Source organism: Oncorhynchus mykiss, chromosome 4, assembly GCF_013265735.2.
Source record: "Oncorhynchus mykiss isolate Arlee chromosome 4, USDA_OmykA_1.1, whole genome shotgun sequence".
Classification (NCBI taxonomy): Eukaryota; Metazoa; Chordata; class Actinopteri; order Salmoniformes; family Salmonidae; genus Oncorhynchus; species Oncorhynchus mykiss.
In genome coordinates, this window is record NC_048568.1 from 6,780,576 (window position 1) to 6,852,664 (window position 72,089).

General features: G+C 41.8%; 1 protein-coding gene across 2 annotated transcripts; it reads left to right on the plus strand.

The window, feature by feature from the left end:
• Positions 1 to 15,831: 15,831 nt before the first annotated feature.
• Positions 15,832 to 54,477, plus strand: LOC110520963 (protein lin-28 homolog B-like). Of its 2 annotated transcripts, none has more exons than XM_021598414.2 (4): positions 15,832 to 16,079; positions 16,751 to 16,941; positions 33,641 to 33,831; positions 49,016 to 54,477. In XM_021598414.2, the coding sequence occupies exons 1-4, from the start codon at positions 16,070 to 16,072 to the stop codon at positions 49,305 to 49,307; spliced, it is 684 nt and encodes a 227-aa protein (XP_021454089.2). In that variant the 5' UTR covers positions 15,832 to 16,069; the 3' UTR covers positions 49,308 to 54,477. The 2 variants fall into 2 exon arrangements, with proteins under 2 accessions (XP_021454089.2, XP_036831419.1); XM_036975524.1 differs by having other exon boundaries at positions 15,832 to 15,995.
• The last annotated feature ends 17,612 nt before the right edge of the window (positions 54,478 to 72,089 follow it).

A 72,089-nucleotide genomic window follows, 5' to 3' on the forward strand; every position in this document is an offset into this window, starting at 1 on the left:
GGCGGTCCTGGGCAGACGGCCAGCTCAGACGGCGCTGGGCAGACTGGAGACTCCGCTAGCGCTGGAGAGGAGGAAGGCTCTGGCAGCGCTGGACGAAGGAGCTCTGGTGCCTCTGGACTGAGGGGCGGAAGCTCTGGCAGTGCCGGACAGGCTCCGGGAGACTCCGGCAGGGCTGGAGAGGAGGAAAGCTCTGGCAGCGCTGGACAGGCGGGAGACTCCGGCAGGGCTGGAGAGGAGGAAAGCTCTGGCAGCGCTGGACGGAGTAGCTCTGGCGCCTCTGGACTGAGGGGCTCTGGTGCTTCTGGGCTGAGGGACGGAAGCTCTGGCAGCGCCGGACAGGCGGGAGACTCTGGCAGCGCTGGAGAGGAGGAACGCTCCGGCAGCACTGGACAGGTGGGAGCACCTGTAGGGATGAGACGGAGAGACAGCATGGTGCGGGGGGCTGCCACCGGAGGGCTGGTGCGTGGAGATGGTACTGGATAGACCGGACCGTGCAGGCGCACTGGAGCTCTTGAGCACCGAGCCTGCCCAACCTTACCTGTTTTTCTTTTTTTTTATTATTATTTTTTTTAGAATTTGTACCCCTTTTTCTCCCCAATTTCGTGGTATCCAATTGTTGTAGTAGCTACTATCCTGTCTCATCGCTACAACTCCCATACGGGCTCGGGAGAGACTAAGGTTGAATGTCATGCGTCCTCCTATACACAACCCAACCAGCCGCACTGCTTCTTTACACAGCGTGCATCCAACCCGGAAGCCAGCCGCACCAATGTGTCGGAGGCTAAACCGTGCACCTGGCAACCTTGGTTAGCGCGCACTGCGCCCGGCCCGCCGCAGGAGTCGCTGGTGCACGATGAGACAAGGACATCCCTACCGACCAAGCCCTCCCTAACCCGGACGACGCTAGGCCAATTGGGCGTCGCCCCACGGACCTCCCGGTCGCGGCCGGTTACGACAGAGCCTGGGCGCGAACCCAGGGACTGGTGGCACAGCTGGCGCTGCAGTACAGCGCACCTAAACCACTGTGCCACCCGGGAGGCCTAACCTTACCTGGTTGAATGCTCCCGGTCGCCCTGCCAGTGCGGCGAGGTGGAATACCCCGCACTGGGCTGTGCTGGCGAACCGGGGACACCATGCGTAAGGCTGGTGCCATGTACGCCGGCCCAAGGAGACGCACTGGAGACCAGATGCGTAGAGCCGGCTTCATGGCACCTGGCTCGATGCCCACACTAGCCCGGCCGATGCGAGGAGCTGGTATGTACCACACCGGGCTATGCACCCGCACTGGGGACACCGTGCGCTCCACAGCATAACACAGTGCCTGCCCGGTCTCTCTCGCCCTCCGGTAAGCACAGGAAGTTGGTGCAGGTCTCCTACCTGGCTTCGCCGCTTACTGTGTGCCTCCCCCAATAAATTTTTGGGGCTGACTCTCGGGCTTCCATCCGCGCCGCCCTGCTGCCTCCTCATACCAGCGACTCTCCGCCTTCGCTGCCTCCAGCTCTTCCTTGGGGCAGCGATATTCTCCTGGCTGTGCCCAGGGTCCTTTGCCGTCCAACTCGTCCTCCCATGTCCATTCCTCCTTGCGCTGCTCCTGCTGCCGCTGCCTGTCACCACGCCGCTTGGTCCTTGGTTGGTGGGTGATTCTGTCAAGGTTTTCCTCCTCCTTGTCTGAAGAGGAGAGGCGAAAAGGATCAGAGGACCAATATGCGGCATTGTAAGTGTCCACGGTTCTTTTACTAAGAAATACTCAACATGAACACAACTGAATACAAAAACAATAAACGTGGGAGGAACGAAACCCCAAACAGTACCGTGTGGTGAAAAACACAGACATGGAAACAAACATAGACTGCCCACCCCAACTCACGCCCTGACCATACTACATAATGACAAAACAAAGGAAATAAAGGTCAGAACGTGACATAGAGCACTAGCCTCTGCCATATGGACACATTGATATACTGTGATCCATTGGCAGCTAAAGAAATTAGAACATAGAACTCAGAGATAGCCTATAGGTCAATGCAGCAGTAGGCCTGTAACTTCCATCATCAACTAAGTAAAATACATAACGTTGGCTAACACCGTTCCGTACACATTTTGGGCAACTGCGGCATTCAAACGAGGCTGCAATGAAAACTAATGGGACTGTAGTGACTGTGTTGGCATCAAAAAAATATATATTTTCAGCGTTGTTTGACATGGTAATTGACCAATAGTATTTGAGAAAAGTTGAAAAATCTGACCCCTCTGATGCTGTATGTCAAAGTGTCTCTGTCTCTTTTCTTTCAGTCTCTTTCCACCAGGGGTAGCGCCTCACTCGCAGATTAAAAACAAGAAATGATCAATGGTGAGTGTAAAGTGAATTACTCGCGAGTTCATCAATAGTTAATTCAATCAATTGTATTAAAAAAATTACGTCATCACTGCGAGCCATCATGACTCTCAAAAACCGTGACAGCCGCAGTTGACTTGTGAAGGTAACTTTAGCGTCGCCCTAAAAACCCTATTCAAATTCGACACAAACCTTCAAATAGGTATGTAATGAGACATTATATAAACTCTTTATAGTGTTTATTTACATTTTAGAGGTGATAAGTTGGACAAACCGGGTAAAAAAAGCAGTTTCCCCACACGGCATATCTCCCTCCCCCTTTCACTATCACTCTGTAGCTTTCGCTTCCCTGCCCTCCATTTTTAAAAAGACCAGGCGGAGCTCCATTGACTTCTTCAATCATGGGCAGCATGAAGATCTCATCGTTGATTTTGCTGGAAAGGGGAGAAAGTGTGCTTTACAATGGTATTCATATTACAGTTGACCTGGAAGTATTACGTTTTTGGGGGCGCTAAAATAAGGTCAAGTGTACGGAACAGAGTGATGTACAAAAGTTTGTTAGCTAACGTTAGGCCCAAAGCTGACAAAATAAAAACAGTTGAAAATATCCTGATGAAAATTCTGGTTCATTCAAACACATTCATATCTCTTCTACGCTTGTCTGCCTCCCTTTCTATCTGCCTTCACTTGAGCTATTGCTAGTGAAGTTGTACATTGTATCAACGTATCACAGAGTCCGGCCTGAAGCAGTCACTAACGAACTTGCAACATTGTATCAACTAGCCTATTCCGGGCTTTCAAAGTTTCTTGCCCCATTGAGCTCGGGACAGAAAGCTGTTTTGTATGAAGTTTCTACTCGATACAGTATAAGGGCTTATCAGATGTTGCTCTCTATTTTGCTCACCCAGGCTTGGTGATTATCGAGGCAGGGAGTGCTGGAAAGACTTTTCAAATAGTATCATTAACAATGGACATTAAAAAAATTGACTTTGTTGACTTGTGTGAAGCGGAGAAAAAATGTGTGGGGTACTTGGTGAGTTAAGACAATCAGAAATAAGACATTGCCAAATTAGTACTTTCCTACATATGCATGCATTCTGGAGACGCACCATATCTTCGCCACAGCCCTCTCCCCTTCGTGATGCATCATTTTAAATTCTACTCCAGACACATTATCTTCACAGTCATTTTGGATGCTTTTCACTGACAGCCGCAACTCAATCAGCTAGAGCTATTGCCACGCGTACTACCCAAATTACGGGCTTGCCAAACACACTTACTGTTTGAAACAATCCACAGCTATTGCGTTTTAAAGAAGCTAATGATCCTGTGTGGCTATGTCATGCTCCCTGGTGAAGTATTTTGAAGTATTTTATTTAGACAGGAGTAATTAGATAATTTTGGCGAAACATTAATTTACTTTAGAGCAATCCAGCATCCTAGCAATGCACTGTGCACCCGCCAACTTTCCTTTCCAATTTGCAAGAGTGTCACACCCTGGTCAAAGTATTTTGTGTTTATCTTTATTTATTTGGTCAGGCCAGGGTGTGGCATGGGTTTTTGTATGTGGTGTGTATGTATGGGGATTGTAGCTAGTGGGGTGTTCTAGCTAAGTCTATGGCTGTCTGAAGTGGTTCTCAATCAGAGGCAGGTGTTTATCGTTGTCTCTGATTGGGAACCATATTTAGGCAGCCATATTCTTTGAGTTTGTCGTGGGTGATTGTCCTTAGTGTCCTGATGTCATTGTTCTGTGTTAGGTTACACAAGTATAGGCTGTTTTGGTTTTCGTTAAGTTTATTGTTTTGATAGTGTTTGTGTTTAGTGTGTTACTTCATTAAACATGGATTGCAATAGACACGCCGCATTTTGGTCCGACTCTCCTTCTCATCAAGAAAACCGTTACAAAGAGGCTGAAACCAGAGATCTGTATATAATTACGAGATGCTCATGTCTAAGTCCTAACAATGGGAGTCATTGTCCCAAAGGCTTCAAGGCAGGCAACAGCTTAGGTCTGCATATTATTCCCATAGAAACGCATTGGGCTTATACTAGACAGATTATGGCGAGAGTGAGCCCTCTTGCTTTGCCTCTTCCTCTCTGCTGTAACTAAAGTATATCACCGGAGAAAGCATCCGAGAGAGCAAAACAGTATCCTCTATATGTAGCCCATGTATCTGATGCTGTCTGGCCAAAAATAGTATGAAATGCCCTATTCTTTTGGTCCAGACAGCATCAGATACATGGTCTCCACATACTTTGCTCGCTCAGATTATTTCTCCGGTGATATACTTTAGTTTCAGCAGAGAGGAAGAGGCAAAGCAAGAAGGCTCACTCTCACCAAAAGTCCTCAACTGGCAGCTTCGTTAAATAATACCAGCAAAACACCTGTCTCAACATCAACAGTGAAGAGGCGACTCCGGGATGCTGGCTTTCTATGCAGTTGCAAAGAAAAAGCCATATCTCAGACTAACCAATAAAAAGAAAAGATTAAGATGGGCAAAAGACCAGACACTGGACAGAGGAACTCTGCCTAGAAGGCCAGCATCCCGGAGTCTCCTCTTTATTGTTGACGTTGAGACTGGTGTTTTGCTGGTACTATTTAATGAAGCTGCCATTAGATTACTTGTGAGGCCCCTGTTTCTCAAACTAGACACTCTAATGCACTTGTCCTCTTGTGCTCAGTTGTGCACCGGGGCCTCCCACTCCTCTTTCTATTCTGGTTAAAGGCAGTTTGCGCTGTTCTGTGAAGGGAGTAGTACACAGCGTTGTACGAGATCTTCAGTTTCTTGGCTATTTCTTGCATGGAATAGCCTTCATTTCTCAGAACACAAATAGAGTGACAAGTTTCAGAAGAAAGTGCTTTGTCTCTGGCCATTTTGAGCCTGTAATCGAACCCACAAATGCTGATGCTCCAGATACTCAAGTAGTCTAAAGAAGGCCAGTTTTATTGCTTCTTTATTAATCAGAATAACAGTTTTCAGCTGTGCAAACATAATTGCAAAAGGGTTTTCTAATGATCAATTAGCCTTTTAAAATGATAAACTTGGATTAGCTAACACAACATGCCATTGGAATACAGGAGTGATGGTTGCTGAAAATGGGCCTCTGTACACTATGCAGATATTCCATAAAGAAACTGTTGTTTCCAGCTACAATAGTCATTTACAACATTAACAATGTCTACACTGTATTTCTGATATATTTGATGTTATTTTAATGGACCAAAAAATGTGCTTTTCCTTCTAAAACAAGGACATTCCTAAGTGACCCCAAACATTTGAACGATAGTGTACTGTAAATTTAACTGAGATTAAACCGTCTTTGTCTCGATCAAATAAATCATCAATATTTCAATATTTTATTTGGACGGGCAAGGAGGTACAGTAGGGTGGGCCACGGGCCTCCCATAACGCCAGCCCTGGTTTATGTACGCATGTAATGCAAAAACACAATATGCTACTGAACAAAATGGTTGGTCACTAAATCTGGCGAGAACTAGGACCATGGAAAAAACAGCTAGCTGGAGCTTGTCTGAGCGGTTGGCTGGATATGCCCTCACCGCTACATACTTAATGCTGACTGGTTTTGGTTCTGCCCACTATAGTGCTGTCCAGTCAGAACATGATGTTGCAATGGTTAACAATACTCCAGAGCTAGCAATTAGCTAAAAGCTAGCAAACATCCCCGCAAACGTCTTACTTATAAAGATACATTACATGGTAAAATAACCAACACTCACTTAGATTACACCCATTATATAGCATTTCCAACACTCACTTGTCAATCGACGCACAACACTTCAGTTAGGAAACAGCATGTCAAAAGTCTGTCAGCAACACAACACTTCAGTTAGGAAACAGCATGTCAAAAGTCTGTCAGCAACACAGCACTTCAGTTAGGAAACAGCATGTCAAAAGTCTGTCAGCAACACAGCACTTCAGTTAGGAAACAGCATGTCAAAAGTCTGTCAGCAACACAGCACTTCAGTTAGGAAACAGCATGTCAAAAGTCTGTCAGCAACACAGCACTTCAGTTAGGAAACAGTATGTCAAAAGTCTGTCAGCAACACAACACTTCAGTTAGGAAACAGTATGTCAAAAGCCTGTCAGCAACACAGCACTTCAGTTAGGAAACAGCATGTCAAAAGTCTGTCAGCAACGCAACACTTGCTTCTTCTCAAGACAGCAGATGCTATGCACTGATGTGAAGTGGTAGGAGGCTGAGCCCTTGAGTGTGTCCAAGTGCGCTGATTGGTTGTAATGAGTGGACGCTTGAACGGTGATTGACAGGGCTGCAGGCCAATCAGGTTGAAAGGGATGGATTTTTTTTACAGCAGCCCCTGGATTTCTGGTGGAAATCCACCCATCTTTAAAGGCCTCAGTGGTGGGTTTAGTCCTGAAAGGGCCTAGTTCTACCTGGCAGGACAGGCAGGTAAGAGAGGCAGAGCAGTGAAGGGACCAGACCAGGTTTGGGTCCAGTCCTACTGTGAATCTGGCCGAACTAGAGGGGCAGCTGATTACTAAGGTCTCTTTAGAGGACCATGGGGGTCAGGAGGATGCCGGCTCAAGGGCATGCAATGGGCTTAAGGGCCGACCCGTCAGGGCGGTGCACAGGGAAAACAAAAGCAGTCCTTGGCCGCCCCATGGAATGCCAAAAGGATGGGGGAGGATCCTCTAACTCAGCTGGTACAGGGCCGCTTGAAGGCTGGCCACAGATGGGGGTGGCTTGCCTACTGTGGCGTAGAAATGTGGCAGGCCTGCCACAACTGTTGTTGGCAGCTCAATGGCTGCTGTTGGGGTTGGTGACTTTCTCACCACTGCTGAAGGCGATGGTTCCCATGGTGGACAGGTTGGGACTGCTGTACGAGGCTCATCAGGGATCTGAAAGGTGGGGCCGGCTGGGCCCCAGAGACGTGCAATTGCCAGAGGGTCTTCCATTGCAGGATGCAGGCGGCCCCCAGAACTGGAGACAGAGGGCCCCCCGGGTCAAGGAACGGGGTCTGAGAGCCTAGCAGGGCAGGAAACTAGGGCCCCAACAGGGCAGGGGACTTGGAACCTACTACTAAGATTGAGGATTGCAAGCCAGGTATGGAGGGAGGCTGCAAACCTAGCTGAGCAGGGAACTTGTAGCCTAACACTAGGACAGGCGACTTGGTGCTAGCAGAGAATGGAGACTGCAAACTGGCTAGGGGCAGGGACTGCAGACCTAGACGAGCAGCTCGCTCAGAGCCTAGCTGAACAGGAGATCCAGGGCTTGGAACTAGTGCAGGAGGTTTGGAGTGTAACACTAAAGGAGCTGACTGTTTACCAACTGAGGCTGTGGGCTGCTGACCAACTGAGGGCAGAGCCTGCAGATCTAGTAATGTTCGTAAGAGGGGATATGCATCTTTCAAATGATTTGCCATGGATATTTGCCAAATGAAGGACTGCAACAGGTCTTTCTCGTCAATATCACTGTTTGCCGTTTACTCCAGTTTCAACAGGTTGTTGTTCCCTTTATAATGGGAGTTGAGACATACAGTTAACAGCATTAGAAATTCAAACTAAAGCAAAAAAAAAACTAAATAGATGAGACACATCGGTAATTCCTAAACTGCAGCTCGTGATTGGAACACATTTCCCTACTTTAATCAACCAGCCCATTTTGAATTTGTGATAAAGCTGTCGTGATTTGGCAAGGAATTTAGCCTTTCTACAGTTTTGTTTGTGTGCCCCATCGGTTAGATACGTTTCTATAGGCAGTCATTTATGTAGGCCTAATGGGAGATTGGGTGCGCAGGTCACATGTGTGTACAGGGAGTGGTTTGAATGAAATTCAATGAGAAACATGTAATGGAGGGAAAAGAGAATGCAGGGAGAAGAACTGTGATCACTTGGCTAGGTTACTTTTTGTTGTAAGACGCTAATGCATATAACAAGTGGAAGGAACACTAGAGTCAGCGTGAATTAACTGTTGTCTTTGGGACAACATTTCACCTGCCTGTTTGGGCAGATTCCAGATTCCTAAACTTACTGTATGACTGTGGTAGAACTTAATTGCCCCCTAGTGGTCAAAACACGCTATATGATTTCACATGGAATTTTATGAAATTGTCAAATAGTTGTAATGAAAAACCGATAAAAATAAGGCAGTTTAAACATTAAAGAAAATTTTCATTTGTCACATCCCTACAGGACCACAGGACCAGTGACTTTGAGTTGGAAGTCTCTTTAAACAATTACCCCAGTGAATCTTGAATCCTTATCTCCGACCTGCTAGCACACTAAGATTTTGTGTGACATGGGGGTCATTTATTGTATGGGTATCAATTGCTCGTTGGCCGGTATGGTGACAATTCTGAGGTGTCAGGAGCTGGGACTTCAGTTCTGACAAGGATTTGTTTCAATTTTGCTTGAGAATTCCCCTATAGAGATACCGCACCGCAGATATTGAAGCAGGACTTTCCTCTCACACAGTCACGCAGAGTATCTGCGCATGTGCACAGGTGCGCGTCACGCTGCTACAATGTGGTAGCTACGGGACCAAAACAGCACAGACGTTTAGTCTCATGCTTCAACGCTTTTACATTCTGAACACAAGGCTCGTGTTACGTGTGCGAGCGTCGCAAAATAAATGTACACATACATGTTATTCAATCATTGCATCCAAACTGCTAGCGAGTGTCTGCGTAGCCAGGCGCTAAAATAGAACTTAGTTCTATTTGTGATGCATGACACTCTGCAGGTCCTGCCTCTCCTATCTCCTCACTGGTTTTTTTAGGAGCATATACCCATGTGGGTGATTGAAAGGTCCACACACAGTCCAGTTGGTGATGGTAATGCACCTTAAAGTGGGTTGCCATATGAAGTCCAAAGAAGAAGCCTGAAGGAGGAGAGATTACTGGAAACAAACTCGGTTTACCCTTTTATCTGTGGATTAAATGTCGGAGTAGAGGACCTTGTGCATTTCAGGTAAAATAACAACCCAATGCTTATATCCCAGGACAAATTAGCTAGCAACAGCAAGCTAGCTAGCTAAAATGCCATGAATGTTTCATGCTTTTCGTGCCTGTCCCCTAGTTGGTTCAGAGTTTGTTTTTATATTTCAACCTGTGTGTCCTGGTCGTGTCTGATGTGGATGGACAAAATCAACATGTGCATGATGGCGCAAGCAGACTCACCCCGCACCTGGTCTAGCCAGCATGTAAATAGTGGCGGAAATTGTTGCATCACTGTGTTTACTTTGTGCATGCAATGTCAACCTTAAACAAAAAACACATTTGATGACTGGACCATTCATAAAGTACTACATAGATGCTTCTCACATCTTTCAAGCAAATTCATACATAAAGGGTGATATAAAGGTCCTCACATCTAGTGCTTTGACAAATGCTTTGCCATTGATATAATGTGACATTTGTTCAGGGATAGATTTTGGACACTGGCCAGCCGAGCTAGACCACCATTTTTACTAGTCCGGGTGCAAAGCCTGTGCCATTCTATTTTTGAAAAGGCAACGTTTCTCTAGCAGGCGGCTAGTTGGGCATTTTTCCCAACCTGGTCTGAGAGCATTTCCTATTATCCTCTGATTAAATCCAAGACACTCCATTTAGTATGATATGTTACATTTCGCATGATTACATAAGACAGATAGTTACTTAAGGCAAAAACGAAAGGAGGGTGGTTGGTCGAGGTGGGTGGATGGTTGGGCGTAACCCTCAAGTCTCCTAGGTAGGGTTGTTGAGTGAGTGTTTTCTAAATTAGGGCCATATCATAATTGAGCAATATAGGCTATCGCCTAATTAGGATTACTGATTATAACAAACAATAAGCAACATGTCAACGGATTAAATGAAATGAGTATCAATTTACGTAAACCGTTCTGCATGTCCCTGCATTCCAAGCTCTACATTACCCTCTCTTTTTTTCGTAACAAAGTTAGTAGAAGTCTATTTGTTATCTAAAACCAACCACAGTAGCATATTGCAAATGTTTTGAGAAATCAAAATGAATTAGGCTACTGTTTTTCTTTCGTAAAATAATAGAAAACATAATGCTCATGTATTTATTTGGCCCGCTACAAAATATTTGTAAGACTATGGATCACTCTTACACTGTCTGTCAGCAATCAATTTTTCCTTGGTGATAAATCCGGACAAACCTATGGCTTGTCCCGCACACAGGTCCGTTTATGTTACACTGTCTTTATAAAATATTCAGCCGTGGAAAATCTGCGTATATCCGCGCCGTGAATAATCTACCACCAACTGGCTGATAAACATGATTTTGTAAATATGCCGGTAATGGTAGTCGACTTGCATGCTTGAACTTTTCGGCTGTATCCAGTGCGCGTGTGACTTTGACAGTTTCATTAGTTCACACTTACAATAAAATCAAGTGGACATGACATTCGATCAGAACGACGGGTTCATTTGTAGGTTATCTCCACCCACAGCAGCAGGTCTGAGAACAGAGAAGGACGAGGATAACAATGGCTCTACCGTCGCTCACAGGTTAGTGAAGGATCTTTCAGACTATACATTTGTAGAACAATGCTTGGCTAGATGTCTCCGCAGCATAAGGAAGGATTGCATGGTGACAACAACACCTGTTCATCGCAGCAACAGTTGGGTGTAGTCTATTATCAGACTCTCAATGCTGTCGATATTGCCACCATTCGGAAATTGCATTCCATTCCATTTACAATAAGTTCGCCTATAGGCTACTTCACATTGTATTTATTGTTTAAGTGAACTAGAAAACAGGATACATTATTGCGTAGGCCTATATCAGATAGTTTATGTATTAGGCCTATATTTTCAAATCAAACTATGTTCCGGTTCAACCCAGTTTTAAAACCAATATATATATAAAGGGTGATATAAAGGTCCTCACATATATATATATTCATTCGGCTTATTTGTTAGGTTCCTGAGTGAATGAACTAATATTAAGATTAAAGAAGACAACATCATTTAGCCCATTTCTAAGCAAACGCGACCATAGAAAAAACATCTTTAATAAATAACATTTTCCCACTAAAATGACGAGAATTCGTGAAGAAACAAGGCGCTATTCTTAGTTGTCCTATGCTGGTTGTTGGTGTATTGTTTGGCTTTGTGAGGAACTTGCGTGTTTATTGCCGGGCCAGAGAGAAGCGCATCTCACTCATGCTACCCTCTGACGTCACTGATGTGTCATTCGATATTTGTTGGCTTTGTGTTCACATTTTGTGTTCAAACGTTTCTATTTTTAAAACCAAAAAGCAGCATATGTCGTTGAATAAAAAAAGACATTAAATCAACAAATCAGATTAGCGGAAAATGTATTGTTTTAGTTCTTACCACTTTCTAGAATGGATTTGTCAGTGGGGTTTTTCAGATATCTCTTGAAAACATTTTGGGCGTTAGCCATATTTATCTGTTAAATCGTTTGAATAAGTATCCCTATTTGTTTATAATGTAGGCCTACGTGGATTTGAATTGTTGATGCCTACAATTTAATAATTTATTCAAAGATAATAATAATTTGCTTAAATTATAGTCTTAAACCCCATTACAGGAAATAGTTAGGCTACATTTGATTGCATTTCAAATAAATGACTCTTATTGGAACGAAAAGTGCATTTAAAATAATTTTATTTTGTCTAAATAGACAGGATTGCCTTGTTGCTATGCTCAAACAAAGACACCCACGTGTCCAACTATGGGCATTATACACATCTTATACTTAAAATGTTCGCTTATAAAAATGTCTATTAACGAAGTATATAATTCAGTTACTTTCTTTCACGAAATCAAGTAAAAATGTGCATACAATTTATTTCAATGTTTCCCTAGTAGACACAAGTAAAGTACACTGTGATTGAAATAAACTCCTGATTGGCTGGTTTGTTCTAAACACGTTAAATGAATAAATAAACATAAAACATTTACCTGTTTGCTTGATTTTAGCCTCCCCAACACACATTTCCTTTCCAACAGCATGGCCTGGCCTGACCCATGGCTATGTCAACAATGTTTCGTTTTTCCTAGCGGTGGATATAAAAAGTGAGGGATTGCTGGCTGGAATGCATGAGTTAAAACATCGAAATAAACCCCCCACCCTTAGCCCTTTGAACTCTATTGACAGAAATGCAGGGTAGAGGGGAGGCAAAGCTTGGTTGGTGAGGTGTGGGGGTTGGGTGGGGTTTGCTAGGGTGAAGGAGTCCACCAAATCTCTGGTTGGGACGTTGCTATTGAAAAAGCTCTGGAATCTCGATGTGGAATTGTTTACGTCTGTGAAAGTGGCATTAAACTGTATTATGAGGATCTGATCATGTTTGATCAGTTGGTTTGGTTTTAGGCTAATCAATAATTGAGATGACATTCTTATTTTCCAATTGGCTTAATTAGTTGTGTCTCTTATTAATCACTGCACGTGTTTTATGTTCATAAGCCTTTATTATGAGGTTGGACTCAGAATCAACTTTATTCGCCAATAACATTTACACGTAGCCTACTAGGAATTTGACCTGGCGAAATTGCGCCGACAACAATAAGAATATACAGACAGAATATAGACAAAACCTACAGAATCTACAGATTACGTTTCGACTTGTTTTATACAGCATCAACGCTTTTATAATTCTGGCCTTGGCAGGGAATGTGAACCCTACAGAATCAGAATGTTATTATTTTAGCCTTCAAAGGATAGCCTAACATACATTGCCAGTAGTCCTAATAGCCTACGCTTGTGGACGATTACTGATGCATTTCAAATGAGGATTTACCCCAGTGTTTTACCCAAAAGGCTCAGACTTTTCTGTTTCCATCTACATGGTCCGGCACCCGTGGCTCAGCGTGCCATGGCTCTGGCGGACCTCCTCTAACTTGGAACCAATGCAAGGCCCTGGGTACTTTTCAGCTCTCATTTACATAACAATGGCCAACTGTGAACTTTAACACCTCACAAATCAACAGTCTTGAATGATTCAGGTGTGTTGATCGCCACATGTCTTTAGTGTCAAAGCCCCTGATGGAAACACGATTACACTATAGCTTACGTTAATATAAAACACTGGCGGCCCACTGGTGTGGGGTTAAATCTCATTGGAAAAGCACCAAACATAGCTCTGTTCGGTCAGAAAAAGCCCTTCCCAGGATATGAGTGAGTCGATAACATCTGACACCGTTGACCGGCCCTGTGACCCAAATCATCATTTTTGTGGCCACTGTGGAGCCCTCCTCACCGCATCTTCAAACAGAGAATTTGCGCGGGGGTTGGGCAGGGCCGGCCTTTGTTGGAGGCATGAGGTAAACTCGTGAATTCTGGAGGGTGGGCTCTTTGGTGTTGCTTTGCTGCTGGTGGGTGGGGATGGGTTGCTGTTGATTAATTCCTTCCCAACGTGTTTTTCCCCTTTGACAGTTTTGCGACTGGATATTGACAGAGCTGATAAATTGATAGTGCGCGTGCGAAACATCAGACTCATGTTTCCAGCCATACTCTCGTAGGCATAACGTACTGCGAATAGCCGCGGGAACCCATTTGGGGGGTAGGGGTGCTGCGATTTTCTTTTGTGCCCTTGCTGAAGAGTTCTATATTGGTCAGCTGATACAGGACTAGTAAAGGCCCAGCGCACCCCCCCCCCCCCCCCCCCCCAGTACCCCTCTTTTTTAAACTAAATGTATTTGAGTGTTTACCAGTAACTGTCTGTACAAAACAGTTATTATGATAATACTTGTGGAATATACAAATAATTGCTTGATATATATTTTCTAGTTTCTTGAAATACTTTGCAAATGCAACTTATTTCTATGTGAAAACTGACATGGCCTATTCATTCCTTTTCAGTAGATGCTTTTATCCAGAGCAATTTACAGTAGTAAGTGCATACATTTTCATACTGGTCCACCATGAACCCACAGCCCTAGTATTGTAAGCAACATGCTCTACCAACTGAGCCACATCCTAACATCACACCATCACAACCCACTCAATTACTGTATTGTGCATTGTTTTTCTTCAGGGTGATAGAAAGTCTACAGGTGCAAACCTAGATGACCCTCCAATACAGTAATGTACAATTTACATGTAAGGATGGTAAATTAATACTGCACAAAAAGTGGTTGCTTTCCATGTAATTTGATAAAGAAAAACATTTAATTTGATGTGGATGTTTTGTCTTTGTCCATAACTTCCACTGTTCCCGGTAGGCCATCATTGTAAATAGGAATTTGTTGTTAACTGACTTGCCTAGTTAAATAAAGGTTCAATTAGAATGACAATCAAAGAGAAAGGGACAGGACAACAACTCTTACAATTCCAACTATTGATTTCTGAAAGATACTGTTCTTAATTAAACTACCTTTTTGGTAAAGCAGAGATGTTGTGCCTGCCCTACAGATGTAAAGAAGTCTACATCGGTCCACCAATACTAGTAAAGGCCCAGTGCACTACGTTTGTGATATTTTTTTTTCTTAAACGATATATATATTTTTTCCCGATTTTTCAGGGGGTGCAGCACCCTCAACACCCCTAGTTCCTGCAGCTATGTCTGTGTGGATGTTGTCCATTGTTTGATTTGTCCTGAATTTTAAGTTCTGAAGGAACACACATGCTACCCACCCCTCAATTTTATCAATGGAAATCTTGGCAGTGTATCAGGCCTTTATAACCATACGTATACCACTTAAAGTTAACCAAATAATTCATAGGCTATAGCCTATACTAGATTTGTAATTGAAGTCTTCGCCTACACCTAATAGTTTCTGCAAGAGAAGGAGGAATATGGGGCTGGTCATGTGAACATGAACTCAATGTAGGCGTAAATACGTTTCTAAAATGCATAAGGAAAATTCTATTTACTCAAAGGTTAATGAATACAATCTTTAGGTTATTATTTGGCGATATGTTTAACGAATGAATTGACAATTTTTGTAAATACAGCAATGAATTATGTTCAACAAACAATTGTAATCTATCAATTTAAAATAAACCCCCCAATTCCCAATCTCATAATGATTAGGGCTATTTTACCACATGTAGCCCGCTGAATCGAGCTCAGAAACGTAGGAAAAATAAAGTAATACAGTCCTATAAAAGAAGCAGAATAACAGATTTTATATTTACTGCACCAGATGTTTGTTTGCGTAAATCTTTTTTTTCAGTCTTTATATTTCCAATGTAGTGCATTTAGCTGCTGTTAATCAAATATGACATTTTAGAAATGGTTGATTTGGCTATTAAAATTTGCATTGAGGAGTTGAAAACAAGGTTGACCATTGCAAAGTGGACTACCTACTGCCATTCACACGACTCTCTACCGAAGTTGTAAAATGTTTTTGCAAGATAATGGGTATGTGACCTAGTCCATCCTTTTATAAAAGACTGTTATTGTGAGGACACAACTGACCACTGGGACCTTATAATCGGTTCCGAGTCGGTTTCCCTCGCTGCATTCCCTTCCCTGGATCCGTACTGAAATTAGCAGCAAGAAAGCATGTCATTGACAAAGTCACGTGTCTAGAGGCACAGCCAGCAAGCGAGCGGATGAGAAAAGGAACGAGCGAGTGCAAGCGCTCGAAGTGGATTGAGTGTGGAAGGGATTGAAGGAGAGACATGACAAAATATCAAGAGGGAAAGCACGCACTACCATGCGAGCTAAATTTGCGACCGCTGGAATAGAGGATGTCGGATTAATGGTGACTATTATAACCCGTTTTCGCAGAGGAAGCTTTTCGATTGGGACTTTGGAAGAGAGGGTCCGCGGGGAAACATGGCCGAAGGTTATTCTGCAATTATTTTCTATTTTTTGCGCTTACTTTTTATTCTGATGGTATTGGGGGGATCTGCGAGGGACTATTGTTATATATCCTATATGTTATGTACCGCCCAAGATTATTGCCATGTGAAAATATGCCTTGGGATCTTGTTGGAGCAGTTTGTCAACGGTAAAGAGCGTATTCTGCCCAACTGGGGTTTGCATGGGGAACCATGTGTGTAGCCTACACCTGCCCTTTGAGTTTCATACAATGCTGGTTAAACGTGGTAGATGCACGCAAATATGCTCCAGAATAAAACAAACGGGGAGCATGCATTTGCAAAGGCAAAGCGATCAATTGCGAATCGCTGACCGTTGTGTAGTTAGAAACCCCACAATTAGCCTATTTTACACCACTTTGCTTTTATGTTCGAAACACTCTACCATGCGCCAGTTCACGCTTAGGTGATCTCGAAAATCGTTTTGCTGGGAGAATTGGAGCAAAGACGAACCTCACACAACGTCCAGTGATGGGGTCTTTTCAACAAACCGGGCTCCATAAAAGTTGTTTATAGGCTACTACTCGGCCTACTATACGCGCGCACGACTATAGGGAAAATAGCCTACTTGGGCACCTTCTACACCTGTTTATCAATACATACTGTATTTAGCTAACTACTTTCATTTGACTTTTAGGAGGGGCGGTTAAAAGTGGCGCAGAATACACCGCCAAATCGGCGGAGCAGGAAGAGCGGATTCTGCCCCAGCCTCTGTCGGGAGCAGGCCACTGCAAGTGGTTCAATGTTCGAATGGGGTTCGGATTTATATCAATGACCAGCAGCGAGGGGAGCCCCCTAGACCTCCCTCTGGACGTATTTGTCCACCAAGTAAGTTCCCCCGAACGAGAAAAGTCTTCCACGTTGATGTTGTGCTGCTGTGAGCTTGGGTTGTGGGCATTGGGCATCTACCCCGTTGGCGCAATCCTCCACCCCATAGACTACGTTATAGCCTACTCCACCTTGTTAATGATAAGTAATGTTTCAATAGGCTAGGTCAAGCAGCACAGGTCTATCCTTTCTAAAAGGGTAATTACTGGATTTTAATTCTACAAAATCGGTTTATTAACCTGTGTCCATGCGTGGCAATAACATCACGTGTTAATGCGAAGTGACACATTCTTAGGCCAGTGTTGGTTGCAACATTTGTATCACTTAATGATTGTGATATTGTAACAGTTCAAGTGTGTTACTTTGAATCATCATGACGTTTCCCTAGCATGTGTATATATATTAATGGCACACAAAACATGCTGTGGGTTTCCTTAAAGTGACACGTTCCCTCGTTCACTTCCCCTTGAACTTCGTGGAGGGAGAACACCAGTTGTATGACAGTTTGTAGTTTTTCTATTGCCTCATGGACAGGGAGATTATGCTTGATGGCCCACCATGTCGGAAAACGTGCTCAAATACTTTGAGTAAGTAGCCTACAAGAAAATATGCATCAATAGAATGAAACAGAAATAAACATCCCACTCAGTCTAGAAATACTGTGTTTGTTTTTGTTGACAGTAAGTGCTAAACGCTGTCATTTGAGTACTCGTACAATTGCTTGGTCGAAAGTTATAACATGGATAGTTTGGGTGTGTAGATTTTCATTCGAGTTCATATTCTAATAACCCATCCATATTTTCAGCTGATTCTGTTGCCGTTAAATAGCTATTTTTTTACGGTCCAATAAAGTCGCTTTTAAAGACTCAAGAGGAGAAACGAGAAGGGAGTAGTCATTTTCACCATCTTATTTTCCCACACGGTTTGGCGGTGGAGGTGCTTTTATTGTGGTCTCACGGGAAGTTATTTTATTGAACTGTGAGAGAACATTCTGGTTCAAAGATGTAAGCGCCTAGCACGGCCCCAACCGACGTCTTGAAAACATCTGTCAAACACGAGTGAGTAACAAGAGAGTTTACAATGATGAATTGCGCAGCTTTAAGCTGCTATGCTGCAGCTGTAGCTGCTACCATTGAGGTCTCGTGGTGAATTTGGGCGAACATGTTTCCTTGTTGCTATTGTGTTGGCTACTCCCATCATCACTAACTTTTTCATGTGGCAGCACTATATGCTCTGAAAAAGGAACTCCCAAGACTTAAGATGTATTTCAGTATTTGCATGCTGGCTAAGTTTTTGGTTCATTGATCAGTTATTTATATTGTCTCCCTAATAATATTCAAATGATTAGAGTGCCATGCTGGCATATAGTATTTTATTTTCACATACTGTGTGTTCCTGTGTCCTGTTGATATTTCAGCAGAATACATTTATGTGAAGAAACAACCGAAAGACATAACTTGCAGCACAGTAGAAGACAATACACCCTGTTGTTCATGCATTGTACTATATTTTCCTTTGCAGGGGAAATCCAAATGAGCAGAATAGGTTGAGAATTTGAATCAATCATAGCCATTAGTGGGTATGTCAGATGTACCTACTTTAGCCTCACAAGCTTCCTCCCTGCCAAAGATGTGTGCTTAGTGAGAGAGAGAGAGAGAGAGAGAGAGAGAGAGAGAGAGAGAGAGAGAGAGAGAGAGAGAGAGAGAGAGAGAGAGAGAGAGAGAGAGAGAGAGAGAGAGAGAGAGCCCTGCTGAAGTCAAATAAACATTGTCTGGCGTGCAGTTTCTTAGCCTGGGCCTGAGCACAGAAATAAATAGAACACCATTGGGCTATTAATAGGCCTATGCATTATAGGCTCTTGTATCTATCTCTATGGTACAGATTTAGATGTAGGCATTTCTTAAACGTTTTCATGATCTAAATGTAGAGGAATACACACATTCATAAGATAATACTAATGATTGTTATGATGTTGATACACCCCTACAGAATTCTATTGAGCCATTTCTTATAAACTTTCATGATTTTAGAAGAACGGGCTACTTATAGCAATAACAATCGTTATGTTTATAAGGATGTTGCTGAATTCCTGCAGAATTCTGTTGTCTTTTGTTGGAAATGTGCGCGATCTCAAAGTAATAGCAATCATTATGATGCCGATAATGAGAATAATACATACTTTTCTTATAAATGTGTATGAATTTCAATTTAGAGGAATACACACATTCATAAGATATAACTCTGCGAAGTCTTATAAACGTTCACGATACAATTTTAGAGGAATACACGTGCTCATTCATAATGTTGGAATTACTACTGTAATACTGTTGTTAATGATGACAGTGTAGTCTTTCAAATGTAAATCATCAACTACCAATGAAATTGCCAATTCAGTAGGGATGTGCATATTCCCTTTCAAGATGATTCAACACAAATCTAGATACATGGGCTCTGATACTATTCACAGGAACGATCCGTTTGAGTTTGAAATGATTAGGTTCAATGCGATGCTATTCGATGCCCTAACATTTGTTGCATAAAAAACATACATTTTCCATTCGAAATTCATATCTGCTGATGATGGAGCTCATGAGCTGGGCCTCTCTGAGCTGGGCCTCTCTGAGCTGGGCCTCTCTGAGCTGGGCCGGTCTGAGATGACTTCTGTCTGTGTGTAGATGTGTGTGTGTAAATTATGTGTATGTACAATGTTGGCACCTGAGCTGAGCCAGAAGAGAGGCATCTCCCACTATCAGATTAGGGGGTGCAATGTAGCCTGTTTTTTGTCTCCCCATTTTGGTTCTGAAATAACCATCACCCACAAATTAACTTTTCATTTTTGCAGATTAAGTGTTTGACTAGTCAATATATCAATATTTATATTTTACAAATGTAGCTATGACATAGCCAATGAATATATAGCACAATTTTGGATTTCACCCACATCTCAAAATCAAATGGTTTTGACCATTTGGAAATGTTTCCGTAGAGATCTTCTTTACTCCTCTTGCTTCGGCCATGCAGTGCACCTCACAAAAGGGATTGCTCATTATGAAATGATCAACTTTACCCTGTATATCTAAAAATGACCATATACACGGAATTGTTTAAAGCAAAACTACCAAAACTGTTGGTGATGGTGAACCTGAACAATCAAAGTAAAATCTATTATATTATATAATATTATATACCTGTTTAGCAGGTATAGTCAGATACGTTGGCTCTCCAGTAGCTTACTTTTATTCCAGTAAAACACAATGTACAACATAGGTTATCACTCAACGAATAAAGCACAATTTCATGCAAGCCATTCATGCAAGCTGAAGGTGCCTCGCTGATGTGCAAGATCCAGAACAGGCCCCCTACCTCACTGTGGTCAGTGCACAAAACAACTATATTACTGAAAAGTTTATTGATGGGACAATTTTTCGTTTGAATGCATAAAAACCTATCTAGAGTTTAGAATGTAACCTTGTGGTAGGGTTGATTGGGGGGCCATGTATGCTTGTTTTTCAGTTGCAGACATGCCTGATCAGTTATATGACGTAGCCTCAAGGGTTGGAGAGCTGACACACACACACACACACACACACACACACACACACACACACACACACACACACACACACACACACACACTGTTATGGGGTATTTCTGTTGCTTGCTGCTTGGGAAGATTGTACCATTTGTAAATATTATCTCCAAAGATAAAGACACATTTTGTCCCATGGAAAAAATATCATTTGAGTGCAAGATTCAGATTGGGCTCCAGTTTGTGACAATGTGTGATAATTTTCTATGCATGCAGGAATTATTGAGATAATGAGAGGGGGAGGGGGGAGGGGAGGAGAAAGAGAGAGAAAATAAATGAGGTAGAGACTAAAGGGGGAGGTTAGGAAAGAAGAGAGAGAACAGAGAAAGAGAGAATGGTAGAAGAGAGGGGATTGGGAGGACGGGAGTAAGAAAGGTAGTTAGAGGGAGAGAAAGGAGAGGTTATGCAGAAGAGGGAAAGAGGAGGGGTTGGAGAAGCAAATGAGGGAGGGGGCAAGGGAAGGAAGAGTGGGACAGAGGGAGAGGGACAGAGGGGTGGGGAAAAATAACAGGAGAGTGGTAGGAAATACATTTGTGATGGGGAAGTAGATTAGAAGAGGGATAAATTAGTGATGGGGAATTAGATTAGAAGAGGGAGGTAGGGAGGAAGAGGGAGAGATAGCGAGAGAGTAGTAGAGAGTGAGAGGTAGAGAATAAGAAAGAGGCAAAGAGAGCGGGGGGAGAGAGAATAGAGGAGAGTGAGAAAGAGGAAGAGAGAAGGATATAAAGAGGTAGAAAAGGAAGGAAAGCGAGAGGAGGTACAGAAGGGAAAAGAGAGAGAGGAACAAAAGAGAGTAGGTAGAAAAGAATGAGAGACAAAGAGCTCGAGATAAGGAAAGATACAGAGGGAGAGAGAGAGGTATAGAGAGGTACAGAAGGGAAAAGAGAGAGGAACAAAAGAGAGTAGGTAGAAAAGAATGAGAGATAAAGAGCTCGAGATAAGGAAAGATACAGAGGGAGAGAGAGAGAGGTATAGAGAGGTACAGAAGGGAAAAGAGAGAGGAACAAAAGAGAGTAGGTAGAAAAGAATGAGAGATAAAGAGCTCAAGATAAGGAAAGATAGAGAGGGAGGTATAGAGAAAGAAGGAGGTAGAGAAGAAAAAAGAGGGGGAGGTATAACGAAGGAGACCGAGGATGTAGAGGGACATAGAAAGAAAGAAATAATGAGCTAGTCCCATCTTGACCCCAGAGAAATCTTCCCGGGGGGGGCCAAACATCAGGGGGGTTCACGTCCAATCACTTCCAGTGTGTGTGTGTGTGTGTGAGTGCTTCTCTATATGACCACTACTACTACCTTGTGCCAGCGTTGCACCCGCACTATGAGACATTTTTATTCAGTTTGTTTGTTTATTTCACCAGTGATGATTTATGATGAATTACATTAATGCATTTCCTCTTTTGGAGATTAAATGTAAGAATCTTCTGTCTTTGTGTGTTGCTTGAGCACCTCACATTTTCACGCTTGGATGTTTAGCTGGCACATCAATCAACCCATTGCTATTTACCCACAAGTCTCTTTTGGTGTGTGTGTGTTTGCAAAAGTGCATGTATTTTTCAGTTGCTTTTTTCTGTTCTTGCCAGCAGGTCCACTCCTTAATAATATCTGAGCACTTGGAGATTTTGGTTTTGTGTGTATGCATGCATGTGTGTGTTGTGTGTTAAAGTGGGCCCCTAGTGAGATTTTTTTTGTACATTTATTTTTATTTAACCGTTATTTAACTAGGCAAGTCAGTTAAGAACAAAGTCTTATTTACAATGACAGCCTACTTTAAAGCCCCCCTAGCCAGACCCTCCCCTAACCCGGACGATGCTGGGCCAATTGTGCGCTGCCCTATGGGACTCCCGATTGAGGCCGGTTAAGATACAGCCCGGGTACGAACCCAGGTCTGTTTCGATGCCTCACAGGCCGGAGGTTGATCTCAATGGCGATGCAGTGCCTTAGACCGCTGCGCCACTCGAGAGGCCATTGAGATTAATCTCTGGCCTGTGTCTCCATTTGGCATGAAAGCCCTACCCCTCCCCAGTCCCTGCCACAGACCCACCTCCCCCTCTTTACTTCAATGCTTAAAAACCGCAGAAGAAGAAAGTGGAGCGGTCATGTGACTTCCTGTCCATATATGGGGAATGTGATTGGTCATTTGAAAGGTAGATTGTGTAAATTCAAGTAGAAGTGGTGCTAGAGATGTTTCTTTCTATTGACATGACAAACAGACATGTTGTAGAATAGACCCATTCCACTTTTGGTGGGTGATCTGTTTTCTTGGTATTGTCTTAGAACAACAAAGGGTTTGGTTTTGGCATTGCTTCTGAAGAAGCTTGGTGGATTTGAATGTGTTTTTTATGTAACTGTTTTGTGTGTTTCTGTGAAGTTGTATGAAGTTAAGTGTTTTATTTCAGGGAAAACATTTTTGTTTTACTTGTTCAGTTTGTTTGCTTCTAGATAAGGTCAGTTTTATTTCAGCCTTTATTTAGAGAGTTTGAAAGACCCTTTGTTCTCAATGACCTATGACCCTGGATCAAAAACTCTTGGTTGATTTGTCATTGTCAAGTTGAATTTCCCTCAATGTTTAAATTATTCTAGTTTTTTTTTTTTTTTTACTGTTGGTTGTTTTTGTTGATACAATTTTTAATGGAAGGAAAGTGGCACAACAAACTGTTAGTTACCTTAGTTGGCAAATAGCAACACAGTAGCCTGTGGATCTTGTTTGTGAAAATTGTCCATGTTTTTAATGCCTGTCGTTTGTTTACAGGATAACATTATGATATAAGTTATTGGTAGCATGTATTTGTAATGAGTTATGATCCTGAGTACGAAATGCTGTTTTAATGCAACCAAATTAGCATTTAGCTAACATGTCACTAGCATTTAGATAGTATTTAGCTAGTATTTAGCTAGTATTTACCTAGCATTTAGCTAGTATTTACCTGGCATTTAGCTAGTATTTACCTAGTATTTATCTAGTATTTAGCTAGTATTTACCTAGTATTTAGCTAGTATTTACCTAGCATTTAGCTAGTATTTAGCAAGCATTGACCACAAGTCTTTATGGTTATGATCTTAACTCATCTGGAGGAAATAAGGCAGACTAGTTTATTTTTGTAGAAACAGGAAAAATATGGAAACAAATGATAAGATAATTAATGGTTAATATAAAACATAATCCACAACTTTTAGAATTGTGTGTAGAAAGAGCAAACCAGTAAATGTTCAATAGTTGGTCTGAAACTTCATTTGATAATAGGCAACCTGTTTCTAAAACTTAATGTTGATGTTAAGGAAATAGTAAACAATTTCAGTGTGGCCCTCCGGACCTCGTTGAAGAACAAATGTGACCCCCCCCCTGGCAAAATGAGTTTGACACCCTCGATCTAAAGTCTGTTTATGAATCCAGCACTTGGTTTAATTCTGGTTACTTCCAAGATTAATTGTGGACGTTGTTCATTTTAATTTATATACTGATGGTATTGAGCTTTGTTTTAAGAAGACAAAGTGTAGCCAATGAAACAAAATATTGTCTTAATTTTAAGGAGAGCTAAATGTACCATGTTAGCAATACTTTTTAATTTTTTGAGGAATACGGTTTAGAAATATCTGAACTGCAGTTTGTATATGTACACAAGGTAGCCAGGCCGGTGAATCGTTATGGAAGAGCAACCTTTTAGTGGCAAACCACATTTAATTTGTGTAATTTTATTCCTTTACTATTACAGATATATATTTAGCTTGACAATTAGCATGATTCTGAATTGAAATGCCACTTGTATTAAATTTGATTTGTAGACGCGTTTAGATCAGGGTCATGTTCATTAGGCACCACATCGAAGAAAACTGACTGAAACACGGAACGACTACCTGGACTTGTCCAATAAGAAACACAAATGTAAATGTTCTATTGCAAAACATTTTCTGTTGCATGCTATAATACACACAACCTAGCAGTAGGCTTTATCACGCTCCTGTTTGCTTTTGTTTGAAGTGAGAAACTTTAGCTTTACAGTTTTTGAACAGTGGGCGATTTCAATTACAATTGAAAGACAAAATAAATGCAACTCTATTTTCAATGTTGACCTGTGCTTTTTGCCATTTATTTTATATGTCTCCCATTTTCAATGAAGTGAATTCCGATTTTCACCCCACTACTACTACTATTAGTAGCCCAGCCACCTAACCTAGGTTCATTTCCTCCCATTCTGATAAACCTTTAGCAGAATGATCTAGTGCCCACCAACCCCCTCTGATCAAACACAGGGCTGTTGTTGGTTTGGGCAGAGGGGAAACGGGAACACTCTTTATTGTTTGATGGGGGGGTTGGGTAGAGGTCAGGGGTTAGGGTCTGTAATGAAAACGTGCGGAGGAGGGCGAGGGGTGTCAGTGCGGTGAGGTTTTGGCTTTGTTGGTGGTTCGCTCTGGTGTTTTCTTCCCCCTCTTCTTCTTTGGTTTATATGCATCCTGTTGGGTCATATCCATCTGTGACGATCGGGGCCAGCTTTGTCCACTTAGCATTTCCTGTGTGTAAAAAGCTACTTAATATCGTCACCCATTCCCTTCTGCTCCTAGCCCTCCTCCACCACCCCTACACACACACCCACATACACACACACTCACACACACACACTGCTTCCACTATACAGCTCCGCTCCGACCAGTAGCTCCATCCAACGAGGAACACTCACACAGCCATGCATCACCATGGTGAGACAAGAGGAGCAGGAGGTCTCATATCCTCTTCTCTCACTCTCCTCTCGTTCCACTTCCTGGATCGATTACTGTGACTGGTGATGACGATGGTTTGGAGGATGATGAAGAGGAAAGGTTATTTCGATCCAGGCTGCTGGGTTCATTGATTGCTGTCTCCATCTCAGTACACACACACACACACACACACACACACACACACACACACACACACACACACACACACACACACGTTCTGAACGTAGGCTTATAAGCATAATAAGCACAAACTCCTACGAATAATCAGGATTTGGTCAGAGTGTGTTTATCAGTGTGTGTATGATCTGTTGCTGAGTGATGTTTTCGTTCATCTATTTTTCCATCATTCTTTTACCAGGTATGTTGGAAGAGAACACAATCTCTTTTACAGAAATTTGGGGAGAAAGTTAGTGGAGGGAAGAAGAGGATGATTTCATTTGAATGTGGAGCTGGGTATATTACATGGGTTGTTCTCAGGACAGACAGGCAATTGGGAGGAGTGTGGGGGATTGGTTGGCTGGTGTGCTCTCTGCCTGCCTGTCAGTGGGTCCTCTCTCTGTGGGAGGAGGGGGTTTCTGCCCCTGACCCAGGGATTTCTGGAGCTGACCTGTGGGGCTCCTAATCAAATGGGGGTTTTGTTCCAGGTCTCTTCTCGTCCCTCCTGGGCCTGGCCTGATCAGGAGTTGCTCCTCCATTGGAATGCGCTGGTGGAATTTCCATGGGCTCACACCCTCCCTGTCCCCCCCACCCCCATCTCTCTCTCTATCTCCTCCCCTTCTCCCTCTTGTGCACACCCCACCCTGTTCCAGGCAACTCCTCCATTTTGTTCTCTCTCTCGCTCTCTCTTTCTCTCTCACTCAACTATTACCGCCCCAACAGATCCACAGATGATGCAATCTCAATTGCATTCCACACTGCCACCTAAATGAGAGGTATACCGATGTGAGAATGCTGTTCATTGATTATAGCTCAGCAGTCAACACCATAGTCCCCTCCAAGTTCTTCACCAATCTTGAGACCTTGAGACTAAACACCCCCCTCTGCAGCTGGATCCTGGACTTCTTGACGGGTCGACCCCAGGTCTTGAAGTTTGGCAACATAACTTCCGCCATGCCGACCCTTAACAAGGGGTCCCCTCAGGGATGTGTGCTTAGTCCCCTCCTGTACTCCCTGATCACCAGCGATAATGAGACAGCCTATAGGGTGGAGGCCAGTGACAACAACCTCTCCCTCACGCACCCATCCACATCGACAGGGCTGTAGTAGAGCGGGTCAACAGCTTCAACTTCGTCGATGTCCAAATCACTAATGACTTAAAATGGTCTACCCACAACGCACACAGTTGTGAAGAAGAAGGGGCGACAGCACCTCTTCCCCCTAAGAAGGTTGAAAAGATTTGTCATGGGCCATCAAATCCTCAAAAAGTTCTACAACTGCATCATTGAGAGCATCTTGACTAGCTGCATCACTGCTTGGTATGGCAACTGCACCGCCCTCACTCGTATGGAACTGTAGAGGGTGGTGCGGACAGCCCAGTACATCACCCGGGCCGAGCTCCCTGCCATCCAGGACCTCTATATCAGGCGGTGTGAAATGAAGGCCTGGAAAATTGTTAAAGACTCCAGCCACCGAAGCCATAGACTGTTCTCTTTGCTTCCGTACAGCAAGCGGTACCAGAGCAACAAGTCTGACACCAACAAGCTCCTGAACAGCTTCTATCCTCAAGCCATAAGACTGCAAAATAGCTAACAAAATGTCTACACGGACTATCATTGACCTTTTTTGTTGCACTGACTCTATGCACACTCACAGGACTCTACACACTCACTCACAGAAGCTCACACTACAACAAACACACACACGCACATATAATCAACATATAAGCTGCTGCTACTCTGTTTATCATGTATCTTGATGCCTAGTCCTATACACTCAGTATCTACCTCTACCACTCCAGTATCCCTGCACTGCAACTCTGTTTATCATATATCTTGATGCCTAGTCCTATACACTCAGTATCTACCTCTACCACTCCAGTATCCCTGCACTGCTACTCTGTTTATCATATATCTTGATGCCTAGTCCTATACACTCAGTATCTACCTCTACCACTCCAGTATCCCTGCACTGCTACTCTGTTTATCATATATCTGGATGCCTAGTCCTATACACTCAGTACCTACAGTTGAAGTTGGAAGTTTACATACACTTAGGTTGGAGTCATTAAAACTCATTTTTCAAACACTCCACAAATTTCTTGTTAACAAACTATAGTTTTGACAAGTCGGTTAGGACAACTACTTTTACAGACAGATTATTTAACTTATAATTCACTGTATCACAATTCCAGTGGGTCAGAAGTTTACATACACTAAGTTGACTGTGCCTTTCAACAGCTTGGAAAATTCCATAAAATTATGTCATGGCTTTAGAAGCTTCTGATAGACAAATTGACATCATTTGAGTCAATTGGAGGTGTACCTGTGGATGTATTGCAAGGCCTACCTTCAAACTCTGTGCCTCTTTGCTTGACATCATGGGAGAATCTAAAGAAATCAGCCAAGACCTCAGAAAAAAATTGTAGACCTCCACAAGTCTGGTTCATCCTTGGGAGCAATTTCCAAATGCCTGAAGGTACCACGTTCATCTGTACAAACAATTGTACGCAAGTATAAACACCATGGGACCACACAGCAGTCATGCCACTCAGGAAGGAGACGCGTTCTGTCTCCTAGAGATGAATGTACTTTGGTGCGAAAAGTGCAAATCAATCCCAGAACAACAGCAAAGGACCTTGTGAAGATGCTGGAGGAAACAGGTACAAAAGTATCAATATCCACAGTAAAACGAGTCCTATATTGACATAACCTGAAAGGCCGCTCAGCAAGGAAGAAGCCACTGCTCCAAAACCACCCTAAAAAAGCAAGACTACGGTTTGCAACTGCAGATAGGGACAAAGATCGTACTTTTTGGAGAAATGTCCTCTCGTCTGATGAAACAAAATAGAACTGTTTGGCCATAATGACCATTGTTATGTTAGGAGGAAAAAGGGGGAGGCTTGCAAGCCAAAGAACACCATCCCGACCGTGAAGCACCGGGGTGGCAGCATCATGTTGTGGGGTGCTTTTCTGCAGGACTGGTGCACTTCACAAAATAGATGGCTCATGAGGAAGGAGAATTATGTGGATATATTGAAGCAACATCTCAAGACATCAGTCAGGAAGTTAAAGCTTGGTCGCAAATGGGTCTTCTAAATGGACAATGACCCCAAGCATACTTCCAAAGTTGTGGCAAAATAGCTTAAGGACAACAAAGTCAAGGTATTGGAGTGACCATCACAAAGCCCTGACCTCAATCCTATATATAATTTGTGGGCAGAACTGAAAAAGCGTGTGCGAGCAAGGAGGCCTACAAACCTGACTCAGTTACACAAGCTCTGTCAGGAGGAATGGGCCAAAATTAATTGAACTTATTGTGGGAAGCTTGTGGAAGGCTACCCAAAACGTTTGACTCAAGTTAAACAGTTTAAAGACAATGCTACCAAATACTAATTGAGTGTATGTAAACTTCTGACCCACTGGGAATGTGATGAAAGAAATAAAAGCTGAAATAAATGGTTCTCTCTACTATTATTCAAACATTTCACAGTCTTAAAATAAAGTGGTGATCCTAACTGACCTAAAACAGGGAAGTTTTACTAGGATTAAATATCTGGAATTGTGGAAAAGTGAGTTTAAATGTAGTTGGCTAAGGTGAGGGTAAACTTCCGACTTCAACTGTAGGTTGTTATGATGTGTGTTCTGTCCTGTATTTTATTTTTTAACCCAGCCCATGTCCCCGCAGGAGGCCTTTTGCCTTTTGGTAGGCCGTCATTGTAAATAAGAATTTGTGCTTAACTGACTTGCCTAGTTAAATAAAGGTAATAAAAAATTGTTGGGAAAGAGCTTGCAAGAAAGGCATTTATTTCCCTGTACATGACAATAAATGTTTAAACTCTCTGTTCTGTCCTCTCTCTCCCTCTCTCTCTCTCACCAACAGACAGACAGACTGTTTCTGTTCACTCCCCCCTCTCTCTTGCTCTCTCTCGCTCTCTCTTTCTCTCTCTCTCTACACTACTCTCTCTCTCATTCAATTCAAAGGGCTTTATTGGCATGGGAAAGCCCTTTTGAATTGAATTTACAAAGCTGTTTGTGCTTCACTGGTTGCTCTTTTCTTGTGGCGACTGGTCACACATCTTTCTGCTGCGATGGCACACTGGTGTTTCACCTAATAGATACAGGAGTTTATCAAAATTGGATTTGTCTTCAAGTTCTTTGTGGGTCTGGGTGATATGAGGGAAATATCTGATTCTGATTGAACATGCCCCGATCCACATCAACTGCAGTAGAGTTTGAAGTTCCTTTGCATCCACATCACGGAGGACTTGTCATAGCGCAACAGCGTCTCCACTCTTGTCAAGAGGGCGCAACAGCGTCTCTAATTCCTAAGGCGGCTGAAGAAATTCGTCATGCCACCCTGGGTCCCCTCCAAATACTACCTCTACATCGAGATCATCCTGACCGGTTTCATCACGGCCAGGTACGGGAATCGCTCCGTCCACAACCGCAAGGCCCTCCCGCAGGTGGTGAAGACGGCACAGTGCATCACTGGGATCGTGCTCCCACCCATCCAGGTGATCTACTCGAAGCGTTGCCTGAGGAAGGCCACAGCATCATCAAGGACCCCACACACCCCAGCCACAAGCTGTCCACTCCCTTACTGTTGTGCAGACATTATCAGAGGATGAGATCTTTTTTCTTCATATATATATATATATATATATTTATATATTTATTTATTTAACTAGGTAGGTCAGTTAAGAACAAATTCGTATATACAATGACGGCCTACACCGGCCAAACCGGGACGGCGCTGGGCCAATTGTACACCTCCCTATGGGACTTCCAATCCTGGCCAGTTGTGATACAGCCTGGATTCGAACCAGAGTGTCTGTAGTGAGGCCTCTAGCACTGAGATGCAGTGCCTTAGACCACTGCGCTTGAACTGGACTGACCACCTGCTCTGATTCTCCGCACCTTAGCATTCATGCACTCACACACACATTCTCTGGTCTGATGAAACCAAGATTGAACTCTTTGGCCTGAATGCCAAGCGTCACGTCTGGAGGAAACCTGGCATCATCCTTACGGTGAAGCATGGTGGTGGCAGGATCATGCTGTGGGGATGTTTTTCAGAGGCGGTTACTGGGAGACTAGTCAGGGTTGAGGGAAAGATGAACAGACCAAAGTACAGAGAGATCCTTGATGAAAACCTGCTCCAGAGTGCTCAGGACCTCAGACTGGGGCGAAGTTTTACCATCTCTGGAGAGACCTGAAAATAGCTGTACAGCGACGCTCCCCATCCAACCAGACAGAGCTTGAGAGGATCTGCAGAAAAGAATGGGAGAAACTCCCCAAATACAGGTGTGCTAAGCTTATAGCATCATAACCAAGAACACTCTATGCTGTAATCGCTGCCAAAGGTGCTTCAACACAGTACTGAGTAAAGGGTCTGACTAATTAAGTCAGTGATATTTCATTTTTTATTTATTTATACATTGGCAAAAAAAACAAGTATTTTTTTATTTGTCATTATGGGGTATTGTGTGTAGATTGAAGGAAAAATATGTTGAATCCATTTTAGAATAACATAACAAAATGTGGAAAAAGTCAAGGGGTCTGAATACTTCTCTGAATGAACTGCTTCACACATCACAACTGCTGCTACCATACTCTTATTATACTACTCAATTTATACACTTGCGGTGGCCTCTCTCAGTAGGAAGGCTATGCTCACTGAGTCTGTACATAGTCAAACCTTTCCTTAATCTTGGGTCAGTCACAGTGGTCAGGTATTCCAGTTTGTTCAGTTTTTTGGTTAATTCTTTCCAATGTGTCAAGTAATTATCTTTTGGTTTTCTCATGATTTGGTTGGGTATAATTGTGTTCCTGTCCTGGGGCTCTGTTCACAAACAGAAACAGACCCCACAGAGCCCCAGGACAGGAACACAATTAGACCCAACCAAATCACAAGAAAACAAAAAGATAAGGACCAGCTTGCTTAGGGGACTCTTCTCCAGGTTCATCTCTATGTAGGTGATGGCTTTGTTATGAAAGGTTTGGGAATTGCTTCCTTTTAGGTGGTTTTAGAATTTAACGTCTATTTTCTGAATTTTGATAATTAGCGGGTATCGTCCTAATTCTGCACTGCATGCATTATTTGGTGTTTTACGTTTTCTCCCTCCCTCTCATGCTTTCTCATTCTCTTTCTGACCGTGCCCTCCTGACCTCTGTGTGTAAACTGAAACCAGGCAAGACACCCTCCAGGACACTTGAGAGGAGGGTATTTTACACACAAACACACTCACATGCTGACCACACCGCTCGCGTCGGTCAGCATGTGAGTGTGTGTCAATTTAACAAGGCACAGCTGTTAATTTAAATGCATTCCAGGTGACTACCTCATGAAGCTGGTTGAGAGAATGCCAAGAGTGTGCAAAGCTGTCATCAAGGCAAAGGGTGGCTACTTTGAAGAATCACAAATATAAAATATACACTACCGGTCAAAAGTTTTAGAACACCTACTCATTCAAGGGGTTTTCTTTATTTTGTACTATTTTCTACATTGTAGAATGTGCCAAGAGTGTGCAAAGCTGTCATCAAGGCAAAGGGTGGCTATTTGAAGAATACTCACTTTTTTGGTTACTACATGATTCCGTATGTATTATTTCATAGTTGTGATGTCTTCACTAATATTGTACACTGTAGAAAATATAAAAAAAGAAGGAAAAACTATGGAATGAGTAGGCGTGTCCAAACCTTTGACTGGTACTGTCTGTCTGTCTGTCTGTCTGTATGTAGTGAATGAATAGATGTTGATTCTTCTATAGATACCACACTTCACATTTAGAAAGATTCAGCGTATGCAAGATTTAATTCATGAATATATTGAAACATCTTTAATAGCTTTGTTTTGACTATCTTAATTCTAACAGGAAAAGTTGATTATATAGTAATAAAATAGCATTATATGAGCACAAAACAATGTTTTGTGTGTATAATTATTATTTTTTTATAGCAAATATATACCTTTTAAATCCGTATATAAAAAATGTATGTTTTCAAAAAGAATTATGGTACTGACTGCAATGCATCTTTCGTTTCCCTCGTTCTTTTCTATTTGTTTCCAAAGGTAATGTTTAATTAATAACATTGGTATGAAAGGTTGATTTAAAAAAAAAAGACTATACATTGGGCCAGATTTACAAAGCAATTGCATTCTACCTAATATATTTTTGAGAAACATAGAATTTGTTTTTCATGAATTAACCCTCATGGTTTATACATACTCTTATCTTACTCAGACTCTTACATTTATTCTTACTGTCATTATACTCTTGTTTTGCCTTAGTCTTACATATCTGTATGTTGTTCACCATAGAGAAACAAATGCAACATTTGCACTGTTGTAAATGACTTAGTTAATCTAACCTAAACAGTATCCTTTCTACCTGACTGTATTTTGGGTATACAATAATTATGTTGTAAATGACTTAGTTAATCTAACCTAAACAGTATCCTTTCTACCGGACTGTATTTTTGGTATACAATAATTATGTTGTAAATGACTTAGTTAATCTAACCTAAACAGTATCCTTTCTACCGGACTGTATTTTTGGTATACAATAATTAAGCCTTCTTTTGTCCTTCTGTCACTCAAAGTCCACATTTCTCTCACGTTTTCACTTTTCTCTTTGTACTGTTCACTTTCTTTCCTTCCTCCATTTTCATATTCTCTCTATTGTTTGACTCTCTCCATTCTTATTCTTCCCTTGTGTCTTCTGTTCTCTCTCTCTCTCTCTCGCTCTCTCGCTCTCTCCATTCCCTCCATCTATGTTTGGCAACAAGCTTGTTTGAGTAGCTCTTTATAGGCTCGCATACTGTTGGCTTACTCTCCCACTCTTTCAACTGTATTAAAGCGTGTCATGCTGTGTGGGTGTGTTTGTTTCCCTCTGTTAAGTTTGGTTACGATTTTGTCTAATCGTAAAAAATAAAAGCTACCGATTTTCCGATTTGAATAACACTTTTCGTAAGACATTTAACGAACCTTGACTATGACAGGAATGAAATACTCAATTGACATTCTAAAGGTTTTCTCTGAATAAAGCATATCTTTATGCCAGTCCAAAAATCATTCATTGTAACAGTGCAGAGTTTTTTTAAAGGGGTTGTCTGGGTCTAATTGTAATTACATGGTTATAGTTCAGTATCTTTTAAAAGGCGATTTTCTGTAATTCAAATTCTATGGTTAAAGGGCAGCATTTTTAAAGGCGTGGTCTGTTTATTTTTTCCTCCACAGAGTAAGCTGGTGATGGATGGCTTCCGCAGCCTGAAAGAGGGCGAGCAGGTGGAGTTCACCTTTAAGAAGTCCTCCAAGGGCCTGGAGTCCCTGCGGGTAACGGGGCCGGGCGGGGGACCATGCGCGGGCAGCGAGAAGAGACCCAAAGGGAAGGCCACACCCCAGAAGAACCGCAAACAAAAGGGTGACCGGTGAGTACAAGAGCAAAGCATGCTGGGAAGGCTATGATGAACAGGAAGTCAAATGTGGATGGAGCTTTGCTGTAGTAGGCACAGGTGTTTAAAATGACATGGACAAAATGGTTGTTACTGGAAACTAAAGTTAAAGTGACATTGGACAACATAAATAATTGAAAAGGCTAAGATGATCAATTTTATACTTACATTTTACTAACGACAACACACCCCAAATTAATGTGAGGGTTTAGAGTGTCTTTTCAAAATCCTCTTTACAAAACCTACAAAACCAAACATTTTCTAGTGGTATTCATATGGTGGTGATTTTTGTATTAGCCTTAATTGGACAAGTTCAGAAAGTATCTTCCCAGCTCATAACACACATTTCAAGGTCCTGGAGTGGCCTTGAAAGTTGAAAGAGTTGAAAGTCCGTGTTGCCCAGCAACAGCCCCAAAACATCACTGCTCTAGAGGAGATCTGCATGGAGGAATGGGCCAAAATTCCAGCAACAGTGTGTGAAAACCTTGTGAAGACTTACAGAAAATGTTTGACCTCTGTCATTGCCAACAAAGGGTATATATCAAAGTATTGAGATAAACTTTTGTTATTGACCAAATACTTATTTTCCACCATAATTTGCAATTAAATTCATTAAAAATCCTACAATGTGATTTTCTGGATTTTTTTCTTCTCATTTTGTCTGTCATAGTTGACGTGTACCTATGATGAAAATTACAGGCCTCTCTCATCTTTTAATTGGGAGAACTTGCACAATTGGTGGCTGACTAAATAGTTTTTTGCCCCACTGTAAGTGTGATATTTATATATTTTTTTATACCTAAAGGGGTTCTACAATTCTAAATCAAATAGCTAAATGGTCCATAGTATGACCATCTTAAAACAATTCCATAGGTCAGCTTAGAACCCCCCACAGTTGCCAGTGAGGAAGGAAACCACTCAGGGATTTCACTGAGGCCAATGGTGACTTTAAAACAGTTACAGATTTTAATGGCTGTGATAGGAGAAGCTGAGGATGGATCAACAACATTGTAGTTACTCCACAAAACCTACCTAAATGACAAAGTGAAAACATGCTTGCAACAAGGCACTAAAGTAAAACTGCCCAAAATTGGCAAAGAAATCAACTTTATGCCGTGAGTACAAAGTGTTATATTTGTGGCAAATCCAAAACAACATATCACTGAGTACCACTCTTCACATTTTCAATGTGCCATCGGCAAGGACTAGGGAGTTTTTTATAATAAAAAAAAAATGGAATGGAGCTAAGCACAGGCAAAATCCTAGAGGAAAACCTGGTTCAGTCTGCTTTTTACCAGACACTGGGAGACAAATTCACCTTTCAGCAGGACAATAACCTAAAACACAAGGTCAAATGTGTACAAAACATTAAGAACCCCTTCCCAATATTGAGTGTCAGAGCTTTCCCCTGGAAAAGAGCAGGTGTTCTTAGTGTGTGTACACTGGAGTTGCTTACCAATATGACATTGAATGTTCCCGAGTGGCCTATTTAAAGTTTTTACTTCAATCGGCTTGAAAATGGCTGTCTAGCAATGATCAACTATCAATTTGTCAGAGCTTGAACCATTTTTTAAAAGAATAATATGCAAATATTGTGCAATCCATGTGTGCAAAACACTTAGAGACTTACCCAGAAAGACTCACTGCTGTCCCTGCTGCCAAAGGTGATTCTAAGATGTATTGACTCAGGGGTGTGAATACTTATTTAAGTGAGACATTTTTGTATTTCATTCATTAACAAACATTTCCAAAAACAGGTTTTCACTTTGTCATTGTGGGTTCTTGTGTGTAGATGGGTGAGATTTTTATATATTGAATCCATGTTGAATTCAGGCTGTAACACAACAACATGTGGAATAAGTATTGGGGTATGACTACTTTCTGAAGGCACTGTATATGTTTCTGTCCTCAGCATCAGTTAAATCTTTCTCAGGGGGCCTATATTGTGGATTCAAACCTAGATCTAAGTACATTATGGTTGCTATGGTTATTCCGCTCGATGATCATGCATTGAATAGGGCACTTTGCCCGCTATTTCACAGCTATTTAAAGTCACTTTGTCAGCTTCCACATTGTAGACCATCTTAAATGTGTGCCTGGGTAAGTTTGTGTGAATCTTAATGCATTTTACTGCAGCCATTTTGACAGGGGGTGTTTTGTCAGAGGAAGGCCCATAAAATTGTCAGACTCGAGCCACCCATACACTATTCTCTCTGCTACCTCATGGCAAGCGGTACCAGTGCACCAAGTCTGGGGCAAACAGGATCCTGGACAGTTTCTACCCCCAAGCCATAAGACAGATAAATAAGACTGATAAATAGCTAATCAAATGGCTAGCTAGACCACCTGCAATGACCCTTTTGTCTTGAACCTAACTGTCTTGCACTGACTATACACACACACTCACACATACTTACACACACACGAATACACGCCCACACACACATAATGCCCACACACACATAATGTGCACACACATGCATACTGACACCACACACACACACACACACACACACACACACACACACACACACACACACACACACACACACACACACACACACACACACACACACACACACACACACACACACACATATTCATACTCACCACATATGCTGCTGCTGTCTTATCTATCCTTGTCACTTTACCCCTACCTCTATGTACATAGCTACCTGAATTACTTGGTACCTCTGCGTACCAACTCAGTACTGGTACTCCCTCTATCAGTGGTGTAGTGGAGCCTCTACCTCTATGTACATAGCTACCTGAATTACTTGGTACCTCTGCATACCGACTCAGTACTGGTACTCCCTCTATCAGTGGTGTAGTGGAGCCTCTACCTCTATGTACATAGCTACCTGAATTACTTGGTACCTCTGCATACCGACTCAGTACTGGTACTCCCTCTATCAGTGGTGTAGTGGAGTTCTGCGGGGCCCTGTCCAAAGGTCCAAGCAAAGGCCCCTCCCGAACCCCATTGGGGCAGAGAGAATGTGCAGTTTTATAGCTAATGTCATGCTAATTTGCACAATTTGCAATGAGGCTTACAGAACATGTGGCTGTTTTACTGCTCAGGGATTCTTGAAAGACAGGACAATCAACTTTTCCCCCACAAATATTTGTCTTAATATTAACAACATTTTAAACATATATTTTGATAGACCAATCAGCTATCACACCATGTAAAAGAACAACCTCCTATTTGTATTTATGTGTCATAAAATGCAACAAACTGCATTTTTTTCAACTCCTCCAGGCATTTCCTTTGTTACAATTATTGTCCAAAAACTGTTTGAAGGCCTTGATTGTTTAATTCTAACATTAGATCATTCAAATCTCCAATGTTCTTTTTGTTTTATTTATTAGCACTATTAAAAGCTCCAGGGATAATGTCTTCAGCATTTTGGCATGTTTGTCTAGATTTAGAGCATAAAACAACATTAATAATGTAAATATTTTCCCTTCGGTCTAAGCACGGCTTTTACTTTAATTGTTTAAGAATCTGTTGCAGAACAGTGATTAAGGGGTTAACCATCAGTGGCTTGTCAACTCCGTCACTCATGGCTAACCCCCTTAATCACTGTTCTGAAACATATGCTTAAACAATTGAAGTACTTGCTGTTGACAATAGATATTCAAAACGGACATATTTTTGTCTTAAAAAGCAAGTTCGGGGTGGCAGGGTAGCCTAGAGGTTAGAGCGTTAGACTAGTAACCGAAAGGTTGCAAGTTCAAACTGACAAGATACAAATCTGTCATTCTGCCCCTGAACAGGCAGTTAATCCACTGTTCCTAGGCTGTCATTGTAAATAAGAATTTGTTCTTAACTGACTTGCCTAAAGGTTAAAATAAAAATAAAATATGGAAAATGATTAATTTGAAAATCTCCAAATAAAACACAACCATTCTATCAAATCTTTCAGCACTCTGGCAGAGTTAACTTTAGACAACAACACAGTAGCAATTTAGTTTTTCCTGACTCTAAAACCTTATTAAATGTAACATATTTGAACCAAAATTCATATTCTATTCTAATCTGTCAGGCAGATGGAGTTGACATGTTATTGCTGTGAACATGTTGATTGCAATATTGTTTGTTTAAATCTATCAAAAGCAGAGAACTTTCCGGATCATAACATGTGTAAGGTCCTTATGGTATGGCTCACTCACCCTGCTCATTCCTGATTCCTTTAGGATTTTACCAAATCTCCAGACACATCTTTTAGGAATCAAAGTTTTGAGATAAATATTATTTAAAGTCACAGAGGGTTATTGCAAGAAACTACATACGATACACTTTTTAGTTAATATCCATGAGCTGACATGGAAATAGCTGACATAGTTGACATGGAAATGACATTTAGAAATTGCCCCTAAATGTAACTTTTAAGCTCAAATAATGCTTAAAAGGACAACGACAAGGATTGTCACGACTTTCAAGAATCCCTGAGATAATTTCCTGCTATTCTACACATTTTGTCATGAGGCTGGGAGGAAATGGTGTAGTTATAAAGCTAATTTCCTGCTATTCTACACATTTTGTCATGAGGCTGGGAGAAAATGGTGTAGTTATAAAGCTAATTTCCTGCTATTCTACACATTTTGTCATGAGGCTGGGAGAAAATGGTGTAGTTATAAAGCTAATTTCCTGCTATTCTACACATTTTGTCATGAGGCTGGGAGAAAATGGTGTAGTTATAAAGCTAATTTCCTGCTATTCTACACATTTTGTCATGAGGCTGGGAGAAAATGGTGTAGTTATAAAGCTAATTTCCTGCTATTCTACACATTTTGTCATGAGGCTGGGAGAAAATGGTGTAGTTATAAAGCTAATTTCCTGCTATTCTACACATTTTGTCATGAGGCTGGGAGAAAATGGTGTAGTTATAAAGCTAATTTCCCGATTATTATTATTATTTGTTTTTATGGCTTATGACGTCTTCATACGCTATCTGGAGGGCCCGCCTTCGTGTCACTTTCTATTATTATTTAAATGTTATATCTTTAACCCTGCACTGTTGGAAAAGGACCCGTAAGTAAGCATTTTCACTGTTAGTCTACACCTGTTGTTTACAAAGCATGTGACAAATAAAATTGGATTTGATGTCTGAAGACTGGATACAGTGTGTGGTGTTGTGTTGCCCTATTACAGGCACAAGACTTAAGATTTTCAGTAGAAGTGATCGTTAAATGTGAGCTCTTTCCCGACATTAGCATTTTTTGAAATGTCTTGTATAGTCCCCAAGGCTTATATGGAACGCCCTGAAATAGCTTGATGATTGCTGTAGCTGTGCCCTCCCTCCCTCCTGTCTCCTTTTCTACTGAGAGAACATGCAGTTCCTACTCTCCATGTGTCTGTGCACCTGGTGGTGCGGTGAACACAGAGAGCCAGTTAACATAGCCAGATAGAGCTATATCTGGCTCCTTCGTAGGAGGCTACTGCACATAGCTACACTGTACAGTGTACATTAAAGCCACAATCTGGGGTTTGTGTTGTCAGACCCAATGGCAGCCCCTCCGCCACTTGCAGTGCTGGAGAAATGGAACTACTGTCAAATTCGTACACACAGCTCGTAAGCCATTTCTAAGTTATTCTTCAACAATCAATGGGTATAGGGCGGGCTAACCCTCGAACAGCAGGAAATCTCCCTGATTATGCCTTTAAAAATAACGCCTTTTCCATCTCATAACCAATAGAACACCTCAAATAACAAATAGAACATCTTCTAGTCTAGATTCAATTTCTCACAAAAATAAAACACCATATTAAATAACAGAAGACTATCTAAAATGTTCCTTATGCAAAACCATATCGGCGACTCAGAGCATACAAAATAATTTTACAATTACAGCTAAACTGTTTTTTAAATTGTAATTCTATACATATCGGGCTTAATTTGCTCATCTATGGCCATAATATTGGGCCAAATTGACATGTATTAAACCTAGGATTCATGATTCATTACAGCTACATCATGTAATGTATTAAATTCATAGTTTAGTTCCAAAACTACATGAAAAACACTTTAAAGCTCATTTCTGAAGCTTCTAAATTCCATTATAAACTGGGTGGTTTGGGCCCTGATTGCTGATTGGCTGACAGCTGTGGAATTTCAGACCATATATCACAAAGTATGACAAAAAATATAGGTTAACTGCTCTAATTAGGTTGGTAACCAGTTTATAATAGCAATAAGGCACCTTTGGGGTTTGTGGTATATGGCCAATTTACCACGGCTAAGGGCTGTATCCACTCCCTCTGTGTTGCGTTGTGACTAAGAACAGCCCTTAGCCGTGGTAAATTGACCTTATACCACACCCCCTCATGCCTTATTGCTTAAACATAAAAACACTTTCCTAATATTGAGTTGCCCCTCCGTTTTGCCCTCAGAACAGTCTCAATTTGTAGGGGCACACAAGGTGTCGAAGTGTTCCACAGGGATGCTGGCTCATGTTGACTCCAGTGCTTCCCATAGTTGTGTCAAGTTGGCTGGATGTCCTTTGGGAGGTGGACCAATCTTGATACACACAGGAAACTGTTGAGCGTGAAAAACCCAGCAGTATTGTAGTCTTTGGTGCGCCTGGCACCTACTACCATACCCCGTTCAAAGGTACATAAAGATTTTGTCTCACCCATTCACTCTCTGAATGGCACACATATACATTCCATGACTCAATTGTCTCATGGCTTAAAAATCCTTCTTTAACCTGTCTCCTCCCATTCATCTACACTGATTTGAAGTGGATTGAACAAATTACATTAATAAGGGATCATAGCTTTCACCATATCAGTCTATGTCATGGAAAGAGCAAGTGTTCCTAATGTTTTGTACACTCAGTGTAGTCTACACACCATAGAAATACAATGGATTTTACCTAGCATACTACGACTCCCAGGGTGCAATGCTTCACCCAGCTGCTGCTAGCTGGCTACTTATCATATTATAGTGCTGAAAAGAATATATTGTCATTGTCACTCCAAAATAGTTTGAATGTAGTTGCTGGTAGAATAACGTTACAAAGCAAATGTAAAGTGTAAAATAGTTTTAAATGTATTTTTGGAAGTAAACCTCCCTCACTGCACTGCTTTGTAACACCTTTTGCGTAGGTTTTTTTGGTAGGCTGGTTTTCATCTGCTCTGTAAGCAAAGTCTTCCCATATTTCGCTTCTGGAGCCAGTTTTGTAAACAACCTGCTGGAGTGGAGGTATGATGTTTTCGTTAGAAGAGGCCATGTTGACGGCATTTTCTCTCTCTCTTGCTTCTCAAAAGTGTCTCGCACGGTGTCAGCAGCATGCGCAAGCGCAAGGAGTCTGGCTAGCTTACTACTGCCACCTTGAGAAGATTCAGACAAATTACTAGACAGACTCGCTCACCTCAGACGCGAGACGCATTTGACAAAATTACCGAAAGTAACAAATTCTAGTACCAAACCGTTTTTCATGTTCTAGTATTGAAAAAGTACAGGCGTTTTTGTATACCATGCAACACTACAGTAGATGTGAGTGCAATATCTGCATAGACCAAATCACTGTGCCATTGCTATACTATTCTGGCTATCCAATCCCACTCTTACTCCCCCTTATCTGCCGAAAGGGTTCCCTGGTTATTTCAGTGTAGTTGGGATAATTGGAGTACTTTGTGGTTTATCTTAATGGTGTTCTGATTGTGCTTCGGATAGGGAGCTGTGCTTCGGATAGGGAGCTGTGCTTCGGATAGGGAGCTGTGTTGGTAGGTAGGCAGCAGGTACTTGAGCCTGATTAAATCTCTTAGTTCTGTGTAAGGGGCCACAGGGCTGGGCTACCGACGCCGCCAAGACATCCACATACACATGTTGGGTTTGCTCCTAACAGAACCCGGCTCGGCGAAGCAAGCCTCTATGCTTGCATAGTCCCTAAAGAAGGGGGTTCTACTTTGGTAGAGGTTACTGCAGGGGGTCTGCAGCCAGATAGAAAAATACAAAATCAAATAATCTGTCCAAGGGATCTGTGAAATAAGTTTAGACGGTGTAATACAAAACAATGTAATATTATTCATTTACAATGTATGTTCCTAACCATGGGCAACATAGGCCTGGAAGGCTCACAGGGATATTGGTATCCACAGTGCTCCACCAATTATACATTTACAAATGTTTGTGTTCCCCAAAAATGCACTTAATTCACAGTAACTGTCCACTACAAATCTCACATTTTAAATGTTTACATTCCGTTCCATACCCAAATAATGTTGTTGACTCGTCATATACTTGTATTTGTGGTCAAAGCATGCCTTTTTCAGAAATGCTTGCTATTTCCTCATTGGCCGATCAGCGGTCAACTTGCGTTAATCATTTTAATGACCGTTATTTGCCCACGTCATTCTGTTGTTGTGGTATGCCCACACCATTCCAACACAGAAAAGCTGGTTTGTAACATGCTTAATATAAATCAAATCAAATTTGTATTTGTCACATGCGCTGAAAAACAATGGGTGTAGACTTTACAGTGAAATGCTTACTTATCAATTAAATGTTAAGTAAAAATAGACAAGTAAAAATAACAAATAATTAAAGAGCAGCAGTAAAATAACAGTAGCGAGGCTATGTACAGGGGGTAGCGGTACAGAGTCAATGTGCGGGGGGTACAGGTTAATCGGGGTAATTGAGGTAATATGTACATGTAGGAACATGCATAGTGACCATGCATAGATAACAAACAGAGAGTAGCTCCAGTACCGCTTGCCATGCGGTAGCAGAGAGAACAGTCTATGACTAGGGGGGCTGGAGTCTTTGACCATTTTTAGGGCCTTCCTCTGACACTGCCTGGTATAGAGGTCCTGGATGGCAGGAAGCTTGGCCCCAGTGATGTTACCATTACCCTCTGTAGTGCCTTGTGGTTGGAGGCCGAGCAGTTGCCATACCAGGCAGTGACACAACCAGTCAAGATGCTCTCGATGGTGCAGCTGTATAACTTTTTGAGGATCTGAGGACCTATGCCAAATCTTTTCACTCTCCTCTTCACGACTGTCTTGGTGTGTTTGGACCATAATAGTTTGTTGGTGATGTGGACGCCAAGGAACTTGAAGCTCTCAACCTGCTCCAATTCAGTCCCGTCGCTGAGAATGGGGGCGTGTTCGGTCCTCCTTTTCCTGTAATCTCCTTTGTCTTGCTGACATTGAGGGAGAGGTTGTTGTCCTGGCACCACACGGCCAGGTCTCTGACCTCCTCCCTATAGGCTGTCTCATCGTTGTCAGTGATCGGGCCTACCTACCACTGTTGTGTCATTGGCAAACTTAATGATGGTGTTGGAGTCGTACTATGAACGGAAGGAAAACTTTTGAACTCATATTGTAATTAATTATTGGTCATATTTCATAGAAATCTGGAAACACTGGACAGTTACTTTAAGCTTTAAAACTGCAAGGTTTTCTCTGCCTCATGGAAATATGTGTAGAATTGCAGGAAATTAGCTTGAAAACTGCAAACTTCTCTCCACTGTCAAGCGATGGGCCTTTAAATTGTTCCTTCCCAATATCCGAAGTCATGGTAAAAACTCCTTGAATGCTATCTTTCTTTTATCTCGAGTTGTGTTTATGAGGGGGTCCCTGATAAATTTGCTGTCACAAAAGGGGTCCCCAGCCCCAAAACGTTTGAGAACCCCAGCCCCAAAGACCTTGCTTGAAAAACAAGTAAAGCTGCAATAATACTATTGTTTGTCCCTCTTGAGCCACCGTAGCAACAACATAGCCAGAAACACTTCCTCAAAATAGTCCAAGATAAGATAAATCAAGAAATCTGTATTAAATATTTACGTGTTTGCTTTAGAAGTCTTCGTCGTGCAATTTTACAACTAACTAAGATGTTTGGTGCAGTATTTCTCAAGTGAAATATTTTGCATGAAAATTAGTCGTCTGTCAATGAATGACAACGAACACTTCATTGAAGAATGCCGTCCATAGTTCCCACTTCCACAAGGAGTAGTACTGTTGACCAATCACCGACGAAGGGGCGGAGACTTCAGCTACCAAGCTTCGACTTGCCTCTATATTTTTGTGTGTGTACGCGAACAGCTGAAAAAAAAACTGGAAAACAAACAAAAACGTAACAAAATGTCGTCATAATATGTGCGCAAAGTGTTTCGACTGTGAAGCATGCAACAGGCTTTACGCTACTCTTCTCCCTGCTTTCCAGAGCTATAACTACAACTATACTTGAACACAGTGTAGAAGTACTGCATTCCAATATTCTATATATTATATACACTACATGACCAAAAGTATGTTCGTCGAACATCTCATTCCAAAATCATAAGCATTATAATGGAGTTGCCCCCCCCCCCCTTTGCTGTTATAACAGCCGCCACTCTTCTGGGAAGGCTTTCCACTAGATGTTTGAACATTGCTGCGGGACTTGCTTCCATTTAGCCACGAGAATTAGTGATGTCAGACAGATGTTGGGCGATTCGGCATGGCTCGCAGTCTGCATTCCAATTCATCCCAAAGGTGTTCCATAGGGTTGAGGTCAGTGCTCTGTGCAGACCAGTCAATTTCTTCCAAACCGATCTCGACAAACCATTTCTGTATGGAAAGCGAGGTCCATACAGAAATGGTTTGTCGAGATGCACGGGGGCATGCTGAAACAGGAAAGGGCCTTCCCCAAACTGTTGCACAAAGTTGGAAGCACAGGATTGTCTAGAATGTCATTGTATTCTGTAGATTTCCCTTTACTGGAACTAAGGGGCCCGAACCATGAAAAACAGCCCCAGACCATTTTTCCTCCTCCACCAAACTTTACAGTTGGCACTATGCATTGGTGCAGGTAGCGTTCTCCTGGCATCCGCCAAACCCAGATTTGTACGTTGGACTGCCATATGGTGAAGCGTGATTCATCACTCCAGAGAACGCGTTTCCACTGCTCCAGAGTCCAATGGAGGCAAGCGTTACACCACCACGCTTGGGATTGCGCATCTTAGGCTTGGTGCGGCTGCTAGGCAATGGAAATACATTTTTTGAAGCTCCCGACAAACAGTTATTGTGCTGACGTTCCTTACAAAGGCAGTTTGGAACTCGGTAGGGAGTGTAGCAACAGAGGACAGACGATTTTTACATACTAGACGCTTCAGCACTCAGCGGTCCCGATCTGTGGGCTTGGATGGTCCACCACTTCGCTGCTGAGCCGTTGTAACTCCTAGATGTTTCCATTTCACAATAACAGCACTTATGGTTGACTAGTGCAGCTCTAGCAGGGCAGAAATTTGACAAACTGACTTGTTGGAAAGGTGGCATCCTATGATGGTGCCACACTGAAAGTCACTGAGCTCTTCAGTAAGGCCATTGTACTGCCAATGTTTGTCTATGGAGATTTCATGGCTGTGTGCTCGATTTTATACACCTGTCAGCAACAGATGTGGCTGAAATAGCCGAATCAACTAATTTGAAGGGGTGTCCACATACTTTTGTATATATTGTGTACATTCTGGGGCAAGAGACCTAACAAAAATATAATATTAGGGGTTTGGGAAATGCTGAGAAGTACTCTTAGCTGTTTTTCCTTAACTGAATGAATGTTCACTGAAACAAAGGACTATTTTACCACTCAATCCATCTTAATCAAGACCGTAAACCAGAGTTAAGAATAGGTCTAAGTGACCTCTTATCAATAGAGTTTGTCACATTGGTTTTAATGGTCCTGTTTCAGCCCAGCCAATGATGTACAGTATATAAACACTAGATTGTTGATGCTATTGTCACGAACCGGCTCAAAGTCCATTACAAAAAGGGAGACAACGTGGAGATTAGGAATAACAAAAATATATTAACTGAAGTAACATAAATACAATTAACAATGGTGTGTGTAGTCAGTAATTAGTAGTGTAAGTGAGTGGTTGCGTGCATAGATGTGATAATGAGGGGTGTTGAAAGGTGCCAAAAGCAAACAAACAAAACAGCCACAACCAAAATCTAACCGTGTCTGCATGAAGAGAGTCTCAATGAATGGGGAAGAGGTTTATTTATCCCTGGACACACCTGGGTCCAGGTGTGTCGCATGTCGCTGACAACCCTCCCGGCTCTGCCCACCGACATCCTATTAAGGAAAACAAGAGCAAAGAGAAAGAATTCGGCAGGCAGAGTGGGAGGGTCGTCACACTATATATTCGCCAATGAGAGACTAAGTCACCGCAGAAAGAGCTGCCACCCATAGAAATGAATGGAATCCTACAGTTTCATGGACCAAATTTCATGTAATTAATGATATTATTATTTTTTATAGTGGGGACAGCAAAAAAACCAACTGTTTTTCTATATAGTTTTATTACTGTCCGCCCCAGGACCATGGTGAAGCCAAAACAATAACTACGTTGCTGGGGCGGTCAGTAATACTAATGACCGAGCATATACACAAGCAGTGGGGCGACAGGGGGTAGCAGATTCCTGCTTTTAAGGTGACTGTGTAAAAGAAGAAATGTGGCAGACAATTATGGAGACGCTAATAAGTGCATTTCTATTGCTTCTAAAATCTTTCAATGATTCATTGTAAAAAATAATCATTTTACCTGTACCATTTTCCCTTGTAAATTTCAAGAAAATGTTGAATGGACTATGACATAAAGCATATCAGTGAGTTGATTCACAAGTCCCTTGTTAGTGCTAAAAACCTGCCATCCAACAATAAAAAAAAAAATCTAAATTCTGTTATTCTGTTGCACATTGTATGTTAAATTATGCAACAAAGAGAGATTTTTTGGACAATAAAGTCACTACCGGTGGAGTCCAAGTCCGCACTGGTCGAGGTTGATTGACGAGTCATGAAAATCTTTGACTCGAGTCCAAGTCAAGTCCCAGTCCTGGACTCGAGTACTACAACACTGAAGCATATTCATTGAACTATAAACCAAGTCTATTCTCAACACTTGTGTATATATGTGTTCATTTAAAGTGTTAATCGGTGTTTAACTTTCAGAGTTAAAAGTAAACATTTGCTTTGTAACCCGGAATTTGTAACAGAATAAAAAGAGCATACGCCATATGACACCCAACAAATGCTTTATTGTAGCAGCAATCCCCGGGAGGAATATTAAAACATTGCGGATGATGTGTCTACGCTATTCTGAGGAGGCAAGAACAAATGAGGCAGTCTAGGCTATGTTGGGGTAGCATCCCAAATGGTTTACTATTCCCTAGCGCACTACTTTTGACCAGATACCTATGGGCTCTGGTCAAAAGTAGTGCACTGAATAGGGAATAGGAAGCCATTTGGTGGAATGCAGTCATGATGCTAACAGCATTCTACAACCAGCCTCCAAGTATTACCGTGGTAACCATCACAGGCTCCTTAGTAACCCACAAGGTCCCAGTGAAGTGTTTTTGCTCCATTTCTTAGCTCGGTAAGAGCACATGAAGCTCATCGAAATATTGAGGGTACGAAACCTTCTGAACTGAGGTCAACTCCTGTTCAAGCCTGTTTGGTAATTGAATTGGATGTTGCGTTTGAGATATGCAGCAGGTAGCCTAGTGGTTAGAGTGTTGGGCCAGTAACTGAAAGGTTGCTGGATTGAATCCCTGAGTTGACGATGTAAAAATCAGTTATTCTACCCCTGAACAAGGCAGTTAACCCACTGTTCCCCGGTAGGCAGTCATTGTAAATAAGAATTTGTTCTTAACTAATATATGCAATGGTGTTTTCAGTTATAGCATTGCCTTTTTCAATTCAGTTTTTCTTCGGCAGCTCAATTGGAATTGAAATGTACTTGACCATTGATCGGCACAATGTTTTCATTGTGATTGCGTGTCAAGGTGTGTGTGTGTGTGTGTGTGTGTGTGTGTGTGTGTGTGTGTGTGTGTGTGTGTGTGTGTGTGTGTGTGTGTGTGTGTGTGTGTGTGTGTGTGTGTGAAAGTGAAAGTGATTTTGAGAGAGAGAGATGAAGTGTGTGTGTGTATGGGCATGAGAGAGAGAGAGAGAGAGAGAGAGATGGAATGTGTTTTCATCGAGGATGAACAGTTCATCTCAACATCCTCATTAAGTGCAGCTTTCTTCTACATCTGCTCCTTGATTTGTTATTGAGCGGTCTGTTTGTCTTATAACATGGGTCTTCGAGATGCACCAAGAGAAATGCAACATGCCTGTCTTATAGTGCTCACCGTCCATTGTGTCTGTCTGAGAATCAATGCTATAGAGCATCCAAGCCCTTACATTTTTCAATTCAATGCACTGTGTTCCATGCAAAATTGAGAACTCCCTATATGAGGAATGTATTGAGGGTGGTGTGTTTTGCTTGTACTTTAAGTGCTATACCACTTCATTTACAAATGATTCTAAAACATCTATGTTGTGCTTATGAAGACTTAATAAAACCTATATTTGTTTGTTGCAAGGAGAACGCTAAAGTGGGGCCCCCCCCCCCCCGATTGATTTCACCAATGATTTGTGTAAATACTGTATAGATGAAATTCTACTGTGATGGAATTGTTTCTCACATTTCAAAAGGATTTATGGCCTTAGACAGTTTACATAAAACTGACTGGTATAATGCATTAGTGAATGTTATAAGCTTGTATGAGTCTTTATAATGTCTAATTAGGCCTTTATATGTAACAGTTTACATAAAACTGACTGGTATTATGCATTAGTGAATGTTATAAGCTTGTAAGAGTCTTTATAATGTCTAATTAGGCCTTATATGTAACAGTTTACATAAAACTGACTGGTATTATGCATTAGTGAATGTTACACGCTTGTATGAGCCTTTATAATGTCTAATTAGGCCTTTATATGTAACAGTTTACATTAAACCGACTGGTATTATGCATTAGTGAATGTTACACGCTTGTATGAGCCTTTATAATGTCTAATTAGGCCTTATGTCACTTTTCTATGATACATTTTCAACTGACTCAAAATGGATGATGGTTGGTCGGGATTTCTGTTAGGATAAATACACACAAGGGGGCTTAAGAAGATGCTTAAGACAATAATTGCAATGCATTATAACGCCATTGTAGTGCTTTATACCTGTTTACTTTATTAAAGCATTATCGAATTGTTGATTCATCCTTATTTGAGTTATTGAATATTGTTTCGATATAAGTAGCAAGTTGGTGCCGTTTTCTGTCCTTTACCTGTTTCTTCTTCTCTCCCTCCTCTTCTTTCTCTCCATTCCACTCCCACTGTCCTCTGTCCAGCTGTTATAACTGTGGAGGTCTGGACCACCACGCCAAGGAGTGTGGCCTGCCCCCCCAGCCAAAGAAATGCCACTACTGCCAGAGCATCATGCACATGGTAGCCCAGTGTCCCCACAAGGCGCTGGCGCCCCCCACTGGCTCTCAGGACCCCCTGCACCCCTCTACCTCGACCGACCTGTACCCCCCTGACGAGGAGGAGCGCTCGGGTTCATCCCCCCTCGATGGCCCCTCATCCTCCCCGGAAGCGCCACCCCAGTCACACTGTGGTGGCCCCCAGAGGTGGAGGAAATAGGCGGGGAGAAGGGGAGAGGTGTACCATGACCCTGACTCCCCTAATCTAAGGAACCCCCAAAATCCCATCCCTAATCTACCTCACACTCGTGAAAAAAATGGGAGGTATATTTTTGGGCGGGACCAGCGAAGTTATGGCAACGATCACCGGGATACGGATTTGTGTGAATGTGTGTGACTGGCTGACTGGTTGTCATCTGGTTGCAGCTATGGCAACCATCGCTGGGGATACGGACTCATGTGAATGACTGTGTGTGACTTCTCAATCAGTGCAGCTCAAGAGACAAAATGGTCTAAAAGAGAAACAAGGGTTAGGGTTAAGGGTTATGGGTTAGGGTTAGGGTGATTGTGAACCTGAGTTAGATGACTGGTGTCATCCGTAACACTTTGTGTGGTAGTTTCTGAATAGAATTCGGTTTCCTTTTAGATTTTAGTTCACGTGTTTCATATTATTATTATTCTAAACATCATGATGGCTCTTTTTTAGCATTTAAGACTTTAAAAAAAGGCCTTGATGTAGGCCAGTGTTTCCTAATTGAGCATATTTTATTTTTGCCCTAGCAGTAACACACTTGATTTAACTTATCGCCAAGCCTTTGATTATTTACAATCCGGTGTGTTAGTGATACATCAAAAACTAAAATGTGTACCCCTTTGGCTCCCCGGGACCAGGATTGCAAAACACTGATTGGTCCTCTATAAAAACAATAGAACCGCAAAAAAATCTGAATCCAAATGATGCCTCAGTGTGACCTATTGATCAGTGTTGGCGAGAGCACCATGGATACCAGGGTGAAAGGTTGGAAAGAGGATGGGGGCGTAGGACCCATTCAATAACCCTTGTGGTCATGTGCAACGCTCTGCTTTACAGAAACAGAACTGGACCAACTGCCAGTTCTGGGGGGGAGCAATGGTTGCAATGGTTTCATAAGAACCAGGAACTGGTTGTTATATGGTTGTTATTATATGGTTGTAATGACGTCATTTCAACCAGCTTTGCCCACTGGGTGATTGTTGTTAAACCTAGTTTGAAGTGTGTGTGTGTGTGTGTGTGTGTGTGTGTGTGTGTGTGTGTGTGTGTGTGTGTGTGTGTGTGTGTGTGTGTGTGTGTGTGTGTGTGTGTGTGTGTGTGTGTGTGTGTGTGTGTGTGTGTGTGTGTGGGCACAAGCGCATGTGTGAGTGTGTATGTGGGCACAAGCGTGTGTGTGTGTGGCACAGCCTGGTGCAGTGAAGTCACCTTTGCTGTGTACTTCCCCAGCGGGTAGATTTTGGCACAAGACATCATTGCAACCAGTATTCTGCTGCGAAAAGAAGCCTAACTGTCACTCCTGAACCACAGAAGATGAGCTTTTCTAGTTCAGTGGTACTAACAATTGACTGCAGAGTGCTAGTGGGGGAATAGTATTGATCCAGGCATGTGTGCACTTGCTTGTGTGTGAGTGGGGTTGTTAGGAACGTGTGAGAGACATTGTTCCTTTCCTAAAACATAACAGAGAAGTTTGATCCAGGCTTTGAGATTGGGGCCAACCTCTAGTCGACTTGATATTAATGTTTCATGTAATCCTAGAAAGACATGCCTTAGAAAAAGTGTTTTATCACTCGAGACCTTGCCTGGCTACCCAGATTCCTTGCTCTTGCCAAAAGCTAAGCCACGCTCACAGACGTTAGTTTCTTCTCCGCAGTGAGTCTGGATCTGAGTACCTCCCAGACCCTTCACCGAATGCCAACACATTTGAGGCCATCTGATTGGTCCAGGAACCGATGGGTTGGGCCAGAGCTAGAACAAACATGGGTAAAGCGGCGGTTTGAAAATGTGTCATTGGCATTGATACTCTGATTGGTTAGAGACGATCCAATCGATGTTGACTTTGTTTTGTACAAAGCCCCTCGTGTCCCTCGTCACCACAAAATCTTAAATGATGGCAGACCGAGACACTCAATATGTGGTCTGGAGACCGGACTCGAGTAGCCTAACAACTCACATCTTCTTCTGAAGAATTTAGTGTGAGTTGTTAGGCTACTCGAGTCCGGTACCCAGACCACATATTGAGTGTCTCGAGCTTGTCTCGGATACATTTTTACTCCGTCTTGACTGTTTCGGCTCAGTCTCGGACAATCTGAATTATCAGCCCCCGTTCAGTCGATGCTTCACCATGCCAAATATCCACACTCCTTTTATAACACCTTTCATACGTACTCGTAACAATACTGTCCTTTACTACAGTGCATTCTGAAAGTATTCAAACCCCTTGAATTGCTCCTCATTTTGTTACGTCACAGCCTTATTCTAAAATGGATTCAATAAATGTTTTTCTTCATCAATCTACACACAATACCCCATAATGACAAAGCGAAAAACAGGTTTTTAGAAATGTTTGCTAATGTATTACAATTTACAGAAATACTGTACATTTTTAGCTCTTTTTTTATGGCGGCGATCTGACACAATTTCAATCATGGTCTTGAATTGGACTCGCCTTGTTCTGGTCTCGGTCTTGACTCGAACTCGCCCCCCCTCCCGGTCTCGGTCTTGACTCGGTCTCACAATACTTCTTGGATATTAAACTATTTTATCCACCTCTAGGTTTAAGTTCCAAAACATTGAAAAAATGCCATTATTTAATTGGACTTCTACTATCTACATTTGGGTTGTTGACTAATTAGTTGGAGATAGTGTCACAGTTTATGAAGTCACAATATAAGTCATTAATATATGTATGAAAGAATAGCATATTCTAAAACAATTATTACATTTAAGTATAGAATAAATTATTTCTGGCATAGTTTAAGAAACTATGTATTGTGCGTAGGATTCTTTATTGTCAAGCACCATCACACCTCTCTCTCCCTTTGACCTGTGTGACATCACTCATTTTACCCGTTCAGTCAATGCCCTCCCCGTTTATAATATGAAGTAATTTTCTACATTTATGTCTCTCTTTATTTCTATCACTCCATCTCACTCTTATCCTCCCTCCGCATTATCAAAATATCTGATCACTCTCACATCACTCTACCTCTCTCTATCGTTCTATCTGTCTCTGTTCCTCTTTTCCGACGAAATGCCTTACCTATATAGGAAAAACTCGGACCCCTAGTCCTAGGCCTAGTATTAGTCAAATCACATAGCCTCTACATCTGTCTGATGTCAAAGCTTTCTATCCCTATATACACACCCCTGTCCCTCTCCCATCTATGCCTGTGGTACCACCTGTTTCCCACTCAAAACGGGATCCCTAAACACTGCTGCTCGTTATTCAAATAGTCCAGAGATTTATTAAGAGCTGAAAAAGAGGTAGGGAGAAAAAAAAATGTAAGTGCTGCTTTTCGTATGACTTGAATCCTCTGCGAGTTTCTATTAGCGCTTATACTAATGAAACATGACAACTCTTCTCTGACCATATTGAATGTGAAAAGAACTCTGAAGTGGCTCTCCTCACAAAAGTCAATGAGGGTTACTTTGGAGTCGTATCTTCTTAATGTGCTGACAAATCAAATGGCCTTGTATGATGATATCAAACTAGCTTGTGTTTTCTAAAGCTCTAAAACAAATTACGTAGACAAGCAACAGTTTTTGGTATACATTTCTATAAAAGAGTTTGGCTTTATTTGAAGGCATTGTAAAAGTAGGACTTGCTTTGCTGTTCCTGCTCCTTTGGAATTTCAAGGGATTGTTTCTGAAAGTTCAACACTGAGGTTGTTTATGTATAGCTTTTTGAATGTGTGATGTGCATCGAATTGAATCCAATAAGCGGACAACAACAGAGAGGGAAAAAAAGAGAATGACCAAACCACACAATGAGCACAGCCCATTTTTGTACTATGTATATATTTTTTTTATCCACAATTCCTCTCAGGATGATAAACTGTTCTCAGGGAATTAACCAAAAAATGTATATTTTATTATTTTGGGAATCATCCACCGACTGATCGATAAACTCAAACTTTACTGTTCAAAGGGTTCTGTACCTCTTCATGTCCTGATATTAGTAACTAACTACCTCTCGAGTTACACATAGTTGTGCATTTTCTTCTTCTTATGTTTTGTTTTGATTGATCTTGTATGATTAACTGTAGGACTTTTTTTGTTTACAGCAAAAGCCTACCTCATTTCCTCAGTTTTTTCCCTCCCCCAGCCCCCCCCCCGTCCTCTACCACCTCTGTTGTTTGTTACAAGCGTCCGGTGTTGGCACAGTAGTCGCAATGCAGTTTCAATCAATCACATCGCTGAAATGGCAGATCAGTTGTGACTCCAACTCCTCTTTTCCAATCAAAGCCTGTTTTTTGTTGTTGTTTTTCTTCAGTTTTGAAATTGTAGTGTTCATCTCCACATCCAGGGTGAACTTTGTCTGCCAGCTAAGTGTGTGTGTGTGTGTGTGTGTGTGTGTGTGTGTGTGTGTGTGTGTGTGTGTGTGTGTGTGCGTGTGTGTGTGCGTGTGCGCTTTTCCAGCATATGTAGGCCTACACACTTAGCTTGCAGACAGCAACCAGTGAGTTTAAGTGTTTGTACATATTTTTTCTCCTAACCTCATTTCTCATTGTAACCACTTGACAGGCATGAGGTGGACACAAATTTGATTGTACTGTAAATGCACAAGAAGATAGTGCCTATCTATGTTTTGTCTGTGTATTCCCATCGTATTCCTAAATAACCATTTTTCTCTCTTTGGCCTACTCAGTAAGTGACCTAAATATCGGCCATTTTGACAACCTCCGAAAATGACAAGTTGTGTTGTCTCGAGACAATTGGTTCTAGTTTTTGTGAACTACAATACGTATTATGAGTGGCATTAATAATTCTTAAGAAATGGGTAGATTTAAGTACTAATAGTGACCTTGCATATGTTGAGATCCTTAAAAAAAAGGGTTTATGAATATTACTATTATTTTTTGACTGAAACTCTTGAGGTGGGGGGGGGGGGGGGGGGGGGGGGGGGGGCGACTGCAGTATTCCAGTACAAGCTCACCTCGTAGTCTTCTTTGCAGTTTGCAGTACATGTGCGACTAGTTTACATCGGCATATGAACAAAAAGTACCACCGTTACTGATGATATTATTATTATTCATTATTAGCTTTACAGTGGAAGTCGGAAGTTTACATACACCTTTGCCGAATACATTTTATCTCTGTTTTTCACAATTCTTGACATTTAAACCTAGTAACAATTCCCTGTCTTAGGTCAGTTAGGATCACCACTTTATTTTAAGAATCTGAAATGTCAGAATAATTGTAGAGAGAATGATTTATTTCAGCTTTTATTTCTTTCATCACATTCTCAGTGGGTCAGAAGTTTACATACACTCAATTAGCATTTGGTAGCATTGCCTTTAAATTGTTTAACTTGGGTCAAACGTTTCAGGTAGCCTTCCACAAGCTTCCCACAATAAGTTCAATTAATTTTGGCCCATTCCTCCTGACAGCTGGTGTAACTGAGTCAGGTTTGTAGGCTTCCTTGCTCGCACATGCTTTTTCAGTTCTGCCCACAAATTTTTATAAAGGATTGAGGTCAGGGCTTTGTGATGGCCACTCCAATACCTTGACTTTGTTGTCCTTAAGCCATTTTGCCACAACTTTGGAAGTATGCTTGGGGTCATTGTCCATTTGGAAGACACATTTGCTACCAAGCTTTAACTTCCTGACTGATGTCTTGAGATGTTGCTTCAATATATCCACATAATGTTCCTCTCATATTATGCCATCTATTTTGTGAAGTGCACCAGTCCCTCCTCCAGCAAAGCACCCCCACAACATGATGCTGCCACCCCCGTGCTTCACAGTTGGGATGGTGTTCTTCAGCTTGCAAGCCTCCCCCTTTTTTCCTCCTAACATAATGATGGTCATTATGGCCAAACAGTTCTATTTTTGCTTCATCAGACCAGAGGACATTTCTCCAAAAAACACGATCTTTGTCCAAGCAGTGGCGTCTTCCTTGCTGAGCGGTCTTTCAGGTTATGTCGATATCAGACTTGTTTTATAGATACTTTTGTACATGTTTCCTCCAGAATCTTCACAAGGTCCTTTGCTTGTTCTGGGATTACTTTTCGCACCAAAGTACATTCATCTCTAGGAGACAGAACACGTCTCCTTCCTGAGCGGTATTACGGCTGCGTGGTCCCGTGGTGTTTACACTTGGGTACTATTGTTTGTACAGATGAACATGGTACCTTCAGGCATTTGGAAATTGCTCCCAAGGATGAACCAGACTTGTGGAGGTCTACAATTTTTTTTCTGAGGTCTTGGCTGATTTCTTTTGATTTTCCCATGATGTCAAGCAAAGAGGCATTGAGTTTGAAGGTAGGCCTTGAAATTCATCCACAGGTACACCTCCAATTGACTCAAATTATGTCAATTAGCCTATCAGAAGCTTCTAAAGCTATGACATCATTTTCTGGAATTTTCCAAGCTGTTTAATGGCACAGTTAACTTAGTGTATGTGAACTTCTGACCCACTGGACTTGTGATACAGTGAATTATAAGTGAAATAATCTGTCTTTAAACTATTGTTGGAAAAATGACTTGTGTCATGCACAAAACAGATGTCCTAACCGACTTGCCAAAACTATAGTTTGTTAACAAGAAATTTGTGGAGTGGTTGAAAAACAAGTTTTAATGACTCCAACCTAAGTGTATGTAAACTTCCAACTTCAACTGTATATGTTATTCGAATCATTGTAAGTACTTATTGCTTATTGTCTACTCTTTCTATCCTGGTCAGTATTTAACTGTCAGATAGGGAATTATTTGAAGACTCTGAGAACACCTCTCATTGGCTCTGTTCCAATACACATGCTAACACACTACTTTGAATACATGCTGAATATGCATAGAACGTGGATTTGCATGGATGTGTGTCACAATAGTCAAATGTAAACACAAATGGAGACACTGTCATTTTTGGAGGGATTTTTGTGACACAAAAGCATTGCATTAGCTAGTAAAAGAGTATAGGAGTGGTTGCTAAATAACTGTGAATAACTTTAGCTAGCTTGCCAACTTGGCTAACTGTAGGGTGAAACCATTTATTTTCAGTTCGTTAGCTACTACACTGCTTTTTGTGAGCAAATGTAACGCTGCCTCCAAAACTGATGAGGTGTCACCGCTAATGTTTTAATTTGGATGCTTATGACGCCTCTACTTCTCAAACGCATACATGCCAATAAATTGCTTCATACTAAGCGGTATGCTGGTTTTGACATTTGAACAGAGCCTCAGTGAATGTAAAGAATACGATCTCTCTAAAGTGGCTGTGTTTAGATTAAGTTTCTGTTGGGGGCTGAGCCACCATCTGATTATTTACTTGTTTAATAGGCTGCATTGAAAATGTGAGAATGGTTTTACACTCTCTCATGTTGCCAAACCAGACACTTGACTGACACGCACTAGAGCAGGGGTAGACAACTAGATTCAACGCGGGACGATTTTTGTTGGAGTGGAAGGTCTTGGGGCCGGAACATAATTCTAATAATTTGTACACAGCAAATTTACCACAACTAAGCCCAAAAAGTGATTGTATTTGAAAATAGCAGCCTTATTTGAACCAAAACCATTGCTTTAAGATCTGAGTTTCAGGCTTCAGTCGCTCAAGGTGTTTATCTCAAATAATTATTTTACTGGTGAACCTTTTTGATTCCATCAAAGGTTTAAGACTTACTTTTACCCTCTGAGGGGTTGGGTTAAATGCGGAAGACACATTCTGGTTGAATGCATTCAGTTGTGCAACTGACTAGTTATCCCCGTTCCCCTAATAGCCTAGGAGAGGAAGATTAATTTCAAATCTACACCTTGCCCCTAATCCTTAGCCACTTATAGTATAATTTTATTGAAGGATATTTGGTAACATTTCCACCTAGCTAATCTGAAGGTAAAATAAAAAAGTTTACCATATTGCTTCCGCCTATCCAATTCTCTTAAATCTACAGGAGTATCTAGGGTGTATTGGCTAGGGTCGATTTGTAATTTAGCATTAGACTGGTTGACTTCCAGTATTAGGGGGGAGTCAGTTCTAGAGATCTTATAAAGCCTTCAAGAACAAGACTGATCCCTAAAGTGACGCTAAAACAGAGGTGGGAACTAAAGTTAAGCATACAATGCCCTCCAGTGGGTGAATGAGGAAATTACAGAATGTGATTGACGTTCACATACCTCAAATGCCACGGTGCTCTGCTCTTCTGTTCTTTGCCTTTTATCCACCCTTGGTGGCTAAAGGGGTGTGTATTCTCACCCCTGTCCCCTCACTTGTGTAAATTGAGTATCCGAGCAATGATTGCTTTTATCATTACAGAAACATTACTTGTGTACATATCACTCATTATTATAGCCCCCAGTTTAAACATACTGCCTTAAAAAATTATGTGAATCTTTTTTTATTTTTTTTATGTCTTAATTGTTTTACTTGACTGGAAATAAACATATTATATTGGCATTAAACTTGTGGGTCTGTTTTGACAATGAAACACAGGCATTGTACAGGTCTAGGTAAAGGGACTCAGCCTGATGAAACGCATTCTGTTTGTTCAAATTTTGTCAGGTGAATGCTGAATCCCAAACTGACCTATAATGACTACCTATACTATCAAGGCTCAGGCTAAGACCCAGATGCAGACAGAGGAGGCGGATAGTACGAGTCTCAGTGTTTACTATAGTACAAGGGGCAGGCAAAAGGTAAGTCAAGGCAGGCAAATCCCTAGTCACAATCCAATCAAGAGTCAGGCAGGTACAGGACGGCAGGCAGGATCAGGGTCAGGACAGGCAGAAAGGTCAGAACTGGGAAAACTAAGAAAAACATCAACTAGAGCACAGGAAACACATGAAAACGCTGGTAGGACTTGACGGGATAAGACAAATTGGCAACAGACAAACAGAAAATGCAGGTATAAATACACAGGGACAAGCACAAAGACATGTGAAACAGATTAGGGTGTGACATATACTGTGTTAGCTTAGCTACAGTGATATAGTGGTGAAAACATAGCCGATCATGGTGAGTAACGCTCCCTAAACTTTCATTGCATTTTTCCGCAAAAGGTGGGTAACGCTTATGCAAAATAAAAAAGGTGATTTATAAACTCACAACTATAATTTCGTATAATTTACAAAACAATATCTTACCTCGTTCAGTCACATTGCACATAGGTGGCAAGATAGCAAGTAGAAAGAACTAAAGAAAAAGCTAGCTTCAATTACCATTTTGGTGCTAGCTGGAAGAAAACTCCTGCTGGCAGTTCTGCCAGGTGGAAATCATATTTAAAGTGAATAGTATTAATATCTAATCAAATAAAATGCCCTCGTACATGTGAACGCTTCATTGATGGTGAGACTCCTCCTCCTTGCAAATTTACATTTTAAAGATCGTATGTCTGTCAGCCATTTGGAGGTGGGCTTAAGGGAACATTTATAATTGTAATTGGCAGCTTAGTGTGCGCCAATAATTTTTTTTCAGTTGGTGTGTTCAGCTTGCCATGTTTTGTCTTTCAGGGACAGCACAAGAGCATCCCGGAGTCGCCTCTTCACTGTTGACGTTAAGACTGGTGTTTTGCCGGGACTATATAATGAAGCTGCCAGTTGAGTACTTGTGAGGTGTCTGTTTCTCAAACTAGACACTATTAATTGCTCAGTTGTGCACGGGGCCTCCCACTCCTCTTTCTATTCTGGTTAGAGCCAGTTTGCGCTGTTTTGTAAAGGGAGTAGTACACAGCTTGTACGAAATCTTCAGTTTCTTGGCAATTTCTCGCATGCAATAGCCTTCATTTCTCAGAACAAGAATAAACTGACGAGTTTCAGAAGAAAGTGCTTTGTTTCTGGCCATTTTGAGCCTGTAATCAAACCCACAAATGCTGATGCTCCAGATACTCAACTAGTCTAAAGAAGGCCAGTTTTATTGCTTCTTTAATCTGGACAGCTGTGCTAATATATTTGCAAAAGGGTTTTCTAATGATCAATTAGCCTTTTAAAATGATAAGCTTGGATTAGCTAACACAACGTGCCATTGGAACACAGGAGTGATGGTTGCTGATAATGGGCCTCTGTACGCCTATGTAGATATTCCATAAAAAAATCTTCAATTTCCAGCTACAATAGTCATTTACAACATTAACAATGTCTACACTGTATTTATGATCAATTTGATGTTATTTAAATGGACAAAAAAGTTGCTTTTCTTTCAAAAACAATGACATTCCTAAGTGACCCCAAACTTGAATGGTAGTGTATGTCTATGCATGATTTGTTCTTATCACACACACAATTGTGTCATTCTGCCGTTCCTGCACTAGAGGGTAAGAGAGTGCCGTTGTGACATTCTATACCTCGCTGAAGGACACAGCAGCCAAGGCAAACGAATCACCCAGACACATCTGTGACTCACCATAGACGTCATTGTTTCTTTATAGAGTTGTTTCTATTGCCCAGCCTATGGTCTATGGCCTGCTTTTATTTAATAGGAGATTTGCTTTTTTCTCTTGTCCTTTTGGTGGCCCAAATGGCACCCTATTCCCTATATAGTGCACTACTTTTGACCAGACCTAATTGGGGAATAAGGTGCCATTTGGAATTAAGCATTCTGGTTACTGTAAGGATAGCCTATATAAAAGTAAAGTAGTAATGTTTGTTAACTATTTCCTTGCCAATACACATCTAGCCAAGAGATGAGCAGATGCCTTCTCTTTCTCTCTCATAGCGCTAACCCTCATTCCTAAGCAATATGTTGACCTTTGTAATCATGCCTGCAAACTGTACGTTTTAACCTTTGCAGCAAGGTACCTGGAGCCCGCACTCAGGAAACAGAATATAAATCGGAAGCGCTGACTGTTCCACGACGGGCTAAAATGAGCACACACACACACACGTACGCACGCATCTACACATCTACACACACAAGCGCACAGCCATGTATCAGCGACCTCGCCTCCTACTTGCAGCTACGACAGCATGCTGGGCTCTTGTTTTTACAAGTCCACCTTGAATAATATATTCGTCATTAGTCTCCACTTTGAATAATCAGAGTAACCCATGTCCATGTATTCTGTTTTATCTAAACATAAAGGTCATTAAGGAGTCATTGCTGGACAATTTCAACATGAAAACCCAGGCTTAGAAAGGAAAGAAAAACCCATTTGTGTCCAGGTTCTCTCCCCCATTAGAATCCATGTTAAAAGAAGGATCAAAGAGGCAGAGGAAAATAGGAGAAAGAGATGATAGGTTGACATCTTCTCTCTATCTGGCTCCCTCTGAGTGGAGAGAAATTACTTTAAAGTGCAGGACAGGATGAAAGAGTGGAGCGTCGGCTAGGCCTAATGCATTCCCCTAACACTGGGATAGATGGAATAGTGTGTGAGTGAATAACTAAGGGAAAAGAGGGGAATTACATTGAGATTTCTTTAGGGGGGGGGGGGGGGGGGGGGGGTATTGGCTCAGGTACACTCTTAGAAAACAGGGTTCCAAAAGAGTTCTTCGGCTGTTCACATAGGATAACTACTTTTGTTTCCAGGTAGAACCCTTTTTGTTTCCAAGGATAACTCTTGGGTGGAACCAAATAAGGTTCTACCTGGAACCAAAAGGGTTCTACCTGGAACTAAAAATAGGTTTTCAAAGGGTTCTCTTATGGGGACAGCTGAAGAACCCTTTTAGGTTCTAGGAGTGTAAAGTGTAAAGTTCATAAAGATTACCCAAAAAGTGGACATAATGCACCCCTTGCATCTTGTATGTGCTTATACTTACAAATAGCAATGTTAGCATGCATGTGAGCAATGTACTGCCTACTGCTTGTATTGCTCAGTTGGTAAGAGTGCTTGGCGCCACTTAACTCACGTAAGGCTGTCAAACATGTCCAATAACCATCCAGTTGTCCATGTTTCATAAGCCAATCATGTATAGCTTCTGCTTCTGATTGGAGGCCTGCCAATACCGTCGCACCCTATACATCAGCGGTTGCACCACTGTGACGCTATTTGTTGAGTCAGCCAACCACCTGGAAAAAAGGGCTGTCCAGTCAGTGCACATCAAGACAGAACCTTCTCCAACTTTCTTCTGGACTATCAGCTTTTCATAACACACGGTAAGATTAAAAACATAAATTATACTGCAATGGTGATATTAACAAGAGCCAACTTGTTTTCCAACTGTAGAATTTAAATAGCAACCGCTATTAGCAGCAGTAGTTGCTGCTTAATGAACTTAGCTGCCTGGCCAGCTAGCTAGCTAGCATGGTAAGTGTAAGTTACAGTAATGTTACAGTAGCTATAGCTAGCATTGTTTGATAATGCTTTCATATCCAGGGGACAAACTACGTTTACCTATATAAGTCATTTGTTTATGAATTAAAATGAGTCCATGAGATAGCCTGGCTGATATAGCCTAAGAGTTGACTAATTTGCCATGATGCCTTATTAGCCTACTTGCTTGAATACTGACACATTTCCCAATAAAAGGAATGTATTGCAAATTGTTCATGTGGTACAGTGATACTGCCCCCCCCCCCTGTGATTTAGGAAGGGGAAGAGTGGTCCACAGGTCGAAAAAATAACGGAAATAACATTTCTTAACAACCACTGTGGTCTCAAAGTGTTATTATTTTCACATTGGTGAATTTAAGATCACCTGAGTTAATGGAACAATTATGGTAGTGTTACCTGTAGCTGAGGTGGCCTGTAGTAGTAAAACGGACGGACACAAAGTTCTGGCGCTTTCTTTAATCTGAAGAATGTTTTTTTTGTTCTCTGGTTCACTTGTCTATTTTCTTGTTGTATTTTTAAAACATTTCACATCAAACAAGTGTACACTTTAAATTACCAACAAATGCACTTGACCTAAAGCAGAATAAAACAATGTTCCACAAATAACCCTGTCTTCCTGTATGATGTCACATGAAAACCAATATGTATTTAACATTCATAGAATAGAAACACTTATATATGAAGACCAAAAACTGAATGTTTTTCTACATACCGCTACCAATACAAAAAAACAGACTACAATACATTCAGCTTTAAGATAGGAGCACCTCCGTAAAATTGTCTCTCGCTTATGCACCCATACTGTCTGCACTAAAAGTCCACGCTCCAGACTGAGCGTGAGCGGCCAGTTTACCAGCTCGTGAGCACAATTTCACACAAAACCAAAAACATGTAAAACAAACTCAGAAATCCCTATCAAATGGATTCTTTATAAAATCCAGTACAAGTAAACTACTCAGTAAATAGTCTCTGTGACTTGTAAATCGTTTTTACAGTGCCTTGCGAAAGTATTCGGCCCCCTTGAACTTTGCGACCTTTTGCCACATTTTAGGCTTCAAACATAAAGATATAAAACTGTATTTTTTGTGAAGAATCAACAACAAGTGGGACACAATCATGAAGTGGAACGACATTTATTGGATATTTCAAACTTTTTTAACAAATCAAAAACTGAAAAAATGGGCGTGCAAAATGATTCAGCCCCTTTACTTTCAGTGCAGCAAACTCTCTCCAGAAGTTCAGTGAGGATCTCTGAATGATCCAATGTTGACCTAAATGACTAATGATGATAAATACAATCCACCTGTGTGTAATCAAGTCTCCATATAAATGCACCTGCACTGTGATAGTCTCAGAGGTCCGTTAAAAGCGCAAAGAGCATCATGAAGAACAAGGAACACACCAGGCAGGTCCGAGATACAGTTGTGAAGAAGTTTAAAGCCGGATTTGGATACATAAAGATTTCCCAAGCTTTAAACATCCCAAGGAGCACTGTGCAAGCGATAATATTGAAATGGAAGGAGTATCAGACCCCTGCAAATCTACCAAGACCTGGCGTCCCTCTAAACTTTCAGCTCATACAAGGAGAAGACTGATCAGAGATGCAGCCAAGAGGCCCATGATCACTCTGGATCAACTGCAGAGATCTACAGCTGAGGTGGGAGACTCTGTCCATAGGACAACAATCAGTCGTATATTGCACAAATCTGGCCTTTATGGAAGAGTGGTAAGAAGAAAGCCATTTCTTAAAGATATCCATAAAAAGTGTTGTTTAAAGTTTGCCACAAGCCACCTGGGAGACACACCAAAAATGTGGAAAAAAATGCTCTGGTCAGATGAAACCAAAATTGAACTTTTTGGCAACAATGCAAAACGTTATGTTTGGCGTAAAAGCAACACAGCTGAACACACCATCCCCACTGTCCAACATGGTGGTGGCAGCATCATGGTTTGGGCCTGCTTTTCTTCAGCAGGGACAGGGAAGATGGTTAAAATTGATGGGAAGATGGATGGAGCCAAATACAGGACCATTCTGGAAGAAAACCTGATGGAGTCTGCAAAAGACCTGAGACTGGGACGGAGATTTGTCTTCCAACAAGACAATGATCCAAAACATAAAGCAAAATCTACAATGGAATGGTTCAAAAATAAACATATCCAGGTGTTAGAATGGCCAAGTCAAAGTCCAGACCTGAATCCAATCGAGAATCTGTGGAAAGAACTGAAAACTGCTGTTCACAAATGCTCTCCATCCAACTTCACTGAGCTCGAGCTGTTTTGCAAGGAGGAATGGGAAAAAATGTCAGTCTCTCGATGTGCAAAACTGAGAGACATACCCCAAGCGACTTACAGCTGTAATCGCAACAAAAGGTGGCGCTACAAAGTATTAACTTAAGGGGGCTGAATAATTTTGCACGCCCAATTTTTCAGTTTTTGATTTGTTAAAAAGGTTTGAAATATCCAATAAATGTCGTTCCACTTCATGATTGTGTCCCACTTGTTGTTGATTCTTCACAAAAAAATACAGTTTTATATCTTAATGTTTGAAGCCTGAAATGTGGCAAAAGGTTGCAAAGTTCAAGGGGGCCGAATACTTTCGCAAGGCACTGTACCTCAGCTAGTATCAAGCTACACATACTCTCACTCATTGTAAATCACATTCTTCTCTCACTCAGTTTGTCACATAACCAACACAAAACTTTTCCTAACGTGATAATACCTTGACTAAGTGGTTAAATAGCATGTTAATACATATTATTTCGATATTAGTACGTTTGGAAGTTCTGTTACTGTAATAGTAAAAAGAATGGACACAAGTTTACAAAGTCTGCAAAGTTTTGGCACTTTCTTTATTGTGAAGAATGGTGCAGCAGGCATGGCCAGAACTTGCTGTTTCTCCTACCACCACAATGCAACAGAGCCCGCTTCTCCTTGGCTGATGTGAGTAAAACATTCAAACGTGTTAACACTCGCAAGGCTTCTGGCCCAGACGGCATCCCTAGCCGTGTCCTCAAAGCATGCGCAGACCAGCTGGCTGGTGTGTTTACGGACATACTCAATCGCTCCCTATCCCAGTCTGTTGTCCACACATGCTTCAAGACGGCTACCATTGTTCCTGTAGAAGGCAAAAATAACGGAACTAAATGACTACCGCCCGGTAGCTCTCACTTCTGTCATCATGAAGTGCTTCAATAGACTATTCAAGGATCATATCAACTCCACCTTACCAGCCACCTTAGAACCACTTTAGTTTGCATACCGCCACAACAGGTCCACAGAAGACGCAATTGCCATCACACTGCACACTGCCCTATCCCATCGGGACAGAATAAATACCTATGTAAGAATGCTGTCCATTGACTACAGCTCAGCATTCAACACCATAGTACCCTCCAAGCTCATCATCAAGCTTGAGGCCCTGGGTCTCAACCCCGCCCTGTGCCCTGGGTCCTGGACTTTCTGACGGGCCGCCCCCTGGTGGTGAAGGTAGGAAACAACATCTCCACTTCGCTGACCCTACACAGGGTGCGTTCTCAGCCCCCTCCTGTACTCCCTGTTCACCCACGACTGCGTGGCCATGCACGCCTCCAACTCAATCATCAAGTTTGCAGACGACACAACAATAGTGGGCTTGATTACCAACAACGACGAGACAGGTGAGGTGAGTGCACTCGGAGTGTGGTGTCAGGAAAACTACTTCTCACTCAACGTCAACAAAACAAAGGAGATGATCATGGATTTCAGGAAACAGCAGCGGGAGCACCCCCCTATCCACATCGAAGGGACAGCAGTGGAGAAGGTGGAAAGTTAAGTTCCTCGGCATACACATCACAGACAAACTGATATGGTCCACTCAGACAGACAGTGTTGTGAAGAAGGTGCAACAGCGTCTCTTCAACCTCAGGACCCTTACAAACTTTTACAGATGCACAATCGAGTCAGGCGACAACCCCGTGAGAGTCCTCTGTGGCCAAGAAACAGTGACAAGCTAACCAGGGTAGGCGCCAAGGTGGTGGCGCATTGCTGCGTGCTCCTGGATGCGCTCCTCCACCCCTATACCCGGGGTACCTGCTCCTGCAGAGAAGTCAGGCGCAGGAGATCGAAAACTGATTTCCAACGGTGTCGTTTAATACCCATAATCCACCGTCAACAGAACAATACAATAAATGGGTCAAACAAAACCCTGTAAATACCAGCATACCGTGTATAAGCACTACAAGAAACAATTACCGACAAAGGACATGGGGGGGAACAGAGGGTTAAATACACAACATGTAATTGATGGAATTGGAACCAGGTGTGATGGAAGAAAGACAAAACCAATGGAAAATGAAAAGTGGACCGGCGATGGCTAGAAGGTCGGTGACTTCGACCGCCGAAAGCCGCCCGAACAAGGAGAGGGACCACCTTTGGCGGAAGTCGTGACAGTTATTATACAATCAAAAGTAATTAAAAGAATGTGTTGAAATATAGAAAGATGTTTATTAATGACAAAAGTTAAACATTACACACACACTGGTAGGATTTAAACCGTTTGAACTTCTAAAGTGGACGGGAGTTGTTTATTGACACACAAACAACCACGGGTTAACGTTCGATCTGATTTGAATCGATCCCCTAATTTTAGAAAGAATATGAAAAAGGTCTGGAATACAGTATAGAGTCTATGTGGAAACTAGTGATGCATTGCCACTTATCAAACCAATACATTTTTTTTGCATTGGTGGAGTTTGCTGGCAGTAGACTGGGCTGTGGGTGAAGCAGGCCAGGTACTGGTGTCAGGCAGGTACTGGTGGCAGCAGATTTGTCACTGGAGGAAGCAGGCTGGACTGTAGTGGCGGCAGACTGGGTACGGCGGCAGTGGTAAAGTCATTCAGAAGACTACCATCTGTGGTGAAAAAGACATCAGAATGCAAAACAAGACATGAATAGATGAATATAATTACTCACAATATCTTCATCATATCAAAAACACTGACGCACAGTTTTGTTTCTGACATGTCTTAATGCAGGAGTTCCCAAACTTTTCCACTCAAGCCTGGCTTCCACCTCCTGCAGCTGTGCCCTTGATCAAGGCACTTAGCCCCCACATAGAACTACTGTGTTAGTCACATGTTGTCAACACGTGGTCAACCCTCCATCTGGAGAGCTCCTGGGTGTGCAGGCTTTTTCAACATTACAACCAAATACTTTTGTCTTTATAAAATCATTCCCTCATTCAGTAAATCAGGGATCACATGGATAAGGTAGGATACTTCAAAGCAAGGTATCTAACTAGACATGTTTTTATGTAAGGCTCAATATTCATGTTTCGGGGGAGATCTATGCACAGCAAGTTATTTATCAGTTAGGTTATTCTTAAAATATGCTAAAATTTGTCGCAAATACGTCTACTGTTTAATAGAGGGGAATCCCAGTTTTCCAACTTTGCAGATTTATTTGGGCTGCCGGTGGAAAGGCAACAACGGAATGAATGCTTAGTTAGCTATAGTTATCTAGCGAGATAACGGCTTGAATTGGTGCTCTAGTTATTCTGTCTGTCAGTATTTTATACCTGCTGCTGAAAAGTCGCGCTCTCTCTCTCCAGCAACTCTCCACTCGCACTGGTACACACGCAGCACCACAAACATGCGCTGATGGGTCATTCCGATAATGGCTGATATGCCGTTTTTTAATTGATAGTTCATATTTAAAAGCGTGCTTTCGTTAATTACATTAACAACAACTATTAAACTAATTCCCATGACTTGTCATGGCCTTAGAAACCCTAATTTGACAACTTGGTACAGAGCATCATGCCATTCAGCCTGGCACATTTTCAATCTGCGCAATCTCCAAGAGCCTGGATGCAGTGATAATAGTTAAGAAGTGCCAGTGTGTTATGTACTGAGATTCCTCATATTTACCCAAACAGGCTTTCTAGGCACACCATGCAGAGAGGAAATAAAGACATTAAAGAAACACACGTATATGAATACGGACTATTAGGTCATGTGATAAGAGAGAAAAAACCTAATTAGACACAATGAGCAAATGAGAAAACCAAGTCACCTGTCAAAAGGACTATTTGAATCAGTGTTCTGTCATGGCAGCAGATTGTCCATGGACCTGAATTTTTCCTGCCATGATAGAACACTGATTCAGATAACCAAGTCATCTGTTAAAAGTATTTATCCTCTGCTCACTGTGTCTATTAGTATTTTTCTCTCATCACATGACCATATTGTCGGTATTACTATTCATATTTAATTATTTCCTTTATAATTTCTGCATGATGTGCCTAGGAAGCCTGTTCCTGTCAAGAGCTTATTTGATTTCATATATTTGTTTTTAATACTGCTTACCCTCAAATAATGTTCAGATTAGGTTATATTTACATTTTAGTCCTTTAGCAGACGCTCTTATCCAGAGCGACTTATAATCTTCCATCATTCCCCCTTTCTCCCGGCCCCTCTCCAACCCTGCTATGGGCCTCTGTGAAAACCACCTGGCCTTTCTCCCAGACCCCCTCTGCTACAACGTCTGTGAAGACCACCACTGCCTCTGCTGTCTATCAGGGCACTGCCAGCTCTGCTAGAGTCTCTATAAATGCTCTTTTCTTCTCTTTTTGTTTTAAGGAACTCAGTCCTGCTTTTAACTTACTGATGAAAGTTGTAATAGTAGATGACATAAGCTGCAATTTCGTTTTCCTCTGTCACTCATTGCAGATCTTAGAGCTATTTGTCCAGATCAACTAGCCCATGCCAGCTAACGTTTTTTAGCTAGGATTTTAGCCCATTCATTTCGTTGTAATGTTTGAGTCACTCAAATATCATATGAATACACATAAGAGCATACAATCCCGATTAGACTGATGCTGCTTATCAGTCTTATTGAGAGTTGGGCCAATAGTCTACAATAGAACATCACGCATTCAAGTGTTCGAACTGCAGGAACTTCTAACGCGGCTGCATGGGATTTGTCAGATAGGCCTATGAAGTTTTGAGGCATCCAATGGCAGTGTAGGCGTTAAGGTAACACAAGGAGCCACTTGTGGATTCCACAGCTCTAACGCAGTCCCACCTCAGTCACTGCCAAAACAACTGCTATGCAGGTGTCGACCAATGCTTATTTGATTGAATTGAGCCCAACAACTTTCAGATGGAGTTTTCTCCTCTGTTTGCATGGATGTTGTCATCTGTTTGGATCCTGTTGTGTCATACCCACTCATTACCTTGGGCTCATAAGGGGTGTGATCGTGTGTAATGTTTAACATTTGTCATTAATAAACATGTTTCTAGGTCAATCAGTCTTCACTTTTAATAACTCATATGTGGCTCTCAGAGTAAATTGTCAGACTTGATGTATTTATAATTACTCTACATATGCAAAAGTATGTGGACACCCCTTCAAATTTGTGGATTAGGCTATTTCAGCCACATTCATGGCTGACAGGTGTACAAAATTGAGCAAACAGCCATGCAATCTCCATAGAGAAACATTGGCAGTAGAATGGCCTTACTGAAGAGCTCAGTGACTTTCAATGTGGTACCGTCATAGAATGCCATCTTTCCAACAAATTTAGAAACGTCTAGGAGCAACAACAGCTCAGCCGAGAAGTGGTAGGCCACACAAGCTCACAGAGCGGGACCTCAGAGTGTTGAAGAGCGTAGCACCTAAAAATCGTCTGTCCTCAGTTGCAACACTCACTGCCAAGTTACAGTGAGTGTTGCAGCCAAGTTACAGCCTCTGGAAGGAACATCAGAACAAGAACTCTACGTTGGGAGCTTCATGAAGTGGGTTTCCATGGCTGAGCAGCCGCACACAAGCCTAAGATCACCATGCACAATGCCAAGGGTCGGGTGAAGTGGTGTAAAGCTCACCACCATTGGACTCTGGAGTGATCGTCTGGCAATCTAACGTACGAATCTGGGTTTGGCGGATGCCAGGACAACGCTACCTGCCCAAATGCATAGTGCCAACTGTAACGCCGACTGCGAGCCAGCCCTAATTGCCCAACATCAGTGCCCGGCCTCCCTCCCCGCAACATTGTTCCAACATCTAGTGGAAAGCCTTTCCAGAAGAGTGGAGGCTGTTATAGCAGCAAAAGGGGGACCAACTCCATATTACTACCCATCATTTTGGAATGAGATGTTGTGTATGTCAGGTAATATGAAGTCCACAAGAAACCGCAACGGATAACTAATAATTTTACGAGACTAATTGTATAAACAAGGTAATGGGAGTATAGTACATGAATAAACCAATGTCATTAGAACAACACTTCTATATGTTATGTTTATGCTACCATAATCCTTCCATTAACTCAGGTACAGAAGAGTATTAAGGTCAAGTGAAGAGACAAAATAAAATGAAAATGGCAATGGGTTGTGGTACTTAGATTTGTGATTTTTTTGCGTGGTAGTACTTTCAAAAAGTGGCAATATTTTGAGATTAAACTCAACATAATTTCGCGAATGAAGTCAAAATATCGAGAATAAAGTAGGAGTTATATTTAGATAAAAGTAGGCGATTTGGTTAACTGCATGTCTCTCTGTCTCCCTTTGTGCTGTGTGCGCCACCATTGAAATGATTGCAGTTAGATGACTTGGTGAAACGATATTATTAATATTATTATTATAAGTAGGCCTTTTAGGATGTAGAAGAGGTTCTGCCACATATTATTTTTAGTAGGACTCTCTCTCTCTCACACACACACACACACCATATCCCCAAAGCAATACCATTCTTAACTGCCATGGTGCTCAACCTGGTCTCAGGTAGCTAATTAGCAACTTTTCTAGCTAACCCTAACTTTAACCCTTCACCTAACCCTAACCATAACCCTTTAACCTAACTCCTAAACCTAAACCCTAGCCTAGCTAACTTTCGCAACCTAGCCACCTAGCTAGAATTCGTAACGTAACCTATTGTACGTTTTGCACATTCGTAACATATAATACGAATTGTAATTCATAACATGTCATACGAAATGGGTGATGGACATCCACAAATTAATACATACTATCCGAAACGTAATTTATCATACTAAATGGATATCCCAGATTTAGTACAGAATAATACAAAATGCTCTTAGACCAGGTTGTTTGCGCGTTGTCAGACTGCGAAGAGCCATGGAGTTGTGTGCAGACATGGTGCCCTTTGAATTCGCTCCAATGTTATCCTCCCTCCCCTGCTTATACCACCACCTTGCATAGTTTATTGTAGAGAGTAACAGCTAGGCCAGCAGCCTTATATATCGAAATGAAAGGTTATTTTACAAATGAGTGCTTAAAATGGCATGGTGTTTAATGTACGCTACACCTCCAATGAAGTCGTCTCATAGGCCTATGCTTGTTATCTTGTGAATGTAGGTCACGGATTGCGTGGAGAAGGATTCCGAGTCCTGTTGGGCGCAAGAGCAGCTCCCAAACCGCTGTCATGGACCTTGCCACGGAGCATTGTGGCAGGGGTTTGGGTAAAGCGCCGTCTGTGACGGTAATTGTACATTCTATTATTGTAACCTAACAGCCAGCACGTCTAGCCAGTAGCCTCTAAAGGTGAACAAGTGGTAGCATAAATTAGCGTTATAACTGAAAAAAATAGTCTTTAAAGGAGACAATGCCCCTGTTTTGGGAGATAACCGATGCATCCTTCATTCCTCCCACCCTTGAAGACAGATAGATGGATAGTGAAAGGAAATTAATTGTACGCTAGGCTACCAACCAAGTCATGTCAGATCAGTGATTATTTCTTTATACCCTATGTAGCCAATCATCATTTATTTAATAGGCCTACATTTAGATCAATGATTATTTAAAGAAACGGAGAATGCATCTAGAATATATTCAAACAGCGCCTCAGTTTGGCTGGTTTGTGCAAGCAGTAGTGGTCCTTGAGTTGCCTCTCCTCCCACAGGCACTTGGGTAAAACCCCAGCTTCATTGTTCATTCGTCCCGCAGCCGTTGGATAGGCCTACAATTTACTTTCATTTTCACACTGTAATGTACGATTAGCCTACAGGTTAGGGTACTCAATCTAGTGTGCCGCTATAGTTTATAATGGGCTGCAAAATAGCGGTGTTGTAGAGAATTTGGAGAGCAGCTTGACATGGGACATACACACACATAGCCCCCGGTCTCCAGCATGCTAAAATAACGATTTGTATTGCGTCTGCTCACGTAGCCTAGCCTATAGTCATTAGAAGGATAGTTTCCGTAAGGGGGAATGCTACTGTCAATAAAGCACCATGGTTAGGGTCATTATTAGTTTCCATTATGCACAGATTTTTTTGAAAGGTGTTCTCCTAGGCTACGCAGCTGAATGTTGTAGCGAATTCGGAGGGCAGACTGACAGGGACTCAATTCTCTTCGCACTCAGTGACAGTGCCAAGAAAGCTTTTTGTTTGTGCTCAAATGCACCATGGCCGTTAGAAGAGTGTATGCCTATCGACTGAAATTACCAGGGGGATACTTGGTCTCTGTGTGTGTGTGAGAGAGTTATTAGATCATTAGATTGATCAACGTGAGTGCGCAGTGACACCTGTTTGAACGAGTAGATTAGATCATTAGAT

What these genes read in the sequence shown, in the direction of transcription:
- LOC110520963 (XM_021598414.2), top strand. An exon ending in TGGACGTATTTGTCCACCAA is followed by an intron (nt 16,942 to 33,640) that starts GTAAGTTCCCCC and finishes TTTCCTCCACAG; the next exon opens with AGTAAGCTGGTGATGGATGG. An exon ending in CGCAAACAAAAGGGTGACCG is followed by an intron (nt 33,832 to 49,015) that starts GTGAGTACAAGA and finishes TCCTCTGTCCAG; the next exon opens with CTGTTATAACTGTGGAGGTC.